The sequence below is a fragment of the Chlorocebus sabaeus genome, chromosome 15 (assembly GCF_047675955.1).
Source record: "Chlorocebus sabaeus isolate Y175 chromosome 15, mChlSab1.0.hap1, whole genome shotgun sequence".
NCBI lineage: Eukaryota > Metazoa > Chordata > Mammalia > Primates > Cercopithecidae > Chlorocebus > Chlorocebus sabaeus.
This window is the reverse complement of record NC_132918.1, coordinates 1,210,632-1,271,266: the sequence shown is the minus strand read 5'-3', so window position 1 is coordinate 1,271,266 and position 60,635 is coordinate 1,210,632. Positions and strand designations below refer to the sequence as shown.

Below are 60,635 nucleotides of genomic sequence, written 5' to 3'. Positions count from 1 at the left end.
TTGAGAACATGAAAATGCTTTCTTATGCATACACAAGCAGACATGTATATGTGTATGCACCTGGTGTGTGTGTGGGCTGTGGTGGAGGCATACTTTGTCCTGTGTTCATTGTCACTGAGATTGCTCAGGGAGGCTGGGCTACTTGCATTTGTTTTCCTCTTTAGAGTTGTGTTAATGGTTTCCTTCTTCATTAAAGCAGAGCTCAAAATGCAACTCTGTCATTGCTCTGTATTCTTGGTTTGTCTTTGGTGTTGAAAAGGCAGTGCACTTGTGCTTTTGGTGGGGCTCCTGGTCTGCATGCTGCCTCCTAGGATTGGCAGGTATTGCATATCACCACATACCAGACACCCACAGGAGAGAAAAATCATCGGGATCAGAGGCCAGAGTGGGCTGCTGGCAAAGTTTATCTGCAGGCTAGGTGCTTGCTGCTCTCCTGCTTATCCATGCTGCCTAGTGCGGGCTGTCCCTAGAAGGGAATTCTGTGTCCGAGTGCTGCAACTACTGTCAGCGTTTTACTGTAGTGGTTTTACCTCTGCCTATTGATTGACCCATCTACCTGTTTCATTTGAGTTGAGTGTGAATTGTTTAGGATGTTGCAATTAGAGGTGGTGTGGGCTGGAGTGGAGTATTTATTTTTCTATTTTTTTAAATTTTAAGTTAAGTTCTGGGATACATGTGCTGAACGTGCAGGCTTGTTACAGAGGTATACATGTGCCATGGTGGTTTGTTGCACCCATCAACCCATCATCTAGGTTTTAAGCCCTACATGCATTAGATATTTGTCCTAATGCTCTCCCTCCCCTTGTCCCCCACCCCCCGACAGGCCCCAGTGTGTGATGTTCCCCCGCCTGTGTCCATGTGTTCTCATTGTTCAACTCCCACTTATGAGTGAGAACATGTAGTATTTGGTTTTCTGTTCCTGTGTTAATTTGCTGAGGATAATGGTTTCCAGCTTCATCCATGTGGACTATTTTTTCATCATATTCTACCCTTCCCAGGTCACACCTAGGGGCTGAGGAGTGACAGGTGGAGCAGGGCAAGGCTGGATTAAACATTAATGCAGCTGTCACCACTGCCCAGAGGAGCAAGTTCCCAGAGCCAAGCTGCAGAGCTACCCTAGTATCCCCAGGCTGAGGAGGTGGTGAGTGGCAGACATGGCTCAATTTGTCCAGGTCCTGGCTGAAATAGGTGACTTTGGTCGCTTCCAGGTACAACTATTGATACTGCTGTGTGTTCTCAACTTCCTGTCTCCCTTCTACTTTTTTGCCCATGTCTTCATGGTCCTAGATGAGCCCCACCACTGTGCAGTGGCCTGGGTGAAGAACCACACTTTCAACCTGAGTGCTGCTGAACAGCTGGCACTGAGCGTGCCCCTGGACACTGCAGGCCACCCAGAGCCCTGCCTCATGTTCCGGCCACCTGCCGCCAATGCCAGCCTGCAGGATATCCTCAGCCACCACTTCAATGAGACGCAGCCTTGTGATATGGGCTGGGAATATCCTGAGAACAGGCTCCCATCCCTAAAGAATGAGGTAGGCTTTTCCTTTTGCTGATCTCTCCACCAGTTGTGGGTCTGTCGGGTCTTGTGCCTGACTCTTTACCCTCAGTCACTGGCTCTGTATCTGCCCCATGCCCATATGGTCAACCATGGGCACATATGTTTTTCATTTTGTCAGTCTCATTTTCCTCTTTGTCCTCTGCCTATTGACCCATTTGCCTGTCATCTTCTCTGTCCAGTCTGTCTGCCCATCTGCCCATTTTTGCCCATCCTTTTGTTGTCCCTCTCTTTCCTTGTCTCTCTGGCTATCTACCCAGTTAGTGTCCTCTCCTGTTTTCCCGTCTTTGTGCCTTTCTCTCTACCCAGTGTTCTCATCTGTCTGTCCAGTTCTCTTTGTCTTTCAGTCTGTCCCTGCATGTCTGCCTACCTTCCTGTTTTCCTAACTCTCTAATGCCATCACTTTCCCTGTCCATTTCACTGCCTTCCTGCTTGCTGGGCTTCACACCGTTCAGTTTTTCTCTCTAGATCTCTGCCAGCCTGCCTTTGGGACGCTGGAGAACATCCAGGACTCTAGGACTTGTCCTGTGGATAACTAAGCATTCATTCTTGCTAACTTCCTTCTTTTAGGAGAGATGCAGGCAGAAAACTTCCCACCCTAGCCACCTCTGAGCAGGAGGGGCCCTCTGAAAGCATCCAGTCCCACTCTATTGCTTCCCAGATGGTAGGGCTGAGGCACAGAATGAGGAGATGGCTTAGCCAGGGCAATGCAGTGAGTTGATCATGGAGCTGGGGCTCTCATGCCAGACACCTGCTGTCTAGATTCCCACAGGAGTGGGAGGCAGCACAGAGAGTCCAGAAACCTGAGGGGCATGGGTGCTTGAGGGGATCTGTATAATTCTCATCTTCTTTATGGTGGAAAATCTGGGATTAAACATTCACTTCTCCCCACATGGCTGAAAAAGTATTTATTTTTAGAGGTTTTCAGAGACCAATGTGTTAACCAAAGTTTAACTTTCACTTTTTAATATGTGACCATAAAACTGCTCCCAGAAGCCTGATAGCCTGCGGATATGTCCTGCCTGTCCTTCTCCCGACTCTCCCCCACTCCACCCCACTCCACCCCACAGGGAGCTCTAGGGAGCCTATGCATGCTCCCGGGCTCTGGGACTGGTCTGCCTAGCCCCTTCTGACGCTTACTGTCCTCTCCATCATCTCCCCAGCATCACATCCATGGCCAGTCCCAACCTTCACCAGCCCTAACGTGTTGTGGTATGCCTATATGTGTTAAACTCTCTGCCCACCTGGCCAAATATCATCATTCTCAAAGCCCAGAAAACCTTCCAGATTGCTCACAGACTACTCTAGGCCTTGTTCACACCCCATGTTGGACTGTTCATGCAACCGTATTCAGCCAAAGCCCCCTGAGAATTAACTGTGCAGGGAAGTCAGAGGGGAAAGGTACTTTATTTCTCTAGTGTTCAGGAAAGGTCTGGGCCCCTTGCAGAGGAATAAAGGGCTGGGTGGGTTCTAAGGCCCAGAATTTGCTTCCTCCTGGTTGGGAGGAATGGGCAGGCAACTTTCTGAAAGAGGTGATATGTGTGAACTAGGCACCAGGATACTAGAAAAATGTTGCTAGAAAAGAGGGGAAGGCCTTTGCAGGAACAAGAGAACAAGAATAGCACAGAAAAGGCCTGGCAGCAGGAAGCAGGCAGGATGTCTGGGGAGCAGTGGGTGTGCCTGCAATGGGGTCAGGGTGGAGGGGCAGGAGTATAGAATTAGATGGATGTTTTCAAGGATTTGGGACCTCTTTTCTTTGGTTATTGTTTGACACATCTGGAAAGAATGCATACACAAAGAATTATCATGTGAGAAAGCATTAGTTGACACTAAGGTAATAATTAGGATTTGCAGAAGGTGGAAAAAAGTTACCTAAACATTTTTAGCAATTGGGAACTGCAACCAAAATAAGCCGATAACATCCCTGTTAACACTTAAGAAGAGCCTTCATTCATGACATCTGGTAAACTAGAGAGCCTCCATTTTCTCTGTTGAAAGGTTCCTCAAATGCAAAACAGAAACAAGGGGAGTCCCTTGACTGGTTCCCATGTTCTTAAGTGTTCTCCCCACTCCTTCTCCAGCCTCAGCTCCTCGATGAAGCAGACCTGCATAACTTGAAAGAGTGTGTTTTCATTCCATAGACATCTGTCTTATAGATACCATCACCCTCACATTTCTTCTACATGCTGGGTCTTCAGCTGCATTCTGGGAACACCACGTCACACACTCTTAAGCTGCACATTCATGCTAAAAAGCTTATGAGAGAATGACAGGAAAGACTCTTTTGTCAGATCATGAAGTCACTCCATTCAGTGTATTCCGAAAGGTGCAATACTTCCCTTCGTTTATCAGTGAAAGAAGTTGGAAATTAACTTCGAAAAATAAATCAGCAAATAGCACATTTTCTCAAAAGTCACAGTCACATGTATAGTGCAAGAAATGAGGAAGGGCAAGACAGACTCTACCCACCTTCGTGAGTTTCATCAAACACCCAAGGGTGGAGAGAAAAGGCAGCTTTCAGAAAGGACTGTGTTATGGAACGAGGCAGGTGGGGAATGTGTTTTCTAAACTAGATCTAGGAGGTGGAATGTGGAATCAATCTGTCCTCCTCCCCTTAAGGACTGTCCACTGGTGAATACATTTTTTAAAAGACTCAAAAATAAACTCCTCACACACAAACACCTGCAAAAAACAAACAAACAAACAAGCAAAAACAAGAAAAAAAAAAAACAGCACTAAGATGTCCCACATTACTCTTGAGGGGAACCAAGGAGCAGCTTAACAATTGGCATTAATGTGCTAGAGAGTCATCACAAACATGCCTTGCTTTTATGCAAGCAAAAAAATTTTTTGAAGCAACAAAACAAACGAGTACTGATCACTTTTCTGACAATAAACAGTGACTTAAGTAACTAGTATTGGGATGGGGAAGGGGAACCATGCCTATGAGCCTTGTCTTGCAAGAGTATATGTTGGTAGGATTAGGCATTTGGCATTATTGCAGAGAATGAACTTCAATTTTTTTTTTTTTTTTTTTTTTTGAGACAGGATCTTGCTCTGTCACCCAGGCTGGAGTGCAGTGGTGAGATCTGAGCTCACTGCAACCTCTGCCTCCTGGGTTCAAGTGATTCTCCTACCTCAGCCTCCCAAGTAGCTGGGATTACAGGCATGCACCATCACACCTGGCTAAGTTTTGTATTTTTAGTAGGGATGGGGTTTTGCCATGTTGGCCAGGGTGGTCTTGAACTCCTGACCTCAGGTGATCCACCCACCTCAGCCTCGCAAAGTGCTGGGATTACAGGCGTGAGCCACCATGCCCGCCCTAATTTTTAATCCTTAGTTTGACTTAAACCTTGCTTTTACTGTGATGGCGACACAAGCTGAGCTGAAAGGGCTCCGGAGAGCTGTTCATAGCAGCACATGCCTGAGGCTCTTCTTTGGCTCTGGAGGCTTGATTAACTGCATTCTTTAGGCCCTTCTCTGTGAGTGCAGAATGCTCTGCGTACTCAACAGCCTTCCAGTCCGAGGCCAGTCTGGAGTGATAGGCTTCCATTTTTTGTTCTTGGCAAGTTTCACAAGAGTAGAGGGATCATCTCTGAGATGAATTTGGGTCTTGACAAGCAAGAAAGGAATCCTTGGACAGTGGTGAGTTAGAACAGGCATCCGCTTTTCTTTCACATTTTTGAATGAGGATGGAGATACCACTGAAAAACTGACTAGAAAAACATCTGTTTGTGGATACTTAGCGATTGTAACCTTTTATAACCCTCTTGCCCAGAAGCATCAAAAAGTCCAAGAGCATATGACTCTCCACCAACCATAACCATGACTGCATAGTTGTTAGAAATAGTTGGTATATTTTCAGATGTAAATTTGTTTGTTATGTAGGATATTGGTAGATCTGTTTTACCAATGGCATCATTGCTCACAACAGCACACTTGATGATCTGCATTGCTGAAATAGTTTTGTATTTACTTTAAATATTTCAAACTCGATGTTGACCTCAGCCTCTCCCTGGGGCATGGCGGCACTCAGGACCTCTCTTCTAGACAATGCTGGCATTGTGGTGGACCTTGGGCCTCTTGCCCTATCCTATCATGCTGTCCTCACCCCTACTCTTCCAAAGACTGTGACTCCCAAGGAAATGTACGCTTTGTGCCCTGAACCACATGATAATCCCAAGCTTGGTTCCAGAGTGCAGTTGGCTTGGTGTGAGATCTTCTATCTCTGGTTTTCATCCATGTGGAAGGTTCTGCCCATTGACTCAGAGGACTCTCTCTGAGCTGACACCTAAGCTTCCTTATTGTAAATGGTGACTTCATATTTAAACTTAAATGCAAACAATACTAATTTGAAAAGAAAAAAGTATATTTCCATATAGGCTGTGTGCTCTTGAAGGTCAGAATGTTTCTCCTTTCAACCTACATTTCCTGCATGTCCATCCTTGGTAAAAGAAAAAAAAAATGGGCTGGGTGTAGTGGCTCGTGCCTGTAATCCCAACACTTTGGGAGGCTGAGGCAGGAGGATCACTTGAGCCCAGGAGTTCGAGACCAGCCTGGGAAATATAGTGAGACCTCATCTCTACAAAAAATAAAATAATCAGCCAGACATGATGGCACATGCCTATAGTCTCAGCTACTCCAGAGGCTGAAGTGAGACGATCGTTTGAGCTGGTAGTGAGCCATATCCATGCCACTGCACTCCAGCCTGGGGAGATGCTTTCTCAAAAAAAAAAAAGAAAAAAAAAAGAAAAGAAAAAAGAAAAGAAAAAAATGACTCCCCTGTCTACACAGACCTTGGAATGGGAAGGTGGGAAGACCATTAGTGAATAGCAACAATCATGTGATCTGTCCTGGGACCAAAGAAGTAGGAATGGGAGGGAAGGGGAAGCAGAGAGAACAACCATTTCTGGGTTCTGGAGGCTTGAAAATGCTTGGCATATTTAGGAATGCTGACATAGCAAAAGAGGCTGGGAAATAGGCAACAGCTAGCTCTTCAAGGGCCTTAGATATAGTGCTAAGGAATTTGGGCTTTCTCCTAGAGACCAAAGGGAACTGTTGAAGGTTTTAGAATAGGGGAGGGATCCAGGCTGGGGAAGCTCCAAGAAATGAGGGTGGGATTCTGCAGACCACCATGGCAGACTGCAGACAGAACCATCCACTGTGGGAGTTAGGGCTGAGGAGGATGACTGGCATCCCAAGTTGGAGCCCTCTTCATCTCTACCACCTGCAACATGATAACACCATGAGAGCTTGGGCATGTCTCGGCGCCTCTCCAAGCCTCCGCCTCTGCTGCTGCACAAAGGGAGTGATAAGCCATTATGGGGTTAGAATGAGGATTTAATGCCATAGCAGGTATATAAACTGAAGAGAGGTAGTGAATGGTGGCTGTTGACCAGGGGTGCCAGCCTTAGAAGACTCCGTGGCTTGGCGCTCAGAGAGCACTTCACCCCCTTGTGTCTGAGCTGTCTGCCACCAGCTGAGAGCTCTGCGAGCACAGAGGCCAAAGCACAGCCTCGCCCTAGATAACAGGTGCTGAGAGCTTCCTGTGACACAGCCACTGAGCTAACCATGTTACAAGTGTTAGTTCCTTTCACTGTATCAGGTCATACTATGTAGCATATTTTATTCACATTTTGTAAATGGGAAATCAAGACACAGACGGATGGGCTAACAGGGTTAAGGTCACACAAAGCCACTCAATTCTGACTCCTGAGCCTGGCAACAGTAGGCCTTTATTACTAGTTATTTTAAATGCCATCTTACTAAAAGGCAATCTGTGGCTGCTAGACAAAAACTAAACAGGATAGAACTGGCTGGAGCAACAATTTCAAGTCCCCTGTCCTTCCCCACTTCATTCCCAGGAACGATCAGTTCATCACTTGATACATGTTGAAAGTTCTTGAAAATTAACAGTTGTCCTTGAGAACAGAAGTATGAGCACAACAGTAACTCCTGGACTGTTTAATTTCTTGCTAAAAGTTATTTAACTGATGGTGATTGGTTAATTAGCTAGCTGTAGGCATTAGTTTATTTCTTCATTTATTCATTCATTCAGCAGACATCCTCTTAGCCTTTACTCAGATTCATTCCCTGTCTAGGGCAAGAGAGATATCTCAACTCCACCAGCTGCCATCCAGCTGTGGGACCGAGGGTTAGCTGCTTAACATTTCCTTTCTCAGGAAGATGATAAGTGAAGGATTATTATTAGAATTCTGTGAGATCATGCATGTAAAGCATTTAGCAAGCACCTAGCACAGGGTGAGCGCTTAGAGGTTGCTGCTGGGAAGCTGGAGGAGAGCTCGCATGATGGTTCCCCAACAAACATTTGTGTGTGGAACTGAGCTGTGTGCAAGAGGCGTGGCGGGACTCCCTGAGGGGCCCACAACCTGGCGGGATGGGGGTCAGTCAAGTGAGTCAAGTGCACATTCAGCAGACATGCGTACAGAGTGGTATGGACCTAAATATCTTCTCCTCTTGGTTTCTCAGGCTGTGGGATTCTCTCTATAGATCTTGGGTGGATTAGCATTCTCTGTGTCTCTCTCTGTCTCACACCTGCACATTCTCTCCCTCCCTCCCTCCCTCTGTGTGTGCACGTGTATGTGCGTGTGTTCCTCTGATCTAATCGCCTTCCTCAAGGCATGTGTGAGGGCTTCTTAGGATTCTGATTGCCTGTTAATGGTGGGTATTTCAGGGGGATTTTGCAGCCAGGTAGAAAAACATGGAGAGGCCCAAGTGTGTCCCAGGGGTGCTCTGGCTATGGGGAAGCAGCCCCATTTGTTAGGAAGCAGCAATTAATGGTCTGTCACGGGGTCCCAAAATTTGCATCTTTAGTGTGTCAATAATTTTACATGGCATCTCCAGGCCAAAAGAAATGTCTAACAGCTCTATGTATTAAGCCATTAAGTTCAAACAAGTGTTTATGTCCTAACAACTTAGTAGTTATTTTTTGGACTAAACACATACGTTGATGGAAAAAATATTTTAATTTTATTCTTAAACACAATAACTTACTGATAGGCTGTATGCACTTACTAGGCATTGTACAACTTCTCAGTCCTTGAATACTGCCGCCCTCACTTTCTCTTCCACATTGATTTTCTGTGGCATTTGCTTTCACAAAAACTGCTAAAAGCACTTTCCTATAGATATGATGTCAGATTTCACATACATACGATGCCATTGGAAGGAAAGTAGCGTGTTCTCACGTTGAAAGTGTGAACTATCCTGAGCTGGTAGTTTGTGTGATGTCAGAGAGATGCCAACTTGTATTTCCCTCGAAAACCTGAAATGCCCTGCCACGCTCAGTGAGTTCACCATGGTGCCCCGGAATGCCTCAGTACACAGTTTGGGAACCATGAGCTCCTTCGCTGAAGGGTTTGTAGTGGGTCAGGTGGTGTAGGGCTTGCCCTCCGTGCAGCCCCTGGACTCACATCTGCCTGTGTCTCCTTCAGTTCAACCTGGTTTGTGATCGGAAGCATCTGAAGGACACCACACAGTCAGTGTTCATGGCTGGGCTCCTTGTTGGCACCCTCATGTTTGGGCCCCTCTGGGACCGGTAAGAACCTTGCCCTGCCCACTCCCTGCCTAGCAAGCTCATCAGCTCTGGCACAGGCCCAAGTCCCCCTTATGCCCCTCACACTGGCCTTTAGGGCAAGACCCTCCTCCCCCTACCCTCAAACGGGGCTCAGGGAAGGGCCGTGTCTCCTCCCTCAGAAAGAGACCCCAGGACAGGGCTGGGCCCCCTTGCGGCCTTCTCCTCAGATGCCTTCCGGGAGGGACACTTCCCATGGACCTGCCCTGTTTCCTCAGGATTGGCCGCAAGGCCACGATCCTGGTGCAGCTGCTCCTCTTCACCCTCATCGGCCTGGTCACAGCCTTTGTGCCCAGCTTTGAGCTCTACATGGCCCTGCGCTTTGCTGTGGCTACTGCCATCGCTGGATTTGCCTTCAGCAATGTCACCCTACGTGAGTGTCTGGTCCTTGGAGCCTTCAGTCACAGGGTGAGGCCCAGGGGTCTGGGAGGGCCACGGCCCCAAATGGCCTGTGGAGGTCTTGTCAGGTACCCCACATCTGAAGTGGTCGCCCTGGTGCTTCCTGTGTTGGCCCTGAGGCCCAGCCCCCACAGGGTGGCACCTGGGAGTAATGGGGAATGAATGGCAGGGATTAGCCCTGTCTCAACCTCTCCATTCCCACAGTGACGGAGTGGGTGGGGCCCACATGGAGGACGCAGGCCGTGGTCCTGGCCCAGTGCACCTACTCCCTGGGGCAGATGGTGCTCGCAGGACTTGCCTATGGTTTCCGCAACTGGAGGCTCCTTCAGATCACTGGCACTGCACCTGGCTTACTGCTCTTCTTCTACTTCTGGTGAGGAAAATATATGCCAGGAGCAAGTCCCCCCCAAGTTAGTTGTGTTGTGGTGGGATTGGAGTGCAGCGCCCACGTTCACGGGACAGTCAGAGGCGAGTCTGGGAGAGGAAGCCTGTTACAGCTGGGTTTGGGGTTCAGTTTACACTGGAACAAGCCAGAAAGCTCCCTAGGACTCCAGGCCCCAAGGTCATAGCTATTGCTGACCCACAGGGCTCTGCCAGAATCTGCACGGTGGCTCCTGACCCATGGGAGGATGGACGAGGCGAAACAATTGATTCAGAGGGCAGCCTTGGTCAACAGGCGGAAACTCTCTCCGGAGCTCATGAACCAGGTACTTCCAGCAGGCCCAGGCCCAGAATCAGACCCACATGGACCTTCCTGCCTGGCCTCTCACTCTGCTTCTTCCTCCCAGCTGGTCCCAGAGAAGACAGGCCCCTCAGGGAACGCCCTGGATCTGTTCAGACACCCCCAGCTCCGGAAGGTGACCCTGATTATCTTCTGTGTCTGGTGAGTGCCCAGAGCCCAAGGACAGAACCACAGGGCTGCAGCCTCCTTGGTGTGTGTCGTCAGAGAGGTGGGCTGGTGGCTGTCTGGATGGGATGGTCTCTCCCTGGCTGTGCCAGTGTCCCCTGCTGTGACTGCTGACCAAGGCAGGCTCCCCCTCTGGGTGGTGTCTCATCACCCAGCAGCAACAGGAGCCCTTCATTACCTTGTAGGTTTGTGGACAGTCTGGGGTACTACGGCCTGAGCCTCCAAGTGGGGGACTTCGGTCTGGACATCTATCTGACACAGCTCATCTTTGGAGCCGTTGAGGTGCCTGCCCGCTGTTCCAGCATCTTCATGATGCAGAGGTTTGGCCGCAAGTGGAGCCAGCTGGGGACCTTGGTCTTGGGTGGCTTCATGTGTATCATCATCATCTTCATCCCAGCAGGTACCACCCCATTCCCCCTCACCCACCGGCTGTCAGGCGCTAGACCAGTGGCCATTGTTCCGCTTCCAGGAGTAAAGGCTTCCCGGGGGTTTGGGTACAGAAAGGGTGGGGAGCTTCAGTGGATGGGGCCGGCGGCAGGGCCCAGGTGATGGGACTGTCTACCCTCTGCCAGATCTGCCCGTGGTGGTCACTGTGCTGGCTGTGGTGGCGAAGATGGCCACAGCTGCCGCCTTTACCATCTCCTATGTGTACTCTGCCGAGCTTTTCCCCACCATCCTCCGGTAAGAGCTGCAGTGTGACTCCTGCTCCTCTGCTGCTGAGACTCTGATTTGGCTGTCCCTCCTCGGCCCTCACCCCATTCCACAAATAGCTGACAGGGCTGGCTCTGGGGCAGGGGTGCTGGGCGGGGTCCAGGACAACTAGAAATCTAGACCAAGCCCTCAAGCTGTCCCCAGGATAATGGAGGACAGACAGGCAAGCAGGCCACACCCTGGCGGTCGGGACAGGAATATGGGACACAACTAAGAATGAATGGCCCCAGAGAAGGATGTCTTGGGGTGGGAGGGTGGTAAGGATGTACAGCCTCCTGACTTGAGAGTTGACAGATGAGCAGGGGTGTAGCAGGCAGAGAGCAGGAGCTGGAGGCAGGAGCAGAGAGCAGGAGTGCTGAATGGGGTGGGTGAGGCTGGAGACCCTGCAGACCTTTGGGGTCTGGGCTCTCCCGAGAAAATATACTGGGGTGAAGCTGAGGCCCAGAGTTGGGCCCAGGTCTACTTAGCTTGCCCTGGTCTTCCCCCAGGCAAACAGGCATGGGGCTGGTGGGCATCTTCTCACGGATCGGGGGCATCCTCGCACCACTAGTGATCCTGCTGGGAGAGTACCACGCTGCCCTCCCCATGCTCATCTACGGCAGCCTCCCCACTGTGGCCGGCCTGCTCTGTACCCTGCTGCCAGAGACGTGTGGCCAGGCCCTGAAAGACACCCTCCAGGACCTGGAGCTGGGGCCTCACCCACGGTGAGCTGCTTGCTTGCTCTGAAACCACAACCTGGGTCTCACATTGGCCACGCACACTGTATGCCCAGGCCTCCACCTCATCACTTGTCCACTGTTGCCTAGAGGCTAATATGAGGTCCTCCAGAACCACAGACATCTGGCTGGCTTTAGTTCAGATTCCCCTTACCTTGAGAAGGGGGGTGGTGAGGGACACTGTCATGGGACCAATTCCTGGGCAGCCAATGACAGCCTTCTGCTCCCTCTAGGTCCCCCAAATCAGTGCCCTCAGAGAAGGAAACAGAAGCCACAGGAAGAACTTCCAGCCCAGGAGTGACCTTTGTGAGCAGTACATACTTCTGATTGAGGTCTCTAAGAGCTGGACTGTCAGCATCAGGGAGCTGCCTAAACACCTCCTTGGATATGGCCAGGACCCACAAGGACACAGGGCAAGACCAGCCTTGCTTATGGAGGCAGCACACCACAACCTGGCCCATGGCTGTCACCTCCTGCTCAGCCCAATCCCGGAGGTATCTGGGACAGGATCTCTTGGCCTCCTTCACGTTTCTCATCTCTGGAGCCCAGCCCCCAGTACTCTGTCTGGGTTAGGATCTTGGGTATGTCTTGGGCTTAACTTGTCCTCTAACAATCTTCACAAGGTATGGGTCTCTTGATCTCCTCAATCTGGAGTCCCCTGCCCTCAAAACACAGTGATGCTCAGAACAGAACACAAGGTAAGCCCTTTCCAAGTTGTGGGGACAGGAGGGGAGAGGAAACAAATGTGAAGTTGTGGACTCTACCCAGGCAGGTGGATGGAAAGGCTGTGGAAAAAGGGAAGGTTATGGTTCCTTCTAGGGGATGGGCCAGATCCCTCTGGCTAAGGTATGGCCCCATAGGTCACTGGGTCGTACAGAGAGAAGATCTCAGTTCAGCCTAAATCAAAATTTCTACCGTGCATTCACTTCAAAGATCGCCCAACCCCCGCCCTACACTCAGCTCATGCCTAACCTATGTGTGGCTCAGGGACCAGCTTGGGGAAGGAGAGGTTTGTTCTGCTCCCCCCCTTACCCCACCTCCTCCTGCTCATGCTCAGCTGCTTCTGGACCTTCCAGGACCCATGCAGGGTGAGGGAAAGGGCAGAGGTCTTTTCACCGAGCTGCTGCTGGTTGCAGTTCTTTCTGGTGCACATTGGCTAATGCCAGTTGGTGCATTTTGTCAGGCTTCTGAAAGCTGCCTTTTCCACAGGGCATCTTCATGGGCTTCTCAGAGATCCTCTTAGGCCTTGGTATTGTTCCTTAGAATGAGCAATATGCTCCCAATGCACTCCCAGCTCCTCCTGGGACCCTTCTCCAGCCCCACCCAGCATTGCTCCCACAACCTCTCCTACAGCTGGAAGCCCCGACCTTAGAAGATGGCCTTCTTGGCTGGGTGTGGTGGTTCACACACTTTGGGAGTCTGAGGCGGGCAGATTACCTCAGGTCAGGAATTTGAGACCAGCCTGGCCAGCATGGCAAAACCCTGTCTCTACTAAAAATAAAAAAATTAGCCCGATGTGGTGGTGCATGCCTGTAATCCCAGCTACTCAGGAGGCTGAGGCGGGAGAATCGCTTGAACCTTGGAGGCAGAGTTTGCAGTGAGCTGAAATCACACCACTGCACTCCAACCTGGGCAACAGAAAGAGACTCTGTCTCAAAAAAAAAAAAAGATGGCCTTCTTGGATGGGCACCCATAAAGAGACCTCAAGCCAGACTGCCTTCCTCAGCACCTCCTTAGCCCGCAAGAACACCATATATAATTGTGTCACCAAATGGTAGAAAAAGAGCTTGCCTGGCCACTGCCCCCGCCTTGCCCCAGCTAACCTCCCACTAGGGAGAAGGATCCAGTCTCTCTTCTCACAGGTGCCCCAGCCCCTCATGCTTGCTCACCTTCTCCTACACGGCTGGGTCGGGGTTGGGTGTAGGTGCTGGACCAGTTTCCTATAAACCCAGCATGGAAGTGTCCAGCACCTCTCTTCCAAACACACGGATATTTCTCACTCACGGTTCTCAGCTTTGAAATGCTGGACAAAAGCTCTATTTAGCTTCCTACTGTGTGCCCATTCATGGCGTCCTCTTGGGGAATACTAGCAAGTCTTTCTGGGCACAATATGTCTCCCAGGCTGAAACTGCCAAGGGGTGGGGAAAACCAGACAGAAGTGGGGAAAGGGCCGTTTCCCAGCTAAAGGCAGTTTCCTCCTCTAAGATGTGGACACTTGCTCCCTTCAAGACGGAATGATTGTCATTCCCAGGAAGAGATCGGAACGGCCAAGTCTGGCTAATTTTTGTATTTTTGGTAGAGATGGGGTTTCGCCATGTTGGCCAGGCTCCTGACCTCGTGATCCGCCCACCTCGGCCTCCCAAAGTATTGGAATTACAGGCATGAGCCACTGCGCCTGGCCCCTGGAGACTTTTTCTTTTCTTTTTGGGGGGATTATGGTTGGTTGGGGAGAAAGATTTTTTTTTCTGTGTGTATTTAAAAGTGTCCTGTGGTTTGCTCTGATGAATAGGTAAGTGTCCTTTAGCAGTCACTGATGGGAGGTCGGCTGCTGAGGCCTCTGGGACCCCAAAGGAGAAGATATGCGGCCTGATCTTGACTGTACTCTGAGAAGCACAACAGAAAAGGGGCCTTACTGGGCCAGGCAGTGGCCGGCACATATTGAACCACCATCCCCCAGAGGGTGTTACAGAACACAGAACAGCCCGGATCTGAGGGACCTGCTAGCAGTGGACCCATTACTCAGTGCTATAGTTAGCTTTGTGGGGTCGGTGGAGGACTCAGATTTCAGGCCTTGTGGGCGGGAGCCCTCCTACTCTGGGCCTCAGCCTTTCCATGTTAGAATGGATGATTTCATAATTCCCTTTACATGGATCCATGATAACTCTAATCTCATGTGCTCTGGCTGAGGATAAAAGGCAAAGGGGTCCAGCAATCTGCCCCCAAGTTCAAAGAAGATAGGAGAGGCATGCCAACCTGCACCCAAACCCCAACAACCCCCAGCTCACTGCCAGACAGAACAAGGCTATCTTCAAGCTTGGTCCTGGCTCATGCTCTCCTGGGCTGTGGCTCACTCGCTTACCTGTTCATGGGCCCACCGATCTGCCAGGGAGATCCCACATCCCGTGCCCTGCATGCTGGACCCAAAGATGCACACTTCTTCTGTAGCCATCAAACTGCTCTGCAGAACTTTGGGAGAAGTGCCATACATGAAGAGGAGAGGACATTGTTGTATTAAACAAGGCAGCTGACCCAGTGTATGGGGGCAGAAGGCCCCCCTGAGGACAGGCATCTAAGAACAGAACCAGAGACCAGGTGAAGAGAAGGTGGCAGGGGGTGCAGAAGAGCTTTTGAGGTGATGACCAGCAGTGGGCAGGTGCTGCAGCTGGAAGGAATCCTGGGAGTTTGAGAAATCAGACACAGGTGGGGCTTGTGAGACCATAGCCTTAATTTTGGACTTTGTTTTGAGGACAATAAAGCCACTGCTTTTCTTTTTTCTTTAAGCAGGTCCATTAAGATTTGTATTTTTTTTTAATTTTTAATTTTTCTTAGAGACAGAGATGCTATGTTGCCCAGGCGTGTCTGAAACTCCTGGCTCAAGGGATCCTCCTGCCTGGGCCTCCCAAAGTACTGGGATTCCAGGTGTGAGCCACTGTGCCCAGCCATAGATTTGTATTTTAAAAATCACTCTCTATCTGAAGAATGTGTTGGAGGAGGGTGAAAGTGGAAGCAGATGAACCAGGCAGGACATAATTACAATGATAAAATTAATTAATAGCAAGCATTTATTACCTTATTTTATCCTCACAACATTCTGACGACAAAGTGGGCTGGCGGCAGTGGAACCGGGGAGTGGCTGGATCTGAGAGCAGGTTTGGAGGACAGCCCTTTGATTGGCTGCTCTCTTGGCCTGTGTCCTGGGTAAAGAGCTTGGCCCTGGGGCTCCCTTGGCTCTCCCCAAGAGCAGCCCAGTGGCCACCCCCTTCAGGGCCCTCTGAGATGAAGACCACTGTACTGTGCATCTGCGTTCTCTACTTCAATTCTGAAGTCTAAGATGCCCCCACACTTCCCCAGCCAGCTGCTCTTCTGCATTGACACAGTCCCCACTGACTCCAGCAACCCTGACCTATCCCCCATCTCAGCCACTTCCACCCCAGGCGATACCCTGTGTCACTGGAGCAGTGGCTCCAATGCCGGCAGGGGCGCCCATGTCGTCAGCACTGCTTGGAAGGTGCTCTACCTCCTGCCTCTTCCTCTCTCACACAGGAGAGAGGGTGATGGGGAGGCTGCTCTCCACCATTACAGCTTCTCAACCACTACCCCTCCCACTTGTGACACCTCCTGCCATGGAAACCTGTCTCTCTTCCTGGCTCCCACCTCTTGGCCTCCAGATCACAGCCTCTTCCATCCAGAACTCTGCTACCTGTCTCATAGTTGTCCTTTCCACTCCAACCCTGCCATCAGCTTAGGGAAATCCATCTCCACCTCCAAAATCTCAAGAATTTCTGGCATATGAGTGCATAGATGAATGAATCTCTAACTGACTTCTGATGCTCTGACTCCAGTACCCTATCCTTCTGGCTCATTTGTCTTAGTCAATTGGGCCCCCCATACTGAAATACCACTGACTGGGTGGCTGAAAAATAGAAATTAATTTTTTTTTTTTCACAATTCTGGAAGCTGGAAGTCCAAGATCAGGTGCCGGCACCATCAGGTTCTGGTGACACCCTCTCCCTCCTCCCTGGCTTCAGATGGCCTGGTCTCTCTGTGCCTCACATGACCTTTACTCAGTGCACACACGTGGAGGGAGAAAGAATTTCTCTCTGCTGGACCAGAACTCCTGGGCTCTGCCTTAGCCTCCTGAATAGCTGGGACTTCAGGCATGCACAGTCACATCTGACATCTCATCCTCTGTTTATGAGGCTGCTAATTCCATCCTGAGGGTCCCACCCTCCTGACCTAATGCAATCTTACTTACCTGCCAATGGCCCCATCACCAAATACCATCATGTTGAGGGGTAGGGCTTTAATAGGTAAATTCGAAAGGGACATGAACATTCTTTCCATGATACCATCCTTAGCCTCATTGGCCCCTATGGTATGTTGACCCTTTTTAAAATTAAAAAGCCGTCATTTAATTTCCATTGAGAGATGGCAATTATTTCTGCCTCTGTTGCCAATACTCTACACTTTAATCCTTTTACCATTTGGTTGTGCCCAACTAGCAAAGTCACAGCAGCAAATGAGCCAATCATCTGCCTTTTCTTTCCCTGCCTCCCAGACTGCTGGCCATTGCTACAGAGAGTCACATGCTGGACAAGTTGGTTCCGCTATGAATTAATGATCACCAGCCTCAGCTGGGTCTTTGACAGTGCCCAGTGTTCCTGCCAGCTCTTTCTAGTCCACTTGTTTTCCAGCCCTCCCCCATGGCCATTTCTACCCTCCACTCTGCACACCTCCCATCCTCCCACCTTTTAGCGGACCGCTTCTCCTCCTCCTTTTGGAAATCGGAGAAGCCGTCCTGGGGCAGCTCCCCAAACTTCCCACCACCAAATCTTTAACCTACTCCTTCACCCGCCCTTCTGCTGCTCAGAGATGGCAGTGAAGCCACTGAGCAAGGCCATTAACTCTACCCCCATAAGTGCTGGGAGTTGCTGCTGAAGGTCGGGCCTTTTCCTCCTTCAGCTCTCTTCTCCATTTTCTCTGCCTTAGGCAAGGAGACTAGGGATCAGGCATATGGGTGGGGAGCCTCTGAACTGAATTTGCTTTTGCCTCTTAAGTTTCTATGGAGATGAAAGAGTATCGCTCCTTCTGGGGTTTTCCTGCTCCCAGATGTCTTCAGATGAAGCAGGACTGGTGTCATCTATGGATGGTCCACGCCGTTTTTCTACAGAGGTGTCCGGGGTCTGAGCCAGGACAGGCTTTGACAGTTATTAGTCTGGGAACCAGGAAGAAGCCAGCTTCCCAGGTGCCTGGGGCCTCCCTGGGGCTGGCCCTTGCTCTGTGGGGTAGAGATGGTGGCTTCACTGGACCCTGGTTGTGTATCTCCTTGATTTTACTCCTCAAAGTTTAGGGCAATGGTGACTATCAGTCCTGAGCATTTAGTCCAGGTGTGTGAAAGCGAAACTATGCCCCAAACAGTTAGACACCAGTGACTAACAGAAATTCTTGAGTTTGCAGGATGGCATATAAGAAAAGAAACAACTTGCTGAGACGCTGAAACTCCCTCGACTTCTAAAACAAAACTAAAATAGGTTGGAACCAATGGGGCCAACTAGAGTCTGTACAGAACCTGCTAGCTGACATCACAGCCTGAATTTCCACTGCGTGTTTCATTCTCACTCCCCCCGTACCTGCACATGTGATCTATGAGGTGTCATGAAGAGAACCACACATGCCCCAGGACTTTCCAGGCCTCCTCTTTCCTTCCACCAGTCACCTGCTAATCTCAGAATCCCGACACCTTTTCTAATAAAGACGCTGCCTTAGCACCAGCCCAGGGAGACAGATTCAAGCTGCACTCCTGTCTCCGTGTCGGCCGGCCTATAATTAAAAGCTTTTCTTTTCTCAAAAACCCAGTGTCATAATATTGGCTTCTAGCACATTGAACAGCAAGTCCCTTTTGCCTAGAAACAATTTGACCCTCATATTTATTAGTTTTCTCAACCTGTAACCAAGGGAAACAAAAAAGACCTCCTAAATTTTTAACAAAGGCAACCAACATTTGTAGCTGGTATGAATATTTGTTCTGTAAACTCATATCTGCAAGAAACACAGTGTTTCTTTAGACTATGAGCCTCCATCTCACTGAGCTGATTGGAAATTCATCTCAGCTGTTACTGGAGTTATTCTCTACCCAGAGATTGGGCCAGAGAGTTCTGGGATCTTTTTTTTTTTTTTTGAAAAGGAGTCTCACTCTGTCACCCAGGCTGGAGTGCAGTGGTGCAATTCTCTGCTCACTGCAACTTCTACCTCCTGGGTTCAAGCAATTCTCCTGCCTCAGCTTCCTGAGTAGCTGGGATTGCAGGTGTGCGCCACTGCACCTGGCTAATTTTTGTATTTTCAGTAGAGATGGGGTTTTGCCATGTTGGCCAGGCTGGTCTTGAACTCTCGACCTCAGGTGATCCGTCTGTCTCAGCCTCCCAAATTGCTGGGATTACAGGCGTGAGCCACCATGCCCAGCCGAGTTCTGGGATTTTATGTAACCAAAAAAAAAACCAAAACAAAGGGGTGCTCCCTCCCTTCAGTCTCACTGATGGCTGCTGGGTGCTCACTGTGCTGTCTGCTTGGTCCCTGTGGCCCCCAGAGTGCTGCTGCTCAAGAGTGGGGAACTCTGGGGGCGGTGAGGGGCTCGGACCAGCCACTGAGACACCCCGAGGGAGGTCTGGTGAAAGCGGAAGGATCTGATGCCCCAGATACCAATAAGATTGCAGTGCCCTGCCCCCAAACAAGTGAAGGTTGAGCCACAGGAAACTGCAAAATAGCTGTAAGTAGGCTTCCCTGTGATTAATACTTCATTGTTTTTTTCCAAATATATGAAATTCTTTTAATTTTTTTTGTGTCTTAGTGTCTGTGTTAGTCCATTTTCTGTTGCTTATAATAGACTACTTGAAACTGAGTTATTTATAAAGAAAAGAAATTTATTTCTTACAGTTCTGGAGGCTGGGAAGTCCAGGGTTTAGGGGATACATCTGGTAAGGGCCTTCTTGCTGTTGGGGAGTCCCAAGGGGGTACAGGTGAGGGAACTGAGCAAGCTAGCTTGTCTTTCTTCCTCTTGTTATAAAGTCACCAGTCCCATCGTCATAACTCATTAACCCATTAATCTATTAATCCGTAAATAGTGATTCAGGGATTAACAGATTACCCTCATGACCCAATTACATCTTAAAGGCCCCAACACACTACCACACTGGAGATGAAGCTTCAACATGAGTTTTGGAGAGGACAAATATTAAACCATAGCAATGCCCTAATTTTGCTGAGGTCCTGAGTACATGCTGTACTGGTACAAGGACGGTCTGCCTTGAACCAGGCCCTGTGCTGATTTTCCTGTCCTGCCACTTTGGCCTCCCTTCCCCCAAGCATGAAGCTTGAAGCCCTGTTCCTGCAATCTGGCAGAGGAGGCTTCTAGTTTATGGGGGAGACGGGTCAGATACCAGCAGCTCTGACCAAGGATGGTTGGTAGGGAAGTGTCACAGAGAGACAGAGCAGAGGTGAGCGGGGCAGGGCCAAGCTGTTTCCAGCTGTGGGCTCAGGAAGGCTTGAAGGATAGTTGACAAATGAGTGATATCTGCAGGGACAGGAGAATTTCTGTGAGTGGAGATGGAGCCCTCATGGGGAGGAAACAGCCTGCACAAAGGATCGGGCAGGTGGGGGTTGCCGTTTGGCAGTTTTCCTGACCTGCCTTGCCCCTGGAGGCTGCGGCCAGTTGTGCCCCTGGAGTAGAATGCTGCTGCCCCTCACCATTCCCAGCCCACCCCAAGGACCTCCCCACCCCATTGTGACACTACTTCCTGGTCACCAGTGGAACTCAAAGGTTCTGCTTCCAAGGGTCTGGCTGGGCCTGGATTGTGGTCAGGTGGGCCCTGGCTTTGGCTTGTGGTCCTGCCTCCAGGGAGGCAGGGCTGGGAGGGTGTGGAGGGTGGAAATTATGACGGCACCTGGCAATTGTGCGGCCGCGTTCTCAACACAGGTGTGGACAGGAGCCTGCCTGGGCCTGTTTGGCTGTGGGGAGTCTGTGGAAGGAGAGGGCTGCCCTCTCAGAAAGCGTGAGTTCTCAGGTGTGGCGTCTGGCCATTTCCTGCGGCAGCTGGAGTGCTGCTCCTGGCTATGCCTCTCCCAGGCCTCAGTTACCTCTCTGGCACATTGACAGCCAATTGCCTGGGGTCCGTCTACCTGGCAGAGGACCTTTGGGAAGGGTAGAGGGAGTGAGTGCTCCAGGGCCTTGGGGTATCAGGTGGCACTGGGGGATGCTGAAGTGGTCCCTGCAGAGGGAGACTGGTACAGATGGCTCTGGTCCAGAAGCCACATCTCTGAGAGGAGAGCGGAGGCTTTCTCCCTCCCTCCCTCCCTCCCTCCCTCCCTCCGTCCCTACCTGGAAAGTCTCCTTTATCTACCTCCACCGTCTCCAGCCTTACATGCATCCTGTATTGGTTTCCTTTCGCTACTATAACAAATGCCCACATTTAGTGGCTTGAAATAGCAGAGACTTATTGCCTTATGGTTTTGGGGGTCAGAAGAACACATGGGCCTCAGCAGGCTAAGATCAAGGTGTCAGAAGGGTTGCCTTCCTTTCTGGAGGCTCCAGGGCAGAGTTCATTTCCTGCCTTGCCTTTTCCAGCTTCTAGAGCCTCCTGCATTCCTTGGCTCCGGGGCCCCTCACATCTCCAAAGCCACCGACGGCCGCCCAAATCTTTATCCAGCTGCGCTGCTTTGGGTCCTAGGAATGTAAGGATCCTGGGATTAATAGGACCTGCCCGGACAATCCAGGATAATCTATTTTAAAGTCAGCTAAGTAGTAACCTTAACTTCATTTGCAACTTTAACCCCCCCTTGCCATATAAGGAAACATATTTACGAGTTCTGAGGATTAGGCATAGATCCCTCTGGGGGGCGCTTATGCAGCCTCGCCGACCTCCCAGCACACACACATCTGAGCATGCTCTCCCTCTGTGTTCCCTGCCTCTTATGTACCCCAAATTCTGCTGGGATAAGGGATCCTGAACTAGGGGCCAGGCAGGAGGCAAAGACAAGTGAAAAGGGCAAATGGTGCCGGACCCTGCTGGGCCTCCTGCATGCACAAATCAGAAGTAGCGGAAGCCGGGTGCAGTGGCTGAAATCCCATTTCTACTAAAAATACAAAAATTAGCCAGGCATGGTGGTGTGCACCTATAGTACCAGCTACTCAGGAGGCTGAGGCAGGAGAATCACTTGAACCCAGGAAGCAGAGGGTGCAGTAAGCTGAGATCATACCACTACATTCCAGCCTAGGTGACAGAGCGAGACTCTGTCTCAAAAAAAAACAAACAAACAACAACAACAACAAACAGAACAAACTCTCAGTCTAAGGGAGGGGCCCCTGCTCAGGTTTGCTAATTGTTGCCAGATGGGAATGCTGTCCCTTTGGCCAAACTTCAAAAAGAAAACGTTGCATGTATGTGAAATCATCTTTTGGCAGTTAAATCACATTCCAAGATACAGTGAGACACCAAATGGGCTAGCCAAGGGAAATGTGTCTGCAGGCTGGATTTGTCCCATGGACGGTGAGCTGGAGACCTCTTCCCTGGATTATGATACAGCAGTCGCAGTCTGAAAAGGAGGCAGCCCACTAGTGTGACTGGTAGAAAACTAGGGGCCCAAGAGGGAAAGGGGTCTTCTCCCCAAGCAGACAGTGAGCCCTTCTCCATCCCTGTCCACCCTGTCCAATAGTAGAGTAAAGGGCTTGTGGTGGCTTCTGAAAGTGGCCCTAGCTCTTGGCTAGGGCTAGCATGGCAGCTTGGTAACATGCCCAGGTGAGGACCCCATGGGGGCTGGTGGCCAGGCTGGGCCACTCCTCCAGGGCCAGTCTAAGAGGGATAGATTTGGCATATGCAGTTCAGCCTCCCCACAGATCCCCGCCCTCTAGGCCCACCACAGTGCTATCCCCAGCCAGGCAAGGGCCTCTGGTGTCCCAGCCAAGGCCTGTCCTCTAAAGAATTATCTGGAGAAACTTTCCCAGAATGCTGGGAATCTGCAGGGATCTTGGCAGAAACGAGAGGAAGAACTTAGAAAGGATGCCTCTGTTAATCATTACAATATGCCTCAGTGTCTTCTGCAGTGCTTAGGGAGCAAGTTCCCGCGAGACAAAGGACCAGAGTGTAGGAAATGTGAGAATATATGTCCCCTTCAAGGACACCTGGCCTGACAATGTGGGTGATCAGCTTCCTGCCAAAAAAAAAAAAAAAAAAAAAAATCACAAGAACAGAGACAAAGGGTCTTATCATACTACAAAATGACCGAAAACAATACAATTATAAGACCCAACCTTTCTGGTGAGACTGTAAGGAAACAGACACCTCGTGAACTGTTGTGAACTCTGAAATGGTTGCTCTTTCTGGAGGACACTATGAGCCTATGTTACAAGAGCCATATAAACAGTCCTACTTCTTAGACCTTAGCCCAGGGAACAAAGAGAGCCTTCTGCACATTACTGTGTACAGAAAAGTTGTCTGGGATAGTGAGGAAGCGGTGAGAAACAGCCCTGGTGCTCAGTAGCTACCACGAAGTAAACAGCACCTTATGGATCCTGCAGCCATTAATACGATCAATGTGAAGATGGGTTTTGGCTGTGGAAAACACTAAGAGCAAGTAGTAGCAGGCAGAAGTTCACTAAACAGGGGATACCCTCCCATCACAGTGGGGGACTGCTGCCTTTATCAGTCTCCAGCAGAGGGGAGGGGCCCTGCAGGAAGAGCAGGAGTGGGTATTTCAGGAGAGGGTCCTTGGGTACAATATTGTTTCAAAATAAAAACAGACACGTGTGAATCCATCACCCACCCAAAGCACCAGAACACCTCTAATGATTTCAGTTCACCTCTTCCTTGACATCATCCCTCTGTCTCCCCTCAGAGATGGTTTCCTGAATTTCATCCTTGTTGTTCAAAAAATCTATAGTTTCATTGCATGATACACTGAAATTATTTCTTTAGTCTTGCTTGTTTCCAAACTGTGTAAAAAGAGCATCAGTTTTCTGAGACTTGCTTTTTTCACTAAACATCATGTTTTTGAGACTCATACAGGTTGATGGATGGAGCTGAAGCTTCTTCATTTTCACTGCTATGTTGTGTTTCATTATATAAATCTACAATTTACGCATTCTTTCATTGATGTGCATTTGGGCTCTTTTTTCACATTTGAAAAGTGTCATGAGCATTTTGGTACTTATTTCCTGGATCATATCTACAAATGGCTCCCTAGAGTATATACCTGGGCGTAGAATTGTTGGGTCATAAGGTATCTGGATATTCAACTTTATAAGACAATGTCAAATTGTTTTCCAAAGTGGGTCTGTGAATAATTCTGCCAGGAATGTATGCAAGGTACTTTTCTCCACTACTGGGTATTATCAAACTTCTCAAGTTGGCCAGGCATGATGGCTCATGCCTATAATCCCAGCACTTTGGGAGGCAGAGTTGGGCAGATCACCTGAGGTTGGGAGTTTCAGGCCAGCCTGACCAACATGGAGAAACCCCATCTCTACTAAAAATACAAAATTAACCAGGCATGGTGGCTCATGCCTGTAATCCCAGCTACTTGGGAGGCTGAGGCAGGAGAATCACTTGAACCTGGGAGACAGAAGTTTGCGGTGAGCCGAGATTGTGCTGCACCATTGCACTCCAGCCTGGGTAACAAGAGTGAAACTCTGTCTCAAAACAAAAAACAAAAAACTTCTCAAGTTTTGTCAATCAAATGAATGTATAAATATCCTACAATGGTCTTGATTTGCATTTCCCTCATTATTAAAGAGGTTGAGCATCTTCACGTGTATTGTAGGCCACACGAGTTTCCTCTTCATAAAATGCCTGTTAGGTCTTTGGCCCATTTTTGTTTTTTAGACGGAGTCTTGCTCTGTCACCCAAGCTGAAGTGCAATGGCACCATCTTGGCTCACTGCAACCTCTGCCTCCTGGGTTTGAGCAATTCTCCTGCCTCAGCCTCCCAAGTAACTGGGATTACAGATGTGCGCCACCACGCCTGGCTAATTTTTGTATTTTTAGTAGAGACTGGGTTTCACCACCTTGACCAGGGTGGTGTCGGAATTCCTGACCTCAGGTGATTCCACCCACCTCGGCCTCCCAAAGTGCTGAGATTACAGGCGTGAGCCACCGTGCCCGACCTGATTTGTGGTTCTGTACATACTGTTTACATATTCTTGATCCTAGTCCTTTTTCAGATATAGATGTGTGTGTGTGTGTGTGCGCAAATATCTCATTCCAGTTGTGTCATTTTTTTCTACTTTAAGATTTTCATTTTTAAGTTTTGTCTGCTTAAAACTGCTATATTGCTAAATTTGACTGTAAGCTTAATATTGCTATATTGTATTTCACTATATAAATATACTACAATTTATACATTCTTATATACCTGTAGTCAAATTTATAAATTTAAAATTTTATGGTTAGCACAAAACAGCATAGTTTTTGTGTCTTGATTAGGAAATCCTTCCTCATCTGAAAGTCAGAAATAGATTCCCTTATATTTTCTATTAGAAGTGTTATTATTGAAATTTAAGGCCTTAACAGGGCTGGCATTTTTGTTTATGATATGAGGAACCTAATTTTAATTTATTTTTCCATTTACTGACCTATCCTGCCACTCCCCTCTCAGATATCAAAACTTTATGTTTGCATGGATGTATTTCTGGGCTTTCTATTAGCTATTCCTATGTTGGCACATTCTCATTCATTCATATAACTTTATAATAAATTTTGATAATTCGCAAGGCATATCATTCTTATTATTCTTCAAAATTTTCTTAGGTATTTATACCCTTTGTCCTTCAATATACATTTTAGAATCATCTTGCCAAAAATAATTTTATAAAAAATATGTTCTGGATTTTGAGTAGGGTTGTATGAAATCTACAGATCAATATGGAGAAGAATTGACAACTTTTATTCATGACCATGAGACAGCTCTACATTTACTTTTCTTTCTTCACATATTTCTGTACATTTTATCATTATTTTACACACAGGTCTTGCATATATTTTTAAACCATTTTTTAAAATGTGGTAATACATACACAACACAAAATTTAACATCTTAACCATTGTTAAGTGTACGGTTCAGTGGCATTAAGTGATTCACATCATTGTGCAACCTTCACTACCATCCATCTCCGGAACTATTTTCCCAAAAAACTGAAATTCTGTACCTACTGAATAATAACTCCCCTTTTCCTCCTCCCTCAGTCCCTGGTAACCGCCATTCTACTTTCTGTGTCTATGAATTTGACTAGGTACCTCATATAAGTGCAATCATACATGTCCTTTTACGATTTGCTATTTCACTTAGCAGAATGTTTTCAAGGTTCATTCACACTGTAACGCGTATTATAATTTTATTCATTTTTAAGGCTGATTCATATTTCATTGTATGTATATACCACATTTTCTTTATCCATTCATCCATCCATGGACATTTGTGTTGTTTCCACCTTTTGTCTATTGTGAACAATGCTGCTGTGAACATGGATGTACAAATCTGTTTGAGCTCCTGCTTTCAATTCTTTCGTGTATATACCCAGAAGTAGATTGTTGAATCAAATGGTACTTCTGTTTTTAATTATTTTAGGGACCATCATACTGTTTTCCATAGTGGCTACACCATTTTACATCCAATACAAAGGGTTCCAATTTCTCCACATCCTCACCAACATTTGTTTCCTTTTCTTTAAAAAAATTAATAATAGTCATCCTAATGGGTGTCTTGTACACATTTTGTTAGATTGTTCCTAATCTATATTTCAATATTATAAATGGTATCTTTTAAAGATTCCAGTTTTTAAAAATCGTCTTCGTTTGAAATGATTTTAGGGTTTTAACAAAAATTGTGAGGCTGGGCACGGTGGCTCATGCCAGTAATCCCAGAACTTTGGGAGACCAAGATGGGAGGATCACTTGAGGCCAGAAGTTCAAGACCATCCTAAGCAACAAAGTGAGACCACATCTCTACAAAAAATAAAAAAATTAGCCCTGCATGGTGGCACACACCTATAGCATAGCTTCTCTGAAGGCTGAGACAGAAGGAGCGCCTGAGCCCAGGAGTTCAGCTGCAGTGAGCTATGATTGTGCCACTGCAATCCAACCTGGGTAACAGAGTGTGACTTTAGCTCTACAAAAAAAAAAAAAAAAAGTTGCAAAAAAATGAACACAGACTTCCCATTCCTTCTACACCCAGCTTCCCCTAATGTTGGCATCTTACTGATCTAACCCAGAAAATTAACACTGACACAATACTATTACATAATCTATAGACCTAACTTGAACTTGGCCAATTCTCCCACTAACATTCTTTTCCTGGTCTGAGGTCCAATCCAGGGTCCCACACTGTGATTCGTTGTCCTGTTGTTACCAGGGTGTCCTTGCTCCCAGAGCTCCCAAGATGGTGGTGGGCTGCTTCCAAGATGGCAGCAAGCCTCTTGTTCTCTGACCTGGGGTTCTTGGCCTCAAGGATTCTAGAGAATGGAATCTTGGGCCATGCGGTGAGTATTATAGGTCTATCGGAAGCCGTGGGTCACGGAAGAGAACCGTGGAACCCAGCTACTAGTGTTCAGCTCGATTAGGATGAACCCAGGCACTTAGCTGTGCAGGAACAATGGCAAGCCTTTAGCCCAATCCGGAGCGGCAATGGGCACCTCGCTGGATCAGGAGCACAGCAGACACCCTGCCGGATCCGGAGGGGTGGAAATCAGCAGTGGGTTTGCGACTGCGACTAACAGCAGTGGTGGACGGCAAGCAAAAGCTCAGCTCCAGCCGTAACAAACATGGACCAGTAGAGTGTGCAGTTGCAAGATTTTATAGAGTGAAAACAGAGCTCCCATACGAAGGGAGGGAACCCAAAGGGGTAGCTGTTGCTGGCTCGAATGCCTGGGTTTATATCCCAATCACTGTCACTCTTACTGTGCTCTCAGGTGATAGATGATTGGCTATTTCTTTACCTCCTTTTTTTGCCTAATTAGTATTTTAGTGAGCTCTCTTTACTATCTGATTGGTCGGGTGTGAGTTAAGATGCAAAGCCCTGTGTTTAAAGTTGGAAGCGTTCACCTTCCCAGCTAGGCTTAAGGATTCTTAGTTGGCCTAGGAAATCCAGCTAGTCCTGTCTCTCAGTCCCCCTCTCAACAGGAAAACCCAAGTGCTGTTGGGGAGGTTGACTGACGACTGCTCTAACTGCTTCCTGCTGAATTGGGGCATAGTAGGAGTTGTGCAGTTGAGATTTCCTCGGGAGGGGTGCCTTTGATATCATCAGCATCAGAGCATGGGCTAGCAGGCCGGTCCAGGGGTCCACAGTAGGTCTTAGTCGTGGACTGCATCTGGGGCTCCATTTGAAGAACAATTTGTAGTTTTACAGCTTCGATTCTGGAAGAGACAAACTTAACAAGAGACAGGGATTGAAATGTATGGCCTGCAGTGTAGGGGATTATTTCTTTGGCACACTTTACAGGCCCTGACTATCTGCTTGATAGTTTTAAAAAGGTCTGGTCCAGTAAACAATAATTTGGCCATCTGATGGGTGCTATCAATGCCTAAATGAAAGGTTTGGTGAAGGATTTCAAGTAATTTTCATTGGTTAGCTGCAGGAAAAAGTGTTTTTCCTTCTTCGTTGGCTAGCCATCTTGAGGGGAGGAAACTATGTCCTCGTGAGGTTCCCTATTCTATTTCTCCTGCTGAGTACCGGGGCTTGGTTTTCTGGAGAGGATTACCCCATACTAGGGATCCTTCTATAAGCATTTCTAATGGAGGGTCCTGCCTTGTGGTTCTTTTGGCTTCAATATCTGCTTGGTGGTTCCCTTCTATTTCCCTTTCCTTTCCTTTCTGATGACCCTGGCAGTGGAAGACTGCCACCTCTTTAGGTTTCTCTACCGCCAGTAATAATCTGCTAATGGCTTCCTGATGTTTGATAGGTGTTCCCTCAGAAGTTACGAATTCCCTTTCTCTCCATATTGCTGCGTGGGCATGGAGGACTAGGTAAGCATACTTAGAGTCTGTATATAGATTTACCCTTTTTCCTTCTCCTAATTTTAGTGCCCGAGTGAGGGCTATTAGTTTTTCCAGCTGAGCACTCTAGTTCCTGGTGTGAGGGGATTACTTTCAAGTAGTCCATTATCACTGACCACTGCATACCCCACTTTTTGAAGTCCTTTTTCTACAAAGGAACTTCCATCAGTATACAAGCCGAGGTCAGGATCAGTCAAGGGAACCTCTGAAAGGTTCCCTCGAGCGGCATAGCTTTGAGCAATCACCTGTTGACAGTTATGTTCTATCTTTTCTTCATCGTCTGGAAGAAATGTAACTGGATTAAAAGTTGCAAAAGTGTGCAGTCACAGCACTGGCCCTTCAAGTAATAGAGCCTGATATTTAAGCAAATGGTTGTCTGACAGCCACAAGTCTCCTTTAGCAGTGAGTATGCTGTTCACATCATGAGATGTCCACACAGTAAGATCTCTTCCTTATATTATTTTAACTGCTTCAGATACTAAGACTGCTACTGCTACCACTACCTGTAAACAATGAGGCCAATCTTTTGCCACTACATCAATTTCCTTACTCAGGTATGCCACGGGATGCAAGCTGGTCCCTCGGACCTGTATAAGGACTCCTAGAGCTATTCCTGTTTTTTTCTGTGACATATAAATAAAAGTCTTGCCCTGTTGGCAAGCTTAACACTGGGGCTTGAGTTAGGGCCTTCTTTAGGGTCTGGAAAGCCGCTTCTGCTTCAGGTGTCCATCTTACTAAATGGGTATTGGCTTTCTGAGTTTCCTTAATTAGTGTATATAATGGTCTGGCTATTTCGCCGTCCCTGGGAATCCATATTGGGCAGAAGCCTGTTATGCGAAGGAACCCTTTTAGTTGCTTTAGGGTTTTGGGATGAGGATAAGCCAGTATAGGCTGGATATGTTCCTCACTGAGGGCCCTGGTGACCTTGGATAATTTTAGCCCTAAGTATTTAACCTGCTGTAAGCAGAGCTGAGTCTTTGGTTTGGAAACCTTGTAGCCATAGGTGGTGAGGAAATTTAAGAGTGCTTGGGTGGCTTGATGGCATAAGGTTTCCGAACGGGTGGCTAAAGTAAATCATCCATGTACCAAAGGACAAGAGTGTCCAGGTATGAGAACTGGCTCAAGTCTTGGGCTAATGCCTGGCCAAGTAGATGGGGGCTATCCCTGAACTCTTAGGGTAAAACAGTCCAGGTGAGTTGAGATGTTGGGTTCAAAGGATCTTCAAAGGCAAACAAGAATTGAGAGTCAGGATGTACAGGGATGCAGAAAAAGGCATCCTTAAGGTCCAGGACTGTAAACCACTCTGCTTCCTCTGGTATTTGGGAAAGCAGAGTGTAAGGGTTAGGTACAGCTGGGTATAGGGGGACAGCGACCTCACTGATAATCCTGAGATCCTGCAATAACCTCCACTGTCCGTTGGGTTTCTGTGCTCCTAAGATTGGAATATTGCAAGGGCTATTGCTTGGTTTTACTAGGCCTTGGGCTTTTAGGTCCTTAACAATCTTTTGGAGTCCTTGTTGGGCCTCGGTTCTAAGGGGGTACTGCTTTGGTAGGGAAAAGAGGCGGAATCCTTTAATTTAACTTGGACAGGATGGGCATTCTTTGCTCGTCCATATTGTCCTTCTCTTGCCCAGACTTCAGGATTAATTCCTTCCTCAAGCAGGGGACAACAAACAGGTGTTCCTTCTCCTATGTTCAGGTGTATAATGGCCCCTGCTTTTGCTAGTATGTCTCTCCCTAACAAGGGAGTGGAGCTTTCAGGCATAATTAGAAAAGCATGTGAAAGAGTAAAGTTCCACAGTCACAACTTAGTGGCTGGGAGAAGTATCAGCCACTAAGTTGTTCCCCAGTTACAACCAGACAGTGACTGGCTGTCCTAGGATCCCTCGGATAGTGACAGATTTGGAGGACAGTTGTCCAGGACAGGAGAGTAAGATTGAGAAGGCCACGCCAGTGTCCAGAAGACAGTTAACCTCCTGGCCTTCAATGGTCAAGCATACCTGGGGCTCTGTGAGGGTGATGGCATGGGCTGGCGCTTGTCCCGGGCACCCTCAGTCCTGCTGCTGGATCATCTGGTTAGTGGTTCTGACTCAGGACCTTTGTCCCCTGGGGCAGTGGGCCTTCCAGTGATTCCCGTGACATAAGGGGCATGGACGAAGGGGCAGCTTATTTTTGTTTTTTTTAAAGCAAAACTCCATTTTTATTATTTTTAAATTCCTTTGAATTCTGGCCTGTGTGCCATAGGATTTCTGGAATGTCACATTTCTTTAGAAAATTTCAGTGTTAAGTCTAGGTTCATTAAAAAATACTAACAAAGTTTAGGAACATACTTGGTGTTTCAGAAGACATATGGTAGGTGTATTTTTTTGGAAAGTACCTGGATTTTGAGAAATTCAGACCAATCTAAATTTACCTTGCCGTTCTTGGTCATGTACTCTCAAAGGCCAAAATAACAGATTTACAACAGTATAAACCAGCAAATTCTTGCCATTCTTTTGGTTTGTTAGTCTTCTCTATACAAGTTTGATTTTACGTATACACCCTGGCATTCTTGAGTCTGGTTCTAGTTACTGGTTTAATGACAATAATTTAAGGCAGAAAAGGAATAATGACCGCATATAAGGGAGCCTCCTTAGGCAAAGAAACAATAGTTTTTTTTTTTTTTTTAAAGCCAGGGAAGAAGAGCAACTTCCAAATAATAAAATTTCTTCCTTAAGTAATGACGGTGTAGAGGGCCTCATAGGAGACGGTGCAGTGAGTCATTCCTTCCTGTTTCATCTCCCCTCTTAAGAGTACCGATTTTGTGATCATTGCCTTATGGCCACAAACAAAAAGCAAAGAGTTAGGCTATATGTTGCTAAACTACAGAATCAGTTGAATTCCTACTTTTTCATGAGCATCGGCTCATATTTTAATTTGGTAGTTTGGGGTTTTAAGCCTGCCATTCTTTTGCAATGTCATAGAAATCAGCCACCCTACCAGAGGGGTACTTACATTTCTTGTGCTCTTCAACATATTTTATGGTGCCCACAACTTTTTCCTCCTGAAATTTACTCTCAGTAAGACATTGTTCTAGATCATAATAAGTAAATATTTAATTGACTATTTTGTCATAAGACTCCAAATTTTCTATCCTGGAATCATATATGCATATATTAATGGAAAGTATTTCTCTTCTACCCCGTCTCAACAGCACAGTCCCAAACACCCTACAATTCCCTAGACATTATCCATTCCCATTTTTGTACCAATATCTGTATCAGTTTGATCTTTCCAAGTGAGTAAAACTCATTTTGGCTAACTTAAACAATAAGTGAATTTGTTGAAAACCTAAGGGCGTTATAGAATTACTGAAAAGGTTAGACAGCAAGGTTTGAAAATTAATTGCAATCAAGGCATTTTGGGGACCCAAGAATCAGAAATTCCAGGAAGAGATCCGTAACAACACAGACTGGATGCTGCCACTTTGTACGATCAATGGTGTTTCTTCTATCCTTGCACAACAGTTTCAACATTTAAATCCCCAGAAGATAGAATCCAACTGTGGAAGTATAGATCATTTACTAGGGAGCAAGAAAGAAAATTATGGTTCTATTTGAAATGGTAAATGGAGTTTGGATGATCAAAACTGACAAGTTATCTTCTACACATGGGCAATTATGAGCCAATACAGCTTTTGAAAATATACATAATATTTTGTTTGTGTGTTTTGTTCTAAAGTATTTTATTTTATTATTATGCTTTAAGTTCTAGGCTACATGTACACAACGTGCAGGTTTGTTACATATGTATGCATGTGCCATGTTGGTGTACTGCACCCATTAACTCGTCATTTACATTAGGTATGTCTCCTAATGCTATCCCTTCCCCCTCCCCCAATCCCACAATAGGCCCCAGTGTGTGATGTTCCCTTTCCTGTGTCCAAGTGTTCTCATTGTTCAATTCCCACCTATGAGTGAGAACATGCAGTGTTTGGTTTTTTGTCCTTGAGATAGTTTAGTGAGAATGATGGTTTCCAGCTTCATCCATGTCCCTACAAAGGACATGAACTCATCCTTTTTTATGGCTGCATAGTATTCTATGGTGTATATGTGCCACATTTTCTTAATCCAGTCTGTTATTGATGGACATTTGGGTTGGTTCCAAGTCTTTGCTATTGTGAATAGTGCTGAGGCAGCTTATTTCTATTTGGACAATCTTTTTTAAAGTGTCCTTGTAGATTGCACCGGAAGCAAGCACTATTAGGCATTCGATTTGCCCAGGTTTTCCCTTTTCCAGAGCCTCCAAAGTCTGCTTGCCTGAGGGCCATGACTAAAGCGGTGGCCTTTTTTTATCCCGTTTGTCCCATTCTGCCTGCTCCTCCTGATCTCTATTATAAAAAACCAAGGTTGCCAAGTTCAATAGGGTTTCCAAGTTTTGCTCCGGGCCTAAGATGGACTTTCGAAATTTTTTTCTAATGTCTGCAGCTGACTGAGTGATAAACTTATCCTTTAAGATTAGTTGGCCTTCAATAGAGTCAGGTGACAGGGAGGTATGCTTCCTCAATGCCTCCCTTAGTCTCTCCAGAAAGGCAGTGGGATTTTCTTCCTTTCCCTGTGTTACAGTGGACATCATTTGATCATTCATAGGCTTCTTTCTAGTTTTCCTTAGTCCTTCTGGCACGCAAGTTAGCAAATGTCTGCAGCACCAATTTCCATGTTCGGATCCTGTGTCCCAGTGATGGTCTACAATGGGAACTGCCTGCTGGCCTGTGGGGAATTGTTCTTTCCTCTGTTGTCATCCTATCTCTCAGTTGGGATTAGTGTCTGTTTTAGTAGTAACATTATTTCTCTCCATGTCAGATCAAAGGATTGTCCTAACCCTTGTAAAACATCACTCAGATAGCCATCAGGGTTATCTGAGAATTTACCTAGGTCTATTTTAATTTGCTTTAAGTCTGAGAGAGAAAAAGGTACATGCGCTCTGGCTGGGCTGAATTCTCCTCCTACTGCTTGGAGGGGGCATAATCGGGGAATACTGGCACTCTTTGGTTCACTGTTTACCCCTTTGTCTACCTCCTTTTGGACCGTTTGGGTTGAACGGGGGTCCTTATGAGTTGGGGAAGGAGTCGGGGGGATGCCAGGGTAGGGAGGTAGACTCTGAGGTTTCCTGTAGTGCATAAATCACACTTTTGACATAATTGTGAGTTGTCTCTTAATGCAAAGAAAGTTTGTACATATTGCACTTCACTCCATTTGCCTTCTTTTCTACAAAAAGGTCTAGCTGTAAGATGGTGTTATAATTTATGCTTTCCTCAGGAGGCCAGGTTTCTCCCCCCTTGAAGAGGATATTGTGGCCAGGCGGTACTGCAGAAGAATATGTCGTTTCTTTCTTAGTGTCTGGGGGTCAGATTGGTCCTAATTCTCCAGAATACACCTTAGGGGTGTTTTTGCCTTGGTGGGAACGTTTCCCATCTGAAAAAAGAACATAGGGATGTCAGCACCCCTAGTCATTTTCAGATGAGCATTAGTCCTAGAGCATCCTCTATGTTCCTAATGTTTATTCCTTTCCAGGGTGCGTAACCACCCATGGACCTCTGCTTATCGGATTAGTTACGCTCACTGATGTAGCAGTCCTGCACCTGTTTTCCCGCCTTTCTTGACCACAAAGGAAGGGGTCTGGGCTGCTGGATTCTAGTGGTCCTTTACCAACTCATCCAACATTGCCTTTGTGCTCAGGGGTGAGTCCTAGAGCTGGGCTGGGTTCCTGAGTATTTCATAACAACCCAGTTTGCCTCGTCAAGATGCATCCCCATAAACAGTTCTTTTGCAAACTCGTTTCAGAAAGGGTGTAGGTAACTTTTTGAGTCAGCATTGAGATAGAGTTTTTTGATTCTGTAAGTACTTTAAGGCTTGGCTGAATGCAAACAGCTCCAACGTTTGAGCAGACCAATTATTGGGCAATTCTCCTATCTCTGCTTCCACAAGAGTCTCCCTGTCAATTACTGAATACCCATTGTGGTTTTTTCTCAATCACCTGTCCTGAAGGGAGTTCCTCCTAGGTGTGGTCGGATCTTTGTATGGTAATTAAGATTTAAATCCCCTGTTAGGAAACCTGCTGGGTTAAGGGAATTTTCAGTGGTTAATGTTAAATCACTTTTTTCTAACAGAATAGCCTCATACTTTTAGATTTTTGAGTTAGTAAGCTACCTTTTTGCTTTTTTGACTTAGAATAATTCTGAACTGGTGAAATGTGCTCACAATGAGGTTTCCTCTAAAAGTTACTTTTCTACTTTCTTCGGTTAGCAAAGCAGTTGCTGTTACAGACTGAATGCATTTGGGCCATCTGTTGGTTACTGGGTTAAGGATTTTTGATAGGAAGGCTACAGGTCGTCAGTGGTCTCAGTGTTTTCAGGCTACATCCTTGTTTACACTGACAACAAGGTGGTATTGGAGTGTTATAGGGTCACGGAGAAGACCTTCAATTATCAATTATAGGTTTTAAGTTTACCCTGGCTTTTAAAGAAATAGGGCACACCATTTTTTTTTTTTTTTTTTACTATTTCTATCTTTCTCTTTCTTTCTCTCTTTGACTCCCTTTTTGTCTCTCTGCCTCTTTCTCCTCTCTATCTCTCTGTCTCTCCTCTCTGTCTCTCTTCTCTTAGCCATTTACAAACTTGGGGCCCTGGCAAGGGTGGTGGGGAATGGGTCCCACATATAACTGCCCATGTCGAGAGCTGTACACTTAAATTAGGAGGGACACCACGGACAAGACTGACTGTGTTTATAGCCTAGATACCCAAGGACGCAGTGTAGAGTTTCCTTAGATCCCTTTGGAGATACAACTTGCTAGAGGAAATGAAAGTCTGAACCATTAGTACCTAGGAGGCAGCCATGGGAGGAAGTAGATTCAGAGGTAAAGAGAATTGTGGGGCTACACTTTCAAAAAAGTCGTGGTCGGGACCCAGGAGGTATTGGTCAGAAGGAAAGGTAGGGGCGCACACATGGGCGACTGTTGAATAGACTTCTGCTGTAAGGCCAGGAGTTTGGGACCATAACTTTCTGCCTCTAGTCAGCCCCAGGATTCCCCAGGAAAATTGAAAGTGGAAGCTGGTTCCAGGCAGAACAATGTTCCCAACCCACAAGGGTTGGGGGTTGTTATAAAGCCGTTCCCCAGACAGCCTCACAACTGACTCTTAAGTCTGGTGGCCATGCTAATCATTTTTAACTGGCTGACAGGTGCCCGGTATTTTCCTCCAATTCTAAGGAAGGATAGGACAGAATAGCAAATGAAAGTGGTCCAATATTACTCACCACTTTGGAGGCCCCTTTGTGGTCACCAAAATGTTACCAGGGGGTCCTTGCTCCCAGAGCTCCCAAGATGGTGGCGGGCCACTTCCAAGATGGCAGCAAGCCTCTTGTTCTCTGACCTGGGGTTCTTGGCCTCACGGATTCCAAGGAATGGAATCTTGGGCCATGAAGTGAGTGTTACAGCTCTATTAGAAGCTGTGGGTCACGGAAGAGAGCCATGGAACCCAGCGACTAGTGTTCAGTTCGATTAGGATGAATCCAAGCACTTAGCCTTGTGGGAACAATGGCAAGCCTTTAGCCCATTCCGGAGCGGCAATGGGCACCTCACAGCAGACACCCTGCCAGATCCGGAGGGGTGGAAGTCAGTGGTGGATCTGCGACTGCGGCAAACAGCAGTGAGGGACAGTGAGCGAAAGCTCAGCTCGAGCCGTAACAAACATGGACCAGTAGAGTGTGCAGTTGCAAGATTTTATAGAGTGAAAACAGAGCTCCCATAAAATGGGAGGGGACCCAAAGGGGGTAGCTGTTGCAGGCTTGAATGCCTGGGTTTATATCCTGATCATTGTCCCTCCGTCTGTGCTCTCAGGCGATAGATGATTCTTTACCTCCTGTTTTTGCCTAATTAGCATTTTAGTGAGCTCTTTTTACCACCTGTTTGGTTGAGTGTGGGCTAAGTTGCAGCCCCGTGTTTAAGTGGATGCGGTCACCATCCCAGCTAGGCTTAGGGATTCTTATTTGGCCTAGAAAATCCAGCTAGCCCTGTCTTCTTAGTCTCCTACAGTCTCGGAAAGTTCCTCAGCTTTCTTCATGCTTTAATACTTGAAAAGTACTAGGCAGTTATTTTGTAGAATGCCCCTCAATCTGTTTGGTGGTGTTTTTTTTGTTTTTTGTTTTTAATTTTTCTTCCACTTTTATTTTAAGTTCAGGGGTACATGTGCAGGATGTGCAGCTTTGTTACACAGGTAAATGTGTCCTGTGGTGGTTTGCTGCACGGATCAAACTATCACCCAAGTATTAACCCCAGCATCCATTAGTTATTCTTCCTGATGCTCTCCCTTCCCCACGGACCCTTGTTTGGTGTTTTCTTATGATTATATTAAGGCATGTATTTCTGGCAAGAATACTTCAGAAGTGCTGTCGTGCCCTTAGTACATCATATGCAGGGGTGTATGATGTCATCACATCCCCTTACTGGTGATTTTAATTTTGATTACTTGGTTAAAATGGTATCTGCCAAATTTCTTCACTATGAAGTTATTATTTTCCCCTTTGTAAATGATAAGTATCTTATGGTGAGACACACTTTGATATTATGTAAATATCTGTTTCTCATAACTTCATCCTCTAATTTTAATATTCATCAATGATTCTTGCCTGTGACAGTTATAACTGGTGCTTGCCAAATGGTGATTTTTGTATTTTCATCTTTTTTTCTACACTTATTACTGTGGGATTCTTCAGTAAGGAAGAGCTCTCCCTTTGATACTACTTATTTAATCATTTATTTATTTATATCATTATGAACTCACATTTATTCTATGGGTTATAACCTATTACTATCATTATTTATTTTGTTGCTAAAATTGTCCCAGATTTGTCCACTGGGGACGCCTTCAGTTTGGCTCCTGTGTTCTTTTGACGTGCCTCCATCATTTTAGGGTGCTTTCTTGCTTTCTGGCACCACAAGATATTTTATAATCATCTTGTACTGTCCCTGCTCCAACACTGGAATCAACCATTTCTCCAACGAACCCTGATTCTTTTATTTAAGAACCAAGATCTGAGTACTAGGTGTGCTCATTGCTACTAAGTTGTTATTTTTTCTAGGCCATCTAGTGGACAGAGCTAGAAAATAGAAAATAGACATCTATCTATCTATTATGTATCTATGTATCTATGTATCTATGTATCTATGTATCTATCTATCTATCTATCTATCATGAGTTCATTCTGGTATCTTTGGTTCCAATCCAACACCACAGTCTTCATTCTAGTCTTCCCTGTCTTTTGTGTGTGTGTGTGTGTGTGTGTGCGTGCGCGCATGTGTTTTAGACAGTCTCGCTCTGTCACCCAGGCTGGAGTGCAGTGGTGCCATCTCAGCTCACTGCAACCTCTGCCTCCTGGGTTCAAGCAATTCTCCTGCCTCAGCCTCTGGAGTAGCTGGGATTACAGGCAGGTGCCACCATATCCAGCTAATTTTTGTACTTTTTAGTAGAGACGGGGTTTCACCATGTTGGCTAGGCTGGTTTTGAACTCCTGACCTCAGGTGATCCACCTGCCTTGGCCTCCAAAGTGCTGAGATTACAGGTGTGAGCCACCGCGCCCAGTTTCCCCTGTCCTTTGTTGTAACTCCTTTCTCTGACAAAAACCTAGGTCTTATTATCTACAATATAGTTACTTATTTACTTAAATATAGTATACACATAGTTTCAGAACCGCAAATCCATCTCTGTGAAAAACAAACTCACTAACTAGGATAACAATACTTGTGTATAGTTCTTTTCATCTTTAGCTTTACAATATGTAGTCAATATGCTATTTTTCGGTTACTTAGATTAGTCCTTTTCTTCCCCATCCTCTTCAATGCAGTTATGATGTTTATTTGTATCCCATTAGGTTTATTTGCTGCTGTTGGATTACTTCTTTGTACAGGTTGGTTTTAATTACCTATTTGGGGATGGGGTGTATGTGAAACCTTACTAAGGCTGTAAAATCAGAATTACACAAAAAGCTATACTCAGAGAATGGTCCCTCCCCTCCCATCCCATCTACCCCATTCCATTCCCTCATTCTTTTCACCTATTCGCACCCACTCACCCTCAGAGGTAATTAGTCTCATTAGTTTGTGACTTGTTCTCCTGTATTTTTTTCACAAATGAGCAATACATGTACATTCTTATATCCCCTTTTATTACATGAAGAGCAGCTTACTAGAGATACTCAAGCATTTTGCTTTCTTCACTTACCAATATGGTCTGGAAATCATTCCATATCAATGAATAGACATTTTCCTAATTCTTTTTTACAGTTGCATAACGTCACTTTTTTATTTTTGAGATGGTCTTACCCTGTTACCCAGGCTGGAGTGCAGTGGAGCATTCATAGCTTACGGCAGCTTCAATCTCCTGGGCTCAAGTGACCCTCCTGTTTTAGCCTCCCATGTAGCTGGGACTAACAGCATGCATCACTACACCTGGTTAATTATTTTATGTTTTGTAGAGATGGGGTCTTATTTTGTTGACCAGGCTGGTGTTGAACTCCTGGGCTCAAGCAATCCTCTTGCCTCAGCCTCCCAAAGTGCCAGGATTACAGGTGTGAGGCACCACGCCAGTTCTTGTATTGCACTGAGTGGCTATACCACTGTTTATTCAGCCAGTCTCCTATGTATATGGATATTTAGTTTTTTCCCAATATTTTGCAATACAATCAATGCTGCAGTGTGAATAACCTTGTACATATGTATTTTCTTACTGTCGGAAGTGTATTTCCAGGGTAAATTCCCAAAGTGGGATTGCTAAATCAAAAAGCAAGTGTCTACATAGTTTTTTAGGTGTATCAGTGGTCTGTAAGACTGCCCCCAGGCTCTGCAATTCACCAGAAGCATTTATGGGCCTCAAAAGTTATTCTAGGGCCAGGTGCAGTGGCTCACACCTGTAATCCCAGCATTTTGGGAGGCCAAGGTGGGAGGATCACCTAAGATCAGGAGTTCAAGACCACCCTAGCCAATATGGTAAAACTCTATATCTACCAAAAATACAAAAATTAGCTGGGTGTGGTGGTATGCGCCTGTTGTCCCAGCTACTTGGGAGCCTGAGGCAGGAGCATTACTTGAACCTGGGAGGTGGAGGTTGAAGTGAGCCAAGTTCACACCACTGCACTCCAGCCTGGGGAACACGGCGAGACTTCATCTCAAAAAAAAAAAAAAAAAAAATGTTATTATACACACTGCTACAACTTATTACAACAAATGGGTACAATGCAGGGTCAATAAAGGGAAAAGGCACAGTGGGTGGAGTCTAGAGGATACTGGGTACAATCTTCCCATCTTCTCCCAATGAAAGTACATGGGATGCCCTTACTCCCCCAACAATGAACTGCAGCAACATGTGTGAAGTCTTTTCTGCCAGGGAATCTCCCTGAGCCTAAGAGCCCAGCACTGTTATTGGGGATTGAACGTGAAGCCACACAGTGCCTTCATGACTAAAACTTCCATGACTGAAACTGCATTGCCCAATTTCAGACCCCAAGAAGGAAAGATGTTCAACATAAGGCACAAGCTATCTAGACAAGCTGGTACAATGTGGTTCAAGGTTCCAAGCATGCCAAACACTCTTTTAAAACATGTTTTTAGAGATAAGGTCTTGCACACTGCAGCCTAAAACTCCTGGGCTCAAGCTATCAGGAGTGGCTCAACCTCCCAAGGGGCTAGGACTACAAGTGTACTCCACCATGCCTGGCTAATTTTTGTTTGTTTGTTTCTTTAGAGATGCGGGGTGGGTCTCGCTGTGTTGCCTAGGCGGGTCTTGAACTCCTGGCCTCAAGCAATTCTCCCCCCTCAGCCTCCCCAAATGCTGGGATTATAGGCATGAGCCACTGCACCTGGCCCCAAACACTCTTAATGGTAGCAGAGGGAACACTCCAAAAGTTCAATTCCAGAAGCCAGCCAAAGATTAATCACTCAAGTAGTCCTTTCTTAACATGTGCAAGACGTAAACAAATCAGGATGTCTGGGTTAATTCGTTCTTTAATATCAGGTATTACCGAATTGTCCTTCAGAAAGGTTGTGCCGGTTTGCATTCCCATCAGCAATGTACGAAAGAGCTTGTTTCCCCACAGCCTCATCAACAAAATGCGCCCATGTGATAGGTGAGAAACGTTATCACAGTATTGCTGTAATTAGCATTTCCGCAAATTTTGAGTGAGTTTGAATATTTTTTTATTGAATGGAATACTTTTACAAATTATATTTTCTAATTGTTTTGGGAGAAATGCAACTGACTTTTATATATTCACATTATATGCAGCTACCTTGCTAAGCTCTCCTATTGTTTCTAATTCTCAGTAGATTCTTTGGGGTTTTATTTTCTTTTCAATCTTTATGCCTTTAATTTCTCTTTCTTATCTCATTGCACTGGCTAGGGCCACCAGTATAATGTCAAATAAGTAATTGTGAGCATCTTTGTCTTCCCTCTGATTTTAAAAGGGATACTTTTAATGTTTCCTTTTTAGAATTTTTTTGTTGTTGGGGGGAGAGATAGTTTTTTTTGTTATTAAATCAAATAATTTCTCACTTTTCTTAGGATTTTTCTTTAAAAATCACAAATTGTTGAATTTTATCAAATGTGTTTTCTGCATCTATAAACATGATTATATGGTTTTCTCCATTGATCTGTTAAGTATTGATTTATTACTTGTATAAATATAAGTATTTATATATTATCTAGGCCAGGCGCAGTGGCTCAGGAGGCTGTAATCCCAGCACTTTGGGAAGCCAGGGCGGGCGGATCAGCTCGAGGTCTCGACAAACCTGGCCAACATGGTGAAACCCTGTCTCTACTAAAAAATACAAAAATTAGCCAGGTGTGGTGGCACATGCCTGTAATCCCAGCTACTCAAGAGGCTGAGGCAGGAGAATTGCATGAACCCAGGAGGCGGAGGTTGCAGTGAGCTGACATGATACCACTGCACTCCAGCCTGGGCAACAAGAGTGAGACTCTGTTTCAAAAAAAAAAGTATATATATATGTATATGTGTGTATATATATATATATATATTTTTTTTTAAAAATATTTTCTAATAGTAAAACCATCTTTGCATTTCTGGTTAAAACTGTTTTTAACTGGCCGTGCATGGTGGCAGATTGCCAAGACAGGCAGATTGTTTGAGCTCAGGAGTTCCAGACCAACCTGGGCAACACAACAAGACCTCATCTCTACAAAAAATATAAAAATTAGCTGAGTGTGGTGGGTGCACCTGTAGTCTCAGCTACTCAAGGAGGCTGAGGTGGAAAGATTGCTTGCGCCTGGGAGGTCAAGGCTGCTGTGAGCCGAGATTGTGCCACCACATCCTAGCCTAGGTGACCAAGTGAGACACTGTCTCAAAGATAAAATAAAACTGCATTTACTGTGATATATTTTCTCTTAATGCACTATTAAATTTGATTTACTAACATTGTATTTAGAGTTTTTTGCATCCATTTTTATGAATGAAACGTATCTGTCATTTCCTTTTTGTACTGTAATTTTCTAGTTGTGCTATCAAAGTTAAAAATCTTTGGGAGCATATATCTTTGCCTATTCTCTGAAAAAAAATTAAATTGGACTTCCTTTGTTGGAAGATTTTTTACTTCTACTTTAATTTAGTCATTATAGAACTTTTAAGACTTTCTATTTATTCTTAAATCTGTTTTGAGTAATTTTGTTTTAGAAATTTAATTCACCTAAGTTTTTAAATTCATTGGCATAAAGTTGATGTTCATATCCAATTATATTTTCAGTCTTGCTATATCTATATATTCCTTTTTGCAGATATAAAAGACTTATTTGTATCTTCCGTCTTTTTTATTTTATTTTTTTACATAATTTCACTAAAGGTTTGTCTATCTTATTAATCTATGCAGGGAACTAATTTTGAACTTTGTTGATTCCTTTTCTTGTACTTTTGTTTCTAGTTCCTTTATTTTTTGTCTTAACTTTACTACCTTCTTCCTTTACTTTCTTTAGATTTATTCTTTTGTGTTTTTTCCCACTTATGACGGTTGTTTAGTTGATTAATTTTCAGTCTTTCTGATTTTTTATTATAAAGCACTTAAAGCTATAAACTTCCTACAAGTACCACTTTTTATACCACCCATAAGTTTTGATATGTTATGGTTCTTACTATCATTCATTTATAAATCTTTTTAAACTCCCACCATGATTTCTTCTTTAACTTTTTAACTTAAAAACATATGGAGCTATTGCTATCTCTATCATCTCTATATCTATCTTCATTCCATCCTCATGGGTTAGAAGACTCAATATTTTTCTTAAGATATAAATTCTTCTCCACTATCGATTCAATACAATCTCAATGATTGCATTTATTTAATACAATCAATATTTGAATTTGCTTACATTTTTCCCATTTTTACCACTCATTATTGCATCTCCGGCTGTCCTCCAGAGATCATTTTCCTTCTAGTCTTTATTTATTTAAATATGGAACACTTTACAAATTTGTGTGTCATCCTTGTGCAGAGGTCATGCTAATCTTCTCTACATCGTTCCAATTTTAGTATATGTGCTGCCAAAGCCAGCACCGTTTGTATCTTTTAAACGTTCGATCAAATCAGGTCTCTTGCTGTGTGTTCTCTCAATTTCTGATTATCTCTATAATTATCTTTATTTTACCCTAGTTCTTGACAGACAATTTTGCTGGGCATACAATTCTATGTGGTCTATAATTTTCCATCCAGGTTTTGAAAATATTCTTCGCCCTCCTGGTTTCCTTGTTGCTTGACTTTCATCTTCTTTTTTTGTTTTTTTGAGACAGGGTCTCTCTCTGTTACCCCGGCGGGAGTGCAGTGGCGTGATCATGGCTCACTGCAGCCTCAACCTCCCAGCCTCCTGAGTAGCTGCGACTACAGGCACATGCCACCAAGCCTGGCTAATTTTTTTTGTATATTCTTGTAGAGACGGGATTTCACTATATTGTCTAGGCTGGTCTTGAACCCCTGGGCTCAAGTGATCTACCTGCCTGCGCCTGCTTCTAACAGGAGACTGCTGAGGCTGTTCATTAGTCAGTGGCCTGTCTTCTCTCCAGCTGATTTTCAAGATCTTTTCTTTGTCATTGGTGCCCTGCAGCTTCACAGCAATGTGTCTAGCCATGGTTTGCTTTTTTATTTATCTTGCCTGAGATAAGTTGCGTTTCCTGGATCTAAGAATTTGTTTTAAAAGTTTTAGAAAACGTATTATTTTTATTTCATCTCCATTTTTCCTTGTGGAGTTCCAATTCGATACACGTTAAATCTTCTATCTACCAAGTCTCTTTACCTCTCTCTCGCATTTCAGCAGTTTATTCCAGTTCACTGATTCTTTGTGTCAAATCTGTTCAACTTTCCTCTTAGTGTTTTTATCTCAACATCAACTTGTCATTCAACAAGCTTTCATTTTTGAAAGTTCCTAATCTTCCTTCCAAAAGTGTCTGCTTTTTCCTGATTGTTGTTGTAAGTTCATTTTTGTAATTACAACCTTTAAATCCTTAAAAAGTTCATACAATAGCTGTTCTAAATTTTGTATCTGACAGTTTCAACATCTGCAGTCTAAAAGTCTGTGGTTTCTGGGTTCTGTTGACTCTTACAGAGGCTTGTCTTCTCAAGCTGTAATCTCTTTGTTTGATGTACATCCGTGAGAGTCTTGCAGAATCAACTTGAAGAAATTTTCCTTCAGAGAAGGCTCGCTTCTGCCTCTGCTCTGAGCCAAGGGGTGCCCCGCACCAGGAACTGTTACCCCTTCTGAGAGTTTTGGCTCAAAACAGAGTTTTAAGCTTAGTTTCCCCTCCTCGCTGCTGTTGCAAGGTAATATGCTCACAGTCAGTACTGCTCGCCTTCCTCCTTCTGCCCACCTGCCTTCCAGTTTGGCTCCATGCTGCACCACCTCACCACCGCACCAGCCTTGGCGCCCCGTCTCTGTGGCCTAGGCTTCCAGCCCCCACCTCGGGCCCAGCTCCTGGCCACTGCCGATGCAGATCTTTGTTTCATTTTGAAGAAAAGGTCCCTGGAGACCTCTCCTACCTTTTGCCAGACCATTGGTGTCTCAGTGTGTGTGTAAACAAGAAGTCTGAGTTATGGGGAAGTTGTAGGAGAGTTCCTCAGAATTAGTCAGACCTTCATGACAACAGAAGCACAGCATTTTCTAAAACATTAAAAATCTTAATGACACTAAAACTCCAGGATGGTTGGGCCAGTGGGGAATAAATCATGTTAACTAAGAAAGCAAGGGAGGGAGCTACTGAGAATATCAAGGTTGGAATCCATATTGCTTCCAGCCAGAGGCCAGTTCCTGGTCGGTGGCTCCCATGCTGGTCTCCGATGTTCAGGAAGTGGTGTCAGCAGAGACTGAGCTGCACCCTTTCTTTGGACAGATGGCAGGAGAAGAGAACGTCAAGGAAGAGCTCAGATCCCAGGATGCTTCCAGCAACTTGAACCAGCATGAGGCAGCAGGGCATCCACATTCCTGGTCTCTGGAGATGCTGTTACACAGACTGAGGGCTGACCACACCAAGCAGGATGACAAGTTTGCCAACCTCCTGGATGCGGTGGGGGAGTTTGGCACATTCCAGCAGAGGCTAGTGGCCCTCACCTTTATCCCCAGCATCATGTCAGCCTTCTTCATGTTTGCTGACCACTTCGTGTTCACAGCCCAAAAGCCCTATTGCAACACCAGCTGGATCCTGGCAGTGGGCCCCAACCTGTCTGAAGCTGAGCAGCTGAATCTGACCATACCCCGAGGACCCAATGGCAGTTTCCTGATGTGCCTCATGTACCTTCCTGTGCCTTGGAATCTGGATTCTATCATCCACTTTGGCCTCAACGACACAGACAAATGCCAAGATGGGTGGATCTATCCTGATGCTAAGAAGAGATCGCTGATCAATGAGGTATGTCGTGTCATGGGTTGTCTGTAACTACCCTACAGGCTCAGAGTTGTGCCTCCCACCCTCACTGAACCGAGGCTCAGAGATGGGAAGCCATTGGCCTGAAGTCACCCTGCAGAGGCAGGGCCTGGGCAGAAAATTAGGACTCCTGCTGCCCAGTGCTGGCCCTGCCTATCTGTACAGTACATTTGGGGTAGAGATGGGTACTGCACGGCAGGGTTTCCTTCCATCTGTCCAAGAAATCACTCCTGTAGTTGTGGCTCTGACCTTAGAACTCATAAAAAGTAGGGCTCGGGGAAAGAAGCAGCTTTGAGGCATCTCTTACGGGGCTTCCCAACCCGAGCTGCAATCTAGGCCCTTTATAACACAGACCACACTAGCATGAATCTGCAGGATGGGCCTGGCATCTGCCTTTGGGAAAGGGTCTGCACTGATTCCTGCCCTTGCTCAGTTACCCCCTGCCCCCGCCACACATCTTGGCCTGTGCCTCTTGTCACTCTCTCCAGGCCCAGCTCTCAGGGTGGAGCAGGTGCTGGAGGGGTTGCAGAGGTAGCAGAGCAGAGGCAACAGCTGAGGCACGCTGCACACAGTTACTTGCCCCTACCCCTATAGATCCCACCCTGGGATGAGGCTCAGTCTCTGGACCCAAAGGTGGGCGCCCGTGACCAGTCCCTGTGTCTGACCCACAGTTTGACTTGGTATGTGACGCGAAGACGAAGAAGGACACTGCACATATCATGTTCATGGCAGGAATCCTGATAGGCTCTCTCATCTTCGGGCTCATAACTGACAAGTGAGTCCGCAGGAGTTTCTGCTGGCCCCCGGGCCATCCCACCTCCTCCTCATGGGCATTCAGGGTTGGAGTGTGTCAGGCTGAGGGAGGTGAGGATAAGGGTTCTCCAGGGACCCATGGATGGCTCAGGGCCTGGCCCAGGTATATCAGGCTGGGGCCAGCCAGGGAGATCCGTGCGCTTGGTGCAGCCTCCCTTTGACGCCTGTAGGATGGGCCGCTACCCTGCTATCCTGCTGTCACTGCTGGGGCTGATCATCTTCGGCTTTGGGACAGCCTTCGTGAACAGCTTTCACCTGTATTTGTTATTTCGCTTTGGCATCTCGCAGTCAGTGGTGGGCTACGCCATCAGCAGCATTTCTTTGGGTGAGACTGGGCCTCAATGGGGCAGGGCGGGGTGGCACAGGGACATGGTGGCATAGGCGGGTGACAAGGGGAAGTAGTGGCAGGGGGCGTGACATCATAGCCAGATGGCAAGGGGGCGTGGCATGGCTGCAAGAAGGCATGGCAGGTTTGTGGTGGCGTGGGCACCTGCTGGGAGCCCACAGGACACAGAGTCAGAGGCCTAATTGGACAGGCAGAAGGGGAAGGGATCGCCATTCCTGGCTGCCTGGAGATGCCAGAGAATCAGTACCCTGACTGCTCTTCCACCTTCATCTCCTTCCTAACTCCCTCATACCCCACACCTTCCACCGCACACTCCTTGCATACCCCCAAGCCCCATGAGTTACATTTATTGAGCCCTTAAGAAAGGCCATGCAAAAAAAAAAAAAAGAAGGAGGAGGAGGAGAAGGAGGAGGAGGAGGAGAAGAAGGAAAGAAGAAAGGAGAAGAAAAGAAAAAAGGAGCAGGAGGAGGAGGTGGAGGAGGAGGAGAAGAAGAAAGAGAAGGAGAAGAAGAAGGAAGAACCAGATAGCTGCTAAGAAGAGCCAGGCAGCTGCTAAGCCCTTTATATGCATTGTCTCATTTCCTCCTGATGCGACTCTCTTCAGCAGGCAGTATTCTATTACTCCTTCAGCTGGGGAGGACTCTTGAGCCTCAGGGAAGTTAACCAACTTGCACAGGGTCACACAGCAACTAAGTGAAGAAGCTGGGACTTCAACCCAGGCCTATGAGATACTAAAGCACCCAGTGCAGCCTTATAGCTGCAGCTGCCTAGTTGCTTGGGGTTTCCTGGCAGGAGAACCTCTTCTCATTGGGATCCTTAGGCCTAGGTGGCCAAAGCACGAATACACTCAGAACAAAGACAAGGACAGTGGTTCCTTCCCTGACCATGTGTCGGGCCACATGTCTGGTATTGTGTCTTTTCTATGAGAGGCACATGGTCAGACAGGGGGTGTGCAGAGGGAGCAGCCAGGTGGAGTGGGAAGGAAGCTGTGTGTATGATTAGGAGACAAGGGTGTGCCCTGGCGGGAACAGAAGTGCTCTACCAGGCTCTGAGGGGCTGTCTCTGGACCCAGTGCAGGGACAAGCAGAAGAAGCTTTGCCTGATCTCAACTGTCCGGAGGAGGTGGGGATACCCAGGAAGGCTGAATGCAAGGGCAGCCCTGGGGACCCTGAAGTGACCATGGTTTTGTCCTCTTGGCTTCTGCACAGCCGCTGAGTGGTTAGTGGGCGAGCACCGGGCCCACGCCATTATCCTGGAACACTGCTTTTTCGCTGCTGGGGCCATGTTGCTGACGGGGATCGCCTACAGTCTTCCCCACTGGCGGCTGCTGTTTCTGGTGGGTGGGGTACTTGCGGTCCCCCTCATCTCCTATATCTGGTGAGCAAGCGAGTACAGGGCATGTACAGGGCTGGGTCTGATGGGCTGGGTGTCGATGAGAGTGGAGGGTCCTTGAAACTGTGGGAATGGGTGGGATTTCCCCTGGGAGAAAGTGCCTGTGGATGGGATGAGATAGGAAGGCACCAAGGGCAGAGCCTCTGAACCTCAGCATTAATCTCCTCCCTGACCCAGAGAAGACCCTCAAAGAGATATCAGAGAGGTGGTCAGAAAACCAGGAGGAAGAGTGTTGAAGGCCAAGGGTTTAAGGACAAGGGAAGGGTCATTGTTGAAGGCAAGAGGGGTGAGGCTGGGAAAGGGTCTGCCAGCCTTGGTGACCTTCTTGAGGTGGCTTCACTGTAGTGGCAGAGGGTTAAGGAGTGACTAGGAGCAGAAGAAATTCAGCCAGGAGATGACTTTCATAGAAAAAGGGAGAAAGGGATGATTTACACGGGCAACTAAGAGTCAGGGAAGAGTATCAGATGTTTTGAATGTAGGGGAGTCACAGGCAGGAACCTAAGAGATTGAAGCTGGGAGAGGACAACTGATGGGGCAAAACTTGGAGGAATAAGGGTTGATAACAAAAGTGAGATGCCACAGCTAACCTAGGGCAGGTGGGGAAAAGAGAGGGACAAAAGAGAAGGCCGAGAGGGAGGTGAGAAGAAACTGAAAGAACTCACGTGTGAAGGGTTAGGCAGTTCTGCATGAAACAATGATCATATTTAATCTTGACATTATTACATTTAATCTTGACCCCTCTAGAAGAAGTATACTACTCCCATGTCATGGGAGGTGGGGAGGAGGGAGAACTGAAGCTTCTGAGGGTGGAAATAACTTGTCCAACATCACACAGCTAGAAAGTGGGGCACCTGGGATTTGAACTCAGGGACCGTCTCCAATGCCCCTGCATTTTAACTGTACCATGTGTAGTAAGGATGATAAAGGATGGGGTTAACAGCATGGGAGCTGGAAGCAGTGGCTCATGCCTGTAATCCCAACACTTTGGGAGGCTGAGGTGGGAGGAGTGCTTGAGGCTAGGAGTTTGAGACCAGCCTGGGCAACACAGCAAGACCCTGCCTCTATACAAACTTTTAAAATTAGCCAGACCTGGTGGCACACACTTGTAGTCCCAGCTACTTGGGTGGCTGAGGTGGAGGATCACTTGAGCCCAGGAGATCATGGCTGCAGTGAGTTATGATTGCATCACTGCACTCCAGCCTGGGCAGAAGAGTGAGACCTTGTTTCAAAAAAAAAAAAAAAAAAACATTCAGTCCAGTTCAATTAAAAACTTTAATCTTACATCAGATCCACAGCTTTTTCCTGGCTCCTCGCTCAGGATAGTGGCCAAGGGGGATGAGGTCTGTTCTGACCTATTGTTCTTCCTCCTATCTCCTCGTTCTGATTTTCCAGGTTCTAGGCATGGAATAGGGACATCAGATAAAATAGACCAAAGAATGACCTGGCAGGGACTATTATAGTCTCTCAGGGTCCTCTGTAGGGTAGATATTCAAATGCCATCACTCTTGGGTCCATTCGTGGGTCTTCTGAGCACTGGAATTTCCTAACGATCCCAGTGCTCTGTTTGTGACCTCCCTCAGCTCCTGTCCCTGGCAGTTCACCCCACAGCCTCTTTCTGTAGGGATCTCCTCATCCCAGCACATGGGGTGCCTTTAAGACAGCAGGGTCCACTTGGCCAAAAAACCCCACTGTTCCCCAGCCTCCACCCTGTTGTGGTGGGTTGCTCCATTCAACCTTCTGCCTTCATTATACCCAGATGAGAGATGGGCATCATTCTCTGGGTTTATGTAGGCCCTCAAACTCCAGGTGACACATATTAACTCTCCTATAATCTCTCTTACTGTCTGGAATACCAGCGCAAGCCCCCATGTTTCTGAATTAGCAAGTTCCAGCCAGAGTGGGATGGTAGATGTCTTTTTTAAAAGGCAGTCCCCTCATCTGTCTAAGGAGTTCTCTTTAAAGAACTCCCCTTTGCCTAGCTTGAATAGATGAGAGCTGTATGCGGAGTGAGGAGGAGAGATTCAAGACCCTGTCCCTTCCATGAACTGGATTTCCAGCCTCTATTGCTGTTAGCAATGAGCACCAATGTGCTCTGGGTGCTCAAGGTCCCTCTTTTGACATAGTTATGTCCCCTAGGCTGTGGCACTCTGGGCCTGTGATAGGAGGGGCAGTACCAATGATTTCTAATGTATCTTTGGGGTTTTTCTTTTAGTGTCTTCATGGATAGTTCTGCTGATTTGTACTGGCCTCCTTACCAAACAGTAGCTTGGCCACATCCTTGGTGTTTTCTCCCAAACACACTTTGTTATTCATGGAAAATGAATAAACAACATGGCTAACACGAGCATTTGACAAATCTTTAAGTTCTGCTTCCCTTTTAATTATAAATTCTAATTAGTTTCTGTCTTCTCACATTTTACTGTAAGTAGTCAAGAGAAGCCATACCGCACCCTCAGCACTTTGCTTAGAGACTTCTTCCACCAAATGTCCTATTTCATCACTTACGAGTTCCTTCTTTCACAAACACTAGGGCATGAATACAGTTCAGCCAAGTTCTTTGCCATTTTGTAGCAAGGATTGCCATTTCTGCAGTTTCTAATAGTTCCTCATTTGCATCTGAGACCTCATCAGAATATCTTTATTGTCCATATTTATGTCAACATTCTGTTCATGACATCTTCAGTGCGTTTGTTACATCTCTCCCATCGTGTCCTCCCTCCCATTCTCTTTGTCCTTGAGAGTTGGTATCCTTTTTTTATTCCTGTTTTTTCAGTGGACATGAGGCCAATCCCCCATCTTTTTGAAGAAGTCTCAGTTTAATGACTTTCTTTAGGAGAGTTCCACAGCCTTAGAGTGGAAAATGATGACTGATTGCTGAACCCTGGTGGGAGAGAGGAGGAGCAGGGCAGGTATAAGGAATGAAGTTGTCTCTAGTGTCTTGAGTGTGTGTTTATGGCAACTAGCCAGAATCGTGGTCAGGGAGGGAGTGGTGGTGTAAGAAATCAGCAGGCATAGTTTTATCAAAAAGTTATACCACCTTAGGGGACTGAGGCTGTACCAGTCCCCAAGTACATAGCTCTGCCTCTGTGCTCTTGGGCAAGCCTTTACTTCTCGAGCCTGGGAGTAAAATGTGGATAATCATACTAGGTCCAGGTTTGGATGAAGATTAAACAAGACTATATATACAAGGGCACTGAGCACCATTTTTCACACATAAGTGCTTTTTATGGCAATCTGTGTGGATTCTGACAGCCTGAGAGGATGGGAAAAAACAGAGAGGACTTATTCTGAGGTCAAAGGCAATAGAGATGTGGCAGGGGAGAGACGGGACAGAGTAGAGACCTTCACTCACCCCTCCATTCACCCAGGCAGAGTGCTGGGCACTGGGGTCAGACCCAGGATCCTGCCTCCTCACACTCCTCAGGCTGTTGGGGAGATAGGGAACAGGAGAAATCCCAACTAAAAGCATGGGAGCTCTACAGGAGGCTGTGGCATGGAGGTCGGAGCCCTCAGTGTGCCTGAGCAGATAGGGATGGCCCCCCTAGATAGAAAAGGAGAGAGCTCTCGGTGATAACCGAGGGCAAATCAAGGAGGCTGGAGACAGAGGCAGCCAGTGGTCAGGGTGTCACTTAGCAGCAGTGGAGGCCATGTGAGGCTTAGACAGGGGAAGGGCTGACTGCCAGGGAGGAGCAGAGGGCAGCTCAAGGTCAGTGGTGGCCTTCAAGGCCCTGACATCTGAATCACCTCATGCTGGCACAGGATGGCCACAGATGGGGCCACGAGAGGGCCAGCAGGGGTCTCTGGGCATCATAGAACAATGAGATAAGAGAGGGGCTGGCCACGCAGGATTCTCCCGGAGTCCCCACGGTGGCTGATGACGAAAGGGAAGGTGAAGGAGGCCAAGCAGATGCTGTGCTACGCTGCAAGTGTGAACAAGACGACCATTCCTTCAAATCTGCTGGATGAGGTAAAGGGCTTCCAGCCAGGAGTGGGGCCGGAGCAATGGGCTGTAGAAGGGCCCCTTCCCTCCTCATCCCTTCAGGTCGGACATTGGTCCAGAGGGTGCCCCCAGTCCACTGCTTAAGGACAATGGTGACAGCAAAATTGAACCCTGCCAGGGAAGGCCAGACGCCAGCTGGCACTTTCAGGGACAGGCAGGCCTTGTGGGTGCTGTGGGGCTGGGGAGCAAGCTGGGGTCTTTGCTCTGCCTCTGACTGGTTCTGCTTGTTCTGTAGGTGCAGCTGCCCAGAAAGAAGATGACTCAGGCCTCTGTCCTGGACTTCTGTAAGAATAGGCAGCTCTGCAAGGTGATCTTGGTGATGAGCTGCGTGTGGTGAGTATCCAGGGCCCGCTGGCAGGGACTGCAAACAGGTGCGCAGGCTGGAAACTTTAGAGAGGATGGGAATGGTCAGGCTGCAGGGAAGGCAGCCCAAGGACACAGATCACAGGTCTCTGTGCTTATTTCTCTCCTCCGTTCCTACCCTGACCCTTGCTGCTCTGCCTCTGTCTTTATTCCCGGCTCTGTGTGTGTGTGTGTGTGTGTGTGTGTGTGTGTGTGTGTATGATGCGCACGTGCCTCCTGGCTTCATCCAGGTTTACCGTCAGTTACACCTATTTTACGTTGAGCCTGAGAATGAGAGAGCTGGGCGCGAGCGTCCACTTCAGACATGTGGTCCCCAGCATCATGGAGGTGTCTGCCCGGCTGTGCTGCATCTTTCTCCTCCGGCAGATTGGGAGGAAGTGGAGCCTGGCTGCGACTCTCCTCCAAACCATCGTCTGGTGCTTGCTTCTCCTTTTCCTCCCTGAAGGTACAGCTCCTCCTTCCCCCGAGGGTTGCCCACCGCCTTCCTGCTTCTCAAACCCTCCCCACTGCCGCCCGCCCTGGCCAGCCACCCAGACACCCTGGGAATCAGCCTCCTGCACCTATAGCCCACCCACCCCACAGAGGCCCCAGCACCTCCAGTCCCTGGAGCACTGCCCTTCCTGGGTGGGGTCTCCCAGACAGGGCGCCCACACTCTCTCGGAGGCCTGAGGAAGGAGGGTGTACTTGCCAGAGGACAGCAGGCAGCAGCCTTCTTCCACCAGATTCCAATCCACCTTAGAAGTAGGTCTAATGGTTACACGTGAATAGATGATGGCAAAAATATTCCTTCAACTGCTGCCCAGGCCCACCTGTCATCCGTAGCCCCTTTGACTGGGAAATGCCTGTTGTTCTCTGTAGCTGCACCAGGAATAATCTGCCCACTGAAAATTGAGTGTCATGTGGGGCTCAGCACTCAGGAACAGCTCTTGTGTGGAGGCCCCTCCTTTCCAGAGGGGCTGAGTGCTGCGTTCCTGCGGGCTTAGCACTAGAAAAGGAAACAGGAAGGGCTGGTGTTATCTTCAGAATCTCAAAGAGCCCTAAGCAGTGGATACCCACAGGTCCTAGAGCTGGAGCGATCTGTGCAGCACACGCGCTTAGAATGACTGCCTGCGGAGCCTTTTCACAGTCCAGCGAGGGCAGCGGAGGCTAGATCCGGGCCCGCTGGAGGGGTTCCCTCCCTTTCTCCAGGGCTGGAATTGTGTGTGTCTGGATTAGGACCTTTCCACTCCCAGATGCTGGCAGTGTAGATTGGGTAACACAAAATGTGAAAACAAATTTATTATTGAATGTTTATTGCCTGGTGGTTTTTAAAAAAGCGGGTCTATGCTGAGTCAAGCAGAAATATGTAAACTCAGAAGTGTGAGAGAAACTAGGAATGGACTCCCCAGTAGATAAAACTGGATCTCTGATTTCATCCCAGAGACAAGAAAAGCCAGGACTGGAATGGGAGTGAGGCTGGGGCAGGGTCCTGCAGAGGCTGACAGGCAGGCAGGCAGGGGCTGAAGCCCCCAGCTTCACCAGGTCTGAGGAATGGGCTTTCTCCAGTTTCCCCTTCATTGTGCCGGTCTAGCTAGCCAGAAAACATCCTGGAATGTTTGGGACCTATCCCAGCCATTCAGGCCCCAGGAACCAAACACCCCCTTGCTCTGAGCACCTTGCAGAGCCCTGGTGGTACAGCCCTGAGCAGGGGTTCCAACCCAGAGGACACAGGCCTGGCCCTGAGTGGATCCCCAGTGGGGTGAGGAAGCTGCAGTTGGGTGAGGAGGTGGAGCGAAGACACAGCCTTGGAGGCAGAGATGGGGGTGTTGGGTGTAGCATGGGAGACAGTGGCTTGAGAGGCCATGGGGGTCCCAGGGGACCTCCCCACCCCTGCTGACCAACTCTGCACTGCACATGTCCTGCCTTCTGGACTGACTGGGCCTCTGACAGCTTGCCCCTCCTCTGATGGAATGCCTGAGCCTGCTGGCCAACTGGGCAGGTGGTGGGGAAGGCTGCTCAGATGCCTTCTAGGAGGGGTCAAGGGAGAGCTGATGGGCGGGCCTCCTTCACCCGCCCCAGGGGAGGATGGCCTCAGACTCAGGCGGCCACGTTGTCCAGCCACAGGGCGGAAATCCATGACGATCTTGGTGCTCACACTTGGAGAGTTCAGCCTGGCCGCCACTGTCACTGTGTTCTTCCTCTACACCGCCGAGCTCCTCCCCACTGTACTCAGGTATGGGGTCTGGTGGGTGAGGGGGCCGTGGCGGCATGGGCAGGGACTGACAATGACAAGATTAATGCAGCAAGTAAGACAAGCATTCGCCTGGTGACAAGCACTGTGCTAAACAGTTTACATAAGTGATCTCATTTAAACACCCCAGAAAATCCCCCAAATGCCATCGCTAACCCTATTTCAGATGCAAGACCAGATAGATGAAGGCACTCGATTAAGGGCAGACAGAGCAAGCAGCAGAGCTGGGATTTGGACCCAGGCAGCCTGACTCCAGCCCCTGCCTTGCACTCACTGCCTGCAAAGTGTTTGGGCCACTCGGAGGCTCAGACCCTTCCCTGAGGTTGGTGATGGGGGCACTATCTTCCCGCCTGGCTGGCATCACTGCCTGCGTCCTCTCCCTGCACTTCCACACAATGCTGCATGGTTTCTGCCTCTCCCCCTCCTCATCTCCTTTGAAGAGGCCCAGAAGAAATTATTGTCTACTTGGAATCACACAGTGAGGACGGGACAGGGTGGAGACTGGAGGGTGTGGGGTTTCATGTAGCTGCTGGCCGGGCCCAGCCTCTGAACCCGACAGACCTCTCAGAGGAGCTCTCACCTCCACTTTCAGGGCGACAGGTCTGGGACTGGTGTTTCTGGCCTCGGCGACTGGAGCCATCTTGTCCTTGACAATCATCAACCAGACCCCCTCCTTCCTGCCCATCTTTCTGTGCTGCGTCTTAGCCATCGTGGCCTTTTCCCTCTCCTTCCTGCTACCGGAAACGCGAGATCAGCCCCTCTTCGACAGCCTGGACCACTCCCCACAGATGAGGTAGGTGTGGGAGCCCCTGGGCTGTGCCAGCACGGGGCCTGGCTCTGAAGCCTTGGTACAGAGAGCATGTGGGGCGCTGTCCATCCCCGCTCCTCTGCCAGAGAGCCTGTGACCTGAAGGCTGCCATGTCTGCAGCAGTCTCCCTGCTCCTCTGGCTGCTGCTGCCTACCTGCTCCCACCCAGCCTCTGCCAGCTCCCATCTTGCTGCCCCTCCTGACCCGGGCTGGGCCGTGTCGTCTCCTTTCCTTGCCCCTGCCTGCCTGTCTGGATGGGGGCATTGCTTTTGGGCATACCCTCCAGGGGCACTCCTCCCAGAGGCTCCCTCTCCTCCCAGGGACAGAGGACTGGCTTGGAACCAACTCTGAGTACATCTCTTTTCCTGTCTGAACTCCTAGTTCCTCATAAAAAACCCAGTCTTGCTGAAGGACTCTGGCCTCTTGGTCCCAGCAGCCCAGGACCCCATTTGGGAACTGGGCTCCACCCAACACCTCCGTGGGCACTTCTGGCCTCTGATCGCCCAAGTGTCCCCTGGAAAAGACTTGTCATGATTGGCAGAACCATCCCTTCTGGGATTTGGGCCAATGAACATGCTCTCCCTGGACCTGAGGGGACCCGAGCAGCAGGATGGAGCAGAAGTTGCCGAGGCCCTAGAGTGTCCTCTGCTCTGTGCCACAGGAGTCACTGCCTCTGGCCTTTCTCTGCCCTCCTCCCTACCATCTTCCTTCCTCCTGCCCTCCCGCCCTGCTGTCATTCGACTCACACATGCTAGGCACTGTGCCAGGGCTTGACTGTCAAAGGTCAGAGGTCAGCACTCCCCACCCTTGAGAAAGCCATAGCTTATGTGAAGACAGATAATGCAAACAGCTACTGCTAGCGGATTCTGACAGTTGGATGTACAGGATCTATAGGAACCTAACAAGGGAAGAATGTTCATTTGGGGAGTCGGGGAAAATGTCACAGTGACATCTGAGTAGGGCTTTGAAGGATGGATAGAAACTTGCCCCACCGTAGAGAGAGGAAGTTCAGTGCCGCACAGGGAGAGCAGATAGTGGTTATGGGCACAGGTTCCCTGTGCCACAACCTAGTGTGTGCGTGGAGAAGTTACCTCATACCTCTGAGACTCAGTTTCTTCATTTGCAAAGTGGAATGAGAACAGAGTAATAACAATAGCTAAGATGTATTGAGCATTTGCTATGTGTTAGACCCTGTTCTATACATACCTTATCTCTCTCTATCCTCAAAACAATCAAATGCAAGGTAGGTCCTATCACTATTCCCATTTTACAGATAAGAACATTGGGGCACAGAGAAGTAAGGCCATGTAGCCCAGCCATCCCCCATGGGTTTTTTTTGAGAGGATTAAACCTACATAAAGCAGCTGGCACAGGGTCTGGCATGTGGCAAGTGCTCAGTAAATGCTAGCAGTGAAGATGGTGGACCAACTTCAAAGACACAGGAAAGAGAAGGGTCTCGCGAGGGTTGGAAGCTGGAGCAGGCCTGATTCTGGAGGCTCCTGGCAAAGCTCGACTGGGGACCTGCCGGAGTGAGAAAGGCTCACCTCTTGGGAACGCAGGGTTAGGTGCTGCTGAAGGCACAAGCTGCTGCTTTTCTCAGCTTTTGGAAAGATGTGGCCCTGGACTTATCCTCTGATGGCTCTTTCAGGAATAAGGTCAAGGACATGACGCCTGAGGATACGTCATCTGACGATATGTCATCTGATGATATGTCTGAAGAAGCGGCCAAGAACGTCATTCTCAATGCCCAGATCCTGAGATTAGTCCCATACCCTGTCTCCAAACCTGCCTAGGATCAATAAAGAGGAAGCAAACATCCAGGCTCCCCGAGGGCCAGGCCCCCAGACCATCTTGGGTTGGAATTGAGTGGCCAAGTATGGGGTCGTGGATTCCAGGCCACAGATTCCAGGCCCAGTTCAGTCTGTGGGGCAGAATCAGTCCTGCTCCCGGACCAGCACTTGACATTAAAAAAAAATGGCCCCCCTTCTGCGGGAGCTCTGCTGTGATTCATTCCAATAAAGGTACAATGTTGGTCTTGAGATGGCTGGGTCAAAGTTGGCCATGTGTGGAGAGTGCAGAGGCCCTTGGCCTGGAGGAGGATGGGTCAGACAGACTCCTTAGTGTCTTTGTCTAATCACTCAGGGACAGTAAGGAGCTCTCTGGATGGGGGCAGGGGAGTGGGGAGGGCAATGTCAATGAGGGCCAGAGGTGGAGCGAGGGCAAGACTGTGTCTGCACACCAACCACACCTGCTAGCCCACGCATCCGCTAGCATGGCGGGTTTCCACCTGAAGCACAGACTGAGGACAGATTTCAAAGCTCCATTTTATGCACTAGTCAGGGCAGGGATGGAATGTAAAGGAACAATGAGAACTTCTCTCATTTGTCCCATTGTACAGGGCTTTCTCACCATCTTTTCACTGATGTTACAAATAAGCATGGCCTTGGGAATTACCCAAATCAGTCCACATCCCTGGGGATGCTTTCCTGATGGCTCCATCCTAGCTGACCTCTGGCCTCCACCACTCTGAGGATAAACCCGCATACCCCAGCTCACATCCTAACTGCCCTGCAGGTGATTCTGCCCTTCCCAGCTGGCATGGGGGCTCTGCCAGGCAGGGCCCAGGACTCCTCAACCAGACTGTGAAGTCCTTGGGTCAGGCCCTTGGCACTACCTCCTCTCTCCCTGGGAGAGGAGGAGTCGGGGCCTGTCTTACCTCCTCCATGCTTGCCTAGTTTATTGGAAGATCATGGGCTTGCAGAGAATAGCTCTGGTTCGACTCCTTGTTGCCTCTGAGGGAGGAAGACAGATAGGCATGTCAGTTCTCATGGAGCCAGGGCAGCAAGGCCATGGATCTCCCAGGCAGGTTGGAGTCCAGTGAAGCAGGGAGTGGCCTCCAGCATTCCTGGCACTCTGGCCCGGCACACTGCTTTGCGCATGTGCTCCCAAGCTTTGGGGCACCAAGAAGCTGGTGTCCGTGCCTTTCCCTTTCAGTGTCATTTTCTGTGCCTACTGTTCTTAACTGGGTTTCCTCGTATGGTCTCCAAAGTGGGGTTTGAAGGGACTGGAAAGGGATCTCGTGAAGTATCTGTCCATAGGACCACAGGATGGAGAAGTCTGTGTTGCTCTTTCTGGCAGAGGCCTGTGTGTGAGCTGTGATGCCAACATATTAGCCTTATTTAAACACCTCTCCTCAAGTTACTTTGCCAGGAATCACCTAGTGCCATAGGGGACAGGAGGAAGACAGGGGTCAGGACAGAAAACTGATGGGGCAGTGTGGGTGTGAAGGAGCTGGTTGTACAGGCTGTGGCTGTCAGCAAGACCAACTGCACTCCTACACGCTTTCAATTTTTCTTAGGTGGCCAAGGCTTGTCAGTCAGTTCCAGATAGGACCTATCTAGTTGTTTACTGAATCAATGGCTATTATTATTATTATTATTTTGAGACAGAGCCTCTCTCTGTTCCCCAGGCTGGAATGCAGTGACTGGATCTTGGCTCACTGCAAGCTCCACCTCCTGGATTCACACCATTCTCCTGCCTCAGCCTCCCAAGTAGCTGGTACCACAGGCGCCCACCACCACGCCCAGCTAATATTTTGTATTTTTAGTAGAGATGGGGTTTCACCGTGTTAGCCAGGATGGTCTCAATCGCCTGACTTCGTAATCTACCCATCTCAGCCTCCCAAAGTGCTGGGATTACAGGCGTGAGCCACCGCACCCAGCCTGGCTAATATTATTTAGAGTTTGACATTACGTATTTTATTGGACTAGACCCATGCTGTCCCATACAGCAGCCACTAACCAGACGTAGGTATTGAGGGCTTAAAATGTGCCTAGTCTGGGAGGCCAAGGTGGGCGGATCACCTGAAGTTGGGAGCTCGAGACCAGCCTGGCCAACATGGTGAAACCCCCTCTCTACTAAAAATACAAGAATTAGCCAGGCGTGGTGGGCGCCTGTAGTCCCAGCTACTCGGGAGGCTGAGGCAGCAGAATCACTTGAACCCTGGAGGCGGAGCTTGAGGTGAGCCGAGATCGTGCCATTGCACTCCAGCCTTGAGCGAGGCTCTGTCTCAAAACAAACAAACAACAACAACAAATGTTGCTAGTCTGATTTGAGAGGTGCTGTAACTGTGAAAAACACACGGGATTTCAAAGGCTTAGTACAATATAAAACATAAAACATCTCAATATTTTTCAATATATCTCAATAGTATAGATCATATGTAAAAATGGCAGCATTTTGGATATATTGAGCAAAAAAAACATTAAAATTAATTTCACCTATTCTTATTTATCTATTTTAATTTTACTTTAAGTTCTGGGATACATGTGCCGAAGGTGCAGGCTTGTTACATAGGTATACATGTGCCATGGTGGTTTGCTGCACCCATCAACCCGTCATGTAGGTTTTAAGCCCCACATGCATTAGGTATTTGTCCTAATGCTCTCCTTCCTCTTTCCTCCCATCCCCTGACTGGCCCCAGTGTGTGATGTTCCCCTTTCTTTGTCTATGTGTTCTCATTGTTCAACTCCCACTTATGAGTGAATACATTATTATTATTATTATTTTGATAATATGCGGTGTTTGGTTTTCTGTTCCTTGTGTTAGTTTGCAAGGATGATGGTCTCCAGCTTCATCCATTTCCCTGCAAACGACATGAACTAATTCTTTTTTATGACTGCATAGTATTCCATGGTGTATATGAACTGCACCTATTCTTAAAAATGTTTTGAAATGTGACTACCAAAAATTTTAAAACTATACATGACTTGCTTCTGTATCTCACATTATAGTTCTATTACATAGTACTAGACTAGAACATTCCTTTTGTTGGTCTCACACATCATTCTTATCACACAGGTATCTTGGTGTAATGACTAAAATTAAATGCCAAAATTGTATGAAATTGTCTGCTGTCAATAAATTCTCTTTCTCACACATGTGATATTTTTATGATACAATAGACAGTGTTGACATGTCGGCAGGGGCCTCCCTGTGTGCAGAAAGAGAGAGAGAGAGGTCAGTAATCTTGCAGCTTGTGATGGTACCCGTGGATGCCTGTGAACTGTGAATTCTGGAGCTCTAATTTCCTGGTCACTGACTACT

General features: G+C 47.4%; 2 protein-coding genes, 1 non-coding gene and 1 pseudogene across 3 annotated transcripts; 2 read left to right on the top strand and 2 right to left on the bottom strand.

Moving 5' to 3' along the window:
• Positions 1-990: 990 nt before the first annotated feature.
• SLC22A13 (solute carrier family 22 member 13) lies at positions 991-18,740 on the top strand. The gene is made up of 9 exons (XM_073023357.1): positions 991-1,532; positions 9,010-9,113; positions 9,368-9,522; positions 9,753-9,921; positions 10,135-10,431; positions 10,641-10,855; positions 11,028-11,136; positions 11,655-11,870; positions 12,116-18,740. The coding sequence occupies exons 1-9, from the start codon at positions 1,155-1,157 to the stop codon at positions 12,207-12,209; spliced, it is 1,737 nt and encodes a 578-aa protein (XP_072879458.1). The 5' UTR covers positions 991-1,154; the 3' UTR covers positions 12,210-18,740.
• On the bottom strand, positions 4,902-5,860 carry LOC140713521 (cell division control protein 42 homolog; annotated as a pseudogene).
• A 24,377-nt stretch (positions 18,741-43,117) lies between the features above and the next one.
• Positions 43,118-43,224, bottom strand: LOC119620752 (U6 spliceosomal RNA). Its single transcript, XR_005237304.1, has one exon. It is a non-coding gene; the product is annotated as a U6 spliceosomal RNA (small nuclear RNA).
• Positions 43,225-44,765: 1,541 nt separating this feature from the next.
• On the top strand, positions 44,766-60,428 carry SLC22A14 (solute carrier family 22 member 14). The gene is made up of 10 exons (XM_007971748.3): positions 44,766-45,563; positions 46,250-46,353; positions 46,562-46,716; positions 47,946-48,114; positions 51,976-52,096; positions 52,365-52,462; positions 52,723-52,937; positions 54,551-54,704; positions 55,315-55,515; positions 57,178-60,428. Exons 1-10 carry the CDS (start codon positions 44,982-44,984, stop codon positions 57,320-57,322), a joined length of 1,944 nt encoding a protein of 647 aa, XP_007969939.3. The 5' UTR covers positions 44,766-44,981; the 3' UTR covers positions 57,323-60,428.
• The last annotated feature ends 207 nt before the right edge of the window (positions 60,429-60,635 follow it).

Bases quoted from the DNA above. Each gene is read 5' to 3' on its own strand.
- SLC22A13 (XM_073023357.1), top strand. From the start codon at position 1,155: ATGGCTCAATTTGTCCAGGTCCTGGCTGAAATAGGTGACTTTGGTCGC. The intron at 9,523-9,752 runs GTGAGTGTCTGG...CCATTCCCACAG, and splicing joins CTTCAGCAATGTCACCCTAC to TGACGGAGTGGGTGGGGCCC. The intron at 9,922-10,134 runs GTGAGGAAAATA...GCTGACCCACAG, and splicing joins CTGCTCTTCTTCTACTTCTG to GGCTCTGCCAGAATCTGCAC.
- SLC22A14 (XM_007971748.3), top strand. From the start codon at position 44,982: ATGCTGGTCTCCGATGTTCAGGAAGTGGTGTCAGCAGAGACTGAGCTG. The intron at 46,717-47,945 runs GTGAGACTGGGC...GCTTCTGCACAG, and splicing joins CATCAGCAGCATTTCTTTGG to CCGCTGAGTGGTTAGTGGGC. The intron at 48,115-51,975 runs GTGAGCAAGCGA...CTGGCCACGCAG, and splicing joins CCCCTCATCTCCTATATCTG to GATTCTCCCGGAGTCCCCAC.